Source organism: Papaver somniferum, chromosome 6 (genome assembly GCF_003573695.1).
Source record: "Papaver somniferum cultivar HN1 chromosome 6, ASM357369v1, whole genome shotgun sequence".
Lineage (NCBI taxonomy): Eukaryota > Viridiplantae > Streptophyta > Magnoliopsida > Ranunculales > Papaveraceae > Papaver > Papaver somniferum.
The window spans coordinates 99,276,129-99,348,217 of NC_039363.1; the positions used below are offsets into that span (position 1 = coordinate 99,276,129).

Consider the following 72,089-nt stretch of genomic DNA (forward strand, 5'->3'; position numbering starts at 1 on the left):
GATTGTTAAGCCATCAATCACTAAGGAAAAAGATAAATATCAGTTTCCTTCAACTTTAAAAAGAAAAAGAAGGAATGTGAGGAAGCCAAGAGTTGTTCCTTCAAACTCTCAGAAGTTTTCTGATGTTCTTGAAGAGTTGAAGCTGGCAAGAAAAGAGATTCAGCAAATAAAGGCTTGTGTTTTAACATCATTGGAAATTCAGAAGGCCCTAGTTTGACATTATCAGCCAAGAAGGTTTATTTGTATTGACTCCTTCCCCCATGAACCATATGTTCTAATGGCTGTTGACGACAAGGAGTTCAGGGATGACAAGGAATTTTTCAAAGATCTTAATGTCTAGTAAAACTTCTTAAGAGAATTTTTATTCTTGTTTTTGTTTAAGAAGGACAACTAGGGTTTGGAATAGCCATTATTGTGAGTACACATAGCTATGTCCAACGTTTTCATCTTCTTGTGTTTTAGATTTATTTGTTTAAATTCTAAAGTTGGTTTGGAAGATGATTTTTGCATTATTAATCTTTATGATTTTATATATTACAATATGTTATGGGATATGTGTGTTTGCGTCCATGAACTATTATTGTCCCATACAATGTCAAAAGTTATCTCGTTTATATGTCGATATGCATGTATTGATACAAGATCGATGGACTTTTGACAAACAAAATTTAATCCTATTATGTCAATTCATTGATGGAAGATAGGTTAAAAAAATTTGTTTACGAAGATTATGTCTATTGTATGTCATTATGCAAATTGTGATGGAAAATAGAATGAATCCTTGTATATTCCACAATATTGATCTTTCCCTGATCCATATTTTATGTGTATACTGTGCGGCTCCATAAGTCTTCTTGTGTGAGCATTTCCAACTAAACTAATCATAGATTTATTTGTGGTTATTTTGGTTGTGTATTCCGATTAAATTAATCATGGGTTCTCTTGTGGTTAGTTTAATTGAAAATTTTTGGATAACGAAATCATTTTGTGGTTTTTGGTGTCCAAAGAAATCCATCTTTTATCGTAAAAGTAAGGCCGCTCTTGTTGTTATTTCGGGAATGACATCAAATGGGGGAGAGTTCTTTTGAACTTGCGCTTAATTTACATATCTTTGTGGGGAGTGCGGCTGTGGAATTTTTAGGGGTTATCTTGTATCTTTATAAACTCCTTGATGAATGCAGTTAGCCTCAGCTATATGATTGCATCTAAACAAGTTGATATGTACTTTTCTTTGGTCTTGAAGCATCTCCGTGGAAATTTCATTAGGACCCCACTAGTTTTCAGAGCTTTGCCAATTTTATTGACAAAAAGGGGGAGAATTAATATGTAGTCGCACTACAAATACATATGGTTTTCGGATCATTATGTAAGGGGGAGTGGTTTTCATGTTGAGATGAAAGTATTGACTAAGGGGGAGTGATAAATATCACCATAGTATTGTTGTCGAAGTTGTGGTATAAGAACTTTGATACTGTGTAATAATACAATGACATTGTATAACGATGATCGAGAGCTTTTGTTTTCTCATTGTTGTGGCTATGGATCTTCAACAACTATGATGCTGAGTTGAGCATCTATGGAATCATGGGAGTACTTGGAAAAGACGAAGTTTTCAAGTAATGTTGAAGCACCAAGGAGATCAAGCATGTGAACGAGAAGCTACAAAGTTTTATTTATTTTGTAATCCATATGTATTGTTAGTTTTTCCACTAAAATTGACAAAGGGGGAGATTGTTAGAGCACTGCGCGGTCGAACTCGCATGCGTTGCTGTCTCAAGCATGTTTGTCAAGTTTAGTTGTCAAAACTATATGTCTTGATTTCTAGAATACTTATAGCTAAGTCTCGGTTTAGGACAGATTAGTGTAATTGAGCTCCAGACTCCATGGCGATCATCTTACGAAGACGAAGAACTACTCAAGGAACCAATGGAGCTTCATCCGACTAAAGGGTATGTGGAGACTTGAACTTATCTATCACTCAAAAGTTTATCTCTCTATCTCTTACTCTTGAGACAAAGTTGTATAACTATGATAGTTTTCATACATATACATTTGCTATTTCGAGCCGAGTTTACTCGCCTTATCTTTTTCTCGAAATACGTGTTGGTAAGCTTTCACTTTAACCACTTTTCATCTTTATCCGTGACGAAAGTGATGATGACGTTTCAATCTTGAAAATAACTTTGATGACGATAGTTGTGAATAACGACTGTTATAACATTATAGAAGAATGTTTCAATAATTGAAATGTAGAGTTGAGATTATGTAACCAACTATGGATATAAGCATATATAGTGTGTTCGCACATTAATGTATAAATCCATATGCCGGAAACCAATTGTCTGCACTTGTGCATGCGACATTGGTAAAGGAGACGGGTTGGGTACGCGTACTGGAAGAAGTTTTCTAACCGAAAATTTCTGCTGGAGTTTGTAGTTTACAAACCGGAAAACCAGTCACCTTAGGTACGTGTACTCACGGAAGTTTTCGAACCGAAAATTTTTGCTGAGTTTCCAAACCCAAATCCGGTAGCTAAGGTACACGAACCCATACACGTACCCAAGATGGTCATTTCTCAAATCGGAAGTTCACGAACTTAAAATAATAAATCAATAAGAAATGCAATCTTTGCAAACCATGGATATATTGTTCATGAATTGATTCAAGTGAATCAAACTTATTTTGTTTCAATTGTGTCTATGACCTAAGTAATTGAACAACTCTTCAACTAGTTCTTTTGAAGTCATTTGAACTAGTTGTGAAGAAGATGAATATGGTTGATATGAAAATACTCATATGGCTAACCTCGGTTAACTATTTGTGAACCAACCAAGTGTACACGTTTAGGTACGGTTACTCAAACCTAAATGAAACACATTTCATTTGTGTATGAAAAGCTAACTTTCGATCTAACGGTTGAAAGATATTAGCTTGGAGAAGTCAGGTTTTTCATCTAACGGTGAATATTGAATGCTTTGTTACCAGGGTAACTTAGATTGCAAACCCTGATTTGAAAACTATATAAAGGAGTCATATAGCAACTGGAAAAACTAATCCCCACACCTCCTGTGTGATACTAGTTGGTTTGCTAGAGTCGATTCTCCTTTAACCTTAGGTTTCTTCCCGAGACCCTGCAGGTTAACGACTGAAAGACTTCATTGGGATTGTGAAGCCAGGCAAAACTACTTCTCTTGTAGTTGAGCGATCTGATCTAGGCATTTTCTATCGTACGAGTTCAGTTGAATAATTGGCTTGAGATTTATCTCCGATAGGGGAAGATAAAAAGAAATCACAAACATCTTGGTCACATCGTTTGTGATTCCGCAATATCTTGTTTCGCTACCATACGATTAAGATTGTTGTGAGGTGATTGATAATACTAGGCTGTTCTTCGGGAATATAAGTCCGGATTCTCAATTGGTTCCTTTTCACCTTGATTTATCAAAAGACAAAACAAAAACTCTTAGGTCTATCTGTGGGTGATAGGGTGTAGAATACATCCTATTTATTATCTATTGTTTATGCTTTCTCTGCTATTTTTCTTGTAAATTATGTATTTTACGCATGTTTTTGAGTTATTAGGTATTTTGGAGTCGCACGGAGGAAAAGAAGAAGAAATCACCCAATTTTTGCGAAATGGGCAATATTGTCATTTCATAGGCGACTCATTTAATGAAGAATTTTCTAGACTCATCTAGACTCATGGGTTTGAATAATTGGGATTGGATTTGGAAAGAGAAGATGGAAGATTTGAGAAAGACTTGGATTTGGAAGTTGAGATACAAAGGGAAAGTGGTGTTATTATGGAATGAGGATTCTATTCCTAAGAGGATTGCTAGGAAATTGAAGCCTATAAATAGAGAAGTTCTCTACACAATTTTTAAAAACCTTTTACACACACAACACTTCTCTTTTCTTTATTCTTTGTGTGAACTTCTTAGCATGAGTAGCTAATTTTATTGATTGAGGATGAATTCCTAGTTCTTGATATGTTTTGAGTTTTGTTTTAAATCTACTTTGAAGTTTTCACATGATTATCGTTTGTTTTTACTAATAGGAATGTTTATACATTCATGGTTGATTGATAGGTCGTTTAGGATGCATACTAAATTGATTTGTTAATTCTTCTAAAGCTAGTGAAAGTTATGGGATAAGTAATCGTTTCTTGACTCTTTACATAAGTAGAAAACACGAGACCTTGCGGAGGGATTACGTTGAGCAATTGTGTGGGGAAACAACGTTAGCAAGTAGACCTTGAGCTAAGAGTCTAACTACTAATATAAACCTAATAAATTCATAAATCTTAATGCGTTTAACTAAATTACATCTTGAGTGAGTTACTACTTGGGGGTTTGGTGAATAGAATCCGGTAGTCGAGAACTTCCGTATCTGGTGATACTAGGGGTTTAGCACTGAGCTAGCTGCTTTACCTACGGTTGGTGATAATCTGTGACTAATAAAAAATGGAAAAGAACATAACTTGAATCATTGTTTTGCAACGAAGAAGGATTCCCTGATCTAATCTCTCTTATTGATTTGAACATCTTTTTAATTGCTTTGTTTATTCTTTTACTTTATAAAATCTAAAACCCCTTTTTTGTGACATTATAAGACAACTAAAACCTCTTGCTCCTCGTGTGAACGATCCTTACTATCGCTATATTACTTGTTAATTAGTGAGAAAAATATTAATTAATTTGTTATGGTTATGACACACATCAAATTTTGGCGTCGTTGCCGAGGAGCAGCGGAGCAGCTTTAGTTGTTTTTATTTTCGTTTTATTTTTGTTTAACTTTGTTTTCTATATTTTTTTATTTCAGGTACCAGTTTTCCATGTACGGTGGACAAGAGCAAGCATATTACAACAATCAATATGGTTTTCAACCTCAACATTATGGCAACTTCCAACCATCTTTAGGATACAATCAAAACCAATCTTTTGGCTATGATCAATTTCCTACAAAACCTTATGGATATTCTCATACATATCAACAACCTTGTAGTAGGTATGTAAGTCAAGCACCAAGGTGGGATAAGTCTACTTCTAAATGGCTTCATTCGAGTTGTATGCAGATTATGAAAGAATTGCAAGATATGCGACAAATACTAGACCAACTTGACCGTGATAAAAAGAACGTCGCACAAACCAATTTCTGCAACACTTTTTCTTATCCGAATCTGGATCATAGTTATGATCATTCACCCATTCAAAGGGAAGAGTCATGGGAAAGAGAACCTATTGTAACCGACGGTGGTAATCGTGTGAACGTCAAGAAACTTGCACAGAAATTATACAAGTTGGAAGATGATGGAACCTCGGAAGAGCTTGTCGCAGAAATTAGTAGGACCATTCATATGGAACTTAAACGACGTCTGGATAAAGGTTATGAAACCGATGAAGACTCTTATTATGGTGAGTCTGAAAGTGAAGATGATTGTCTTGAAAAGGACCAACCTTTGGAGACTTTTGATGACGCTAGTGCAGCCTACTCGAGCCTTGATCTTAATAATGATCAATCACCTATTCAAAAGGTAGAGCTTGAGGAAGATGCAATTAGTGCTTTTAAAAAATTCCTTAGGGAAAGAAATGAGTCCGCGGTAGTGTATGAGCATTGCAACAATGAGGAAGTTATTCCAACTCCGGATCATAATAACGATACTTCACTTATTCAAAAAGAGGAGATTGGGTGTGACTTACCTATTGTTATAAACGGTGTAACACCCTCACAAGATCTTACAATTTATACCGATGAAAATCATTTTAGTGAATGGCCCGATTCCGATGATGAGAATGTTGAATAAATGATGCTAGAGGATGAAACCAAATTCATTGATTTTGTGGAAGACCCAATTGAACTTGCCAATGATTTTAATGATGCCGAGACTTTGGTTAAGGTAGAAAACGACGAAGAATGGTTGCAAGGTTTGATAGAGGACCACGATATACAAGAGGTAAGTAATTCACTTGAATTTTTTAAAGATGAAGAGGATTCCGTAATACAAGAAATTGTGCAAGGTTTGTCAAACCCTTTGCATATTGATTCTTCTCCTTTACCTCTTATTGGTTTGAATGTATGTGCTTTGAAAGTATTTTTGGATGATTTTGTTTCTAGATATCCACCATTGGAAACACTTGATGCTAACACTATGCAGGTGTGCCAAGAGGAATACATGGAAGTTCCCAAATTCTATGTTCTTTATACACTTCCGGGTGTGGACAAGAATAAGTGTGGGGGAAGTTTCTATCGAGCGATAATTTCACTATTGTTTTCTTGTGCTAACATTTGTATGGAGTTATTTTTTTGCAAAATAGGTACTGTGGGTGGATCCCCAAATTTTCATATTGTTAGTATATGGGGAGTGAATCTTACAAGAAGCCAAGTCGGGCCGTCGACTTTAAAACAAGCGCTTAATGGGAGGCAACCCATAGATTTTGTATTTCTTATCCTTTTGTTTTTTGTTTTGTTTATTTATTTTTTCTTGTTCCATATCATGTTAGGATTTCCCACCTTTACTTTACTTGGATGATTCAATTACATTGAGGACAATGTAAGGTTTAAGTGTGGGGGAGTGGTTAAGCATTTATTTAAAAAAAAAATTGCATAAAACCTCCAACTTGTAGAGATTTTAGAGTCACTAGCATACTTCTAGGTATGTTTACATAGAGAATTCTGACCGACATAACTGAACTTGGAAGTGTTAGGGAACTACGTTCGGATTTCTTGCTTGTTAGAGTGTTAAATAATGGATTTAATCATGCCGGTGATGCAGATTAGGAGCAGGGAGACATGCATTATTAGAGTTGCTGATCAATCATTAGTGGAGACTACCTTATTTATATCATGCGTGGCACCGACCATATTTTTTTTTTATAAATAACTAAAGAGCTTTCTTTTGAGTGTGTGTCACCGTACGTTAATTCCGGGTAGAATGGTGAGCTACCCAACCTCCCACCAATAGAAGCACTACTCTTTGATCTCTTGAGTGCTAATTTTGTCAATCATGAGAGTGACATTTATAGATTAAAGCCTCCTTCTTGTAGTTCGATTTGCAGTTAGCACCATTCTCTCTCTCGAAAACAACGGATCCATAGAAACACCATCATCATCAACAAGGGAGCGACATCAAAATCTACAAGGAAAGTTGAAAACGTTCAAGGTTTACAAGCAACGGAACAAGAAAAGAGAAAATTTCATATCCAAGTAAAGAAACTAGACAATGAGCGGAATTATATATACATGTTGAAGACTTAGTTACAAGAGAAAAGAAAAGCAAAAGGTGAGAATTATTGAAGTTTATGATTTCGAGACGATATAAGTTGTGAAGAATCAAGCGGTAAAGTACTTTTCCCACGGCCATGGTTTGTTTTTAATTTCACTTTTGTTTTGTATTTTATTTCTCTTGTCTCTAAAAAAAATAATTAAAAAATGAAAAAAAACGAGACAAGAATTTTTTTATTTTTGTTTTATTTAATAAGCCGTGGGGGAAGGAAAATCTATAAAGAAGTTTCAAGCGACAACGATTGTGAGGAAGAAAGTTACAAATTGTCAAGGATCTATGAAATTCAAAAGTTTATCATCAATAGTTGAAGCCGAAGCCGAAGACCAAGAAGATGAAGACGAGGAGCGGAATACGTTTCTATTGGATGCCGTGAGAGTGGTGTTATCATCATTGGCGATCGGATGTGAAGGTGAGTAAGTAATCTCATCCTCGATAATAGTGGTTGATTTCCTTTCTTAGAGATCGTCATAAAAATGGTTTTTCAAAATTTTAAAAGATGTGGGTTTTAAAAATATTTCGGAAGTTGTCCTTCCCTCCATTCAACGTGTTGCAGGATTTTTCTCTTCATTCCTACCTGCACACATGTGAGAACCATAAAAGTACGTCCTTTGAGTGCAATTTCATAAAACCCTTTTTTGGTGAGGCAGAAGTCGAGGCGAAATGCTTATTGATTGCTCTCAAACATGCGTTCTCTCATTATGGTGTGGTTATTTCTCACTCAACATTTAAGAATGAGAATATGTTCTTTAGTATTTCTAACTTCTTATTACTATCATGCAGAACTCTTTGTCCTCATAACTCTTTGGATGCTTGGGACGCTGGAACGCTTTGAAGTTGTAAGTTTTAGTTTGATTTGCTCGAGGACTAGCAAAGTCTAAGTGTGGGGGAATTTGATAGGGTGTAGAATACATCCTATTTATTATTTATTGTTTATGCTTTCTCTGCTATTTTTCTTGTAAATTATGTATTTTATGCATGTTTTTGAGTTATTAGGTATTTTGGAGTCGCACGGAGGAAAAGAAGAAGAAATCACCCAATTTGTGCGAAATGGGAAATATTGTCATTTTATAGGCGACTCATTTAATGAAGAATTTTCTAGACTCATCTAGACTCATGGGTTTGAATAATTGGGCTTGGATTTGGAAAGAGAAGATGGAAGATTTGAGAAAGACTTGGATTTGGAAATTGAGATACAAAGGGAAAGTGGTGTTATTATGGAATGAGGATTCTATTCCTAAGAGGATTGCTAGGAAATTGAAGCCTATAAATAGAGAAGTTCTCTACACAATTTTTAAAAACCTTTTACACACACAACACTTCTCTTTTCTTTATTCTTTGTGTGAACTTCTTAGCATGAGTAGCTAATTTTATTGATTGAGGATGAATTCCTAGTTCTTGATATGTTTTGAGTTTTGTTTTAAATCTACTTTGAAGTTTTCACATGATTATCATTTGTTTTTACTAATAGGAATGTTTATACATTCGTGGTTGATTGATAGGTCGTTTAGGATGCATACTAAATTGATTTGTTAATTGATCTAAAGCTAGTGAAAGTTAGGGGATAAGTAATCGTTTCTTGACTCTTTACATAAGTAGGAAACACGAGACCTTGCGGAGGGATTACGTTGAGCAATTTTGTGTGGAAACAACGTTAGCAAGTAGACCTTGAGCTAATAGTCTAACTACTAATATAAACCTAATAAATTCATAAATCTTAATGCGTTTAACTAAATTACATCTTGAGTGAGCTACTACTAGGTGGTTTGGTGAATAGAATCCGGTAGTCGAGAACTTCCGTATCTGGTGATACTAGGGATTTAGGGGTTTAGCACTGAGCTAGCTGCTTTACCTACGGTTGGTGATAATCTGTGACTAATAAAAAGTGGAAAAGAACATAACTTGAATCATTGTTTTGCAACGAAGAAGGATTCCATGATCTAATCTCTCTTATTGATTTCAACATCTTTTTAATTGCTTTGTTTATTCTTTTACTTTATAAAATCTAAAACCCCTTTTTTTGTGACATTATAAGACAACTAAAACCTCTTTCTCCTCGTGGGAACGAGCCTTACTATCGCTATATTACTTGTTAATTAGTGAAAAAAATATTAATTAATTTGTTGTGGTTACGACACGCATCAGTGGGAGACATATTTACCTATCATAGATTTTTTTGTGTGGTATAAATTTGTTTATTAAAGTCTTCGACTTTAGGTTGTAGCAACTCTTAGTTGTGGGTGAGATCATCTAAGGGAATCAAGTGCGTAGTATCCTGCTGGGATCAGAGATGTAAGGAGCGCAACTGTACCTTGAATCAGTATGATATTGATTAGGGTTCAATTACAGTCCAGACCAAAGTTAGTTTGTAGTAGGATAATATCTGTAGCGGCTTAATATAGTGTGGTGTTCAATATGGACTAGGTCCCGGGGTTTTTCTGCATTTGCGGTTTCCTCGTTAACAAAATTTCTGGTGTCTGTGTTATTTTTATTCCACATTATATTTTGTTATATAATTGAAATATCACAGGTTGTGCCTTAAGATCAATCAATTAGAATATCCAACCTTTGGTTGTTGATTTAAATTGATTGACACTTGGATATTGGTCTTTGGTACCATCCAAGTTATTATCCTTGTATTTGATAAAGCCTCGCATATTTCTATTTGTTTGAGTAAAGATCAAATCAAGTGAGAGAGATATTAACTCCTCGATATACTTTTCTCTAGATTGAATCTGACTATCTAGTTGAATCTCTAGAAAGTATATTGGATTTAGTCCATACAGATCGCTAATCGAAATATTGGGTGAGGTTGTTGTACCCCCGCATTTTCATTTTGTAATCCCTATGTATTGATCGTTTTGTCACTAAAATTGACAAAGGGGGAGATTGTTAGAGCATTGCTAGGTCGAACTCGCATGTGTTGTTATCTCAAGCATGTTTGTAAATGTTAGTGATCAAAACTATATGTCTTGATTTCTAGCCTATTTATAGATATCTCGGACTAGGACATAGATAGTATAGTTGAGCTTAGATCTCTTAGCGTTCATCATTTGAAGACGAAGAACTACTAAGGGTAACTTGTGGAACTTCATCAACAAAAGGTATGTGGAGATTTAAACTTATGTATCACTTGGAAAGTCTATTTCTACTCTATCTCCTATATTGAGACATAAGTCGTGTTACGATATAGTTTTTTATCATACACATTTGAGATTTCGAGCTGAGTTTATCTCGGTTATATATTTATCGAAATATGTGTTGGCAAGCTTTCGCTTTAGCCATGTTCATCTTACATTCGTGAAGAAAGTCCGAATTAAATCATATGAAAATTTCCGAGTTACATATAACATGGTTTAGGTGATAGAATCATTTGGTGTTGCCTTGGAATGTTTCATTATGATAATTTCAATAACTTGAAAATCGCTTTGACGAAAAATAGTTTGTGAATAACAACTATATAACGTCCTCTAAGAAAGTTTCAATGATTGAAATTAAGAGTTGATGATATAACCATCTTTGGATATAAGCATATATAATATGTTCGCACATTAGTATATAAATCCATAAACCGGGAACCAAGTGTATGCATATGTGTGTATACAAAATTGGTGAAGAAGACAGCATAAGTATGCGTACCCGTACGCATACTGGTAGAAGTTTTCGAACCGATAATATCTGATGTGTTTAGGAATACAAACTCCTAAACTAGTCACCTTAAGTATGCGTACCCGTACGCATGCTGGCGGAAGTTTTCCAACCGATAATTTCTGCTGAGTTTGGAAACTTAACAAACTCAAATCTGGTTGCTTAAGTATGCATACCCGTACGCATACTTAAGCTGGTTATTTGGTCAAATCGGTATGTTCATGAACTTAAACATTTAAATCTTAAGGAATGCAATCTTTGCAAAACGTGGCTATAATGTTCATGATTGATTCGAGTTAATCAAACCGATTTGGTTTCAATTGTGTTCTCTATGAAATTGAACAACTCTTTAACTAGTTTCATTTGGGTCATTTGAACTAGTTATGGATAAGATGAATAAGGTTAATATGAGAGTAAACATATGGTTAACCTCGGTTAACTAATTGTTGAGCCAACATGAGTGTACACGTTTGGGTACAGTTACATAAACCTAAATGAGGGTACATTTCATTTGTGTGTAACAAGATAAGTTCGATCTAACGGTTGAAAGATATTAGCTTGGTTAAATCAGGTTTTTCATCTAACAGTGAATACTGAATGATTTGTTACCAAGGTCAATTGGATTGCAAACCCTATTTTGAAAACTATATAAAGGAGAACTCTAACAACTGAGAAACCTAATCCCCACACCTCCTGTATGATACTAGTTGCATTGCTAGAGTCGAATCTCCTTTAACCTTAGGTTTCTTCTCGAGACCTTGTAGGTTAACGACTTGAAGACTTCATTGGGATTGTGAAGCCAGACCGATACTACTTCTCTTATAGTTGTGTGATCTGATCTTGCTGTTTTTATCGTAAGAGTACAATTATAAAATTGGATTGAGATTTATTTCTCTGATAGGCAAGATAGAAAAGTAATCACAAACATCTTTCGTCTCATCGTTCGTGATTCCATAATATCTAGTTTCGTCATCATACAATTTAGATTATTGTGAGGTGATTGATAACACTAGGCTGTTCTTCGGGAATATAAGTCCGGTTTATCAGTTGGTTCCTGTTCACCTTGATTTATCAAAAGACGGAACAAAAAACTCTTGGGTATTTCTGTGGGAGAAAGATTTATTCAATCCTATAGAATTTTCTGCGGGAGATAGATTTGTTTATCAAGTCTTCGACTTTGGGTCGTAGAAACTCTTGGTTGTGGGTGAGATCAGCTAAGGGAATCAAGTGCGTAGTATCCTGCTGGGATCAGAGACGTAATGAGCGTAACTGTACCTTGAATCAGTGTGAGATTTATTAGGGTTCAACTACAGTCCATTCCGAAGTTAATTGGTAGTAGGCTAGTGTCTGTAGCGGCTTAATACAGTGTGGTGTTCAAACTGGACTAGGTCCCGAGATTTTTCTGCATTTGCAGTTTCCTCGTTAACAAAATTCTGGTGTCTGTGTTATTTCTTTTCTGCATTATATTTTGTTATATAATTGAAATATCACAGGTTGTGCGTTAGATCAATCAATTAGAATATCCAACCTTTGGTTGTTGATTTACATTGATTGACACTTGGATATTGGTCTTTGGTACCATCCAAGTTATCTCTCTTGTATTTAATTAGACTCGCAGATTTCTATTTGCTTGGGTAAGAATTAAATCGAGAAATCGAGATATTACACTCTTTGATATACTTTATTCTAGATCGAGTTTGATTGTTTAGTTGATTCTCTAGAAAGTGTATTGGAGTAAGTCCTCTCAGATTGCCAAACGAATTTTTGGGTGGTGTTGTTAGACCCCCGTATTTTCAAACATGATAGTTTTTCTCTTTCTTCTTGTTATGAACTCCTTGGTATGAATAATTATTTTACTTTGGTTAAGGAATAAGTTGGAATCCCAAAGTTTATTTGTGTAATGAATTAGTTGTGTCACATACTTTGTCGTTCATGATCCACTATCAATATTGTTACATGATTTGAATGCTTGTTTGGTCGAGTCCGAAATCGATTGAGTTTGTTATCATCTCTCTTGATTATGATTTATGTGATACATTCCTCGTTTGTAGTAATATATCCTTGTAATCATATATGGGTCATAACTTTTGTTAAATCAGATTAGTGCTTTTATACGTTCAATTACTTTGATTAGCTTGATTCCATAGAACTTAATGCATCTAGGGAATTAAACTTGATTAGTGTGCTTTCCATGTTAGGTTGTTTTCTAGATATAATTCATGCTTATGTCATTTTATGTATGTGTGATTTTTTTAATAGAAATTTAGCGGGATATTCTTGAGATCAAGATATCCTAGGGCTTCTGATTAAGTTGAGATTAAATATCAATTCTAGTTATTCTTTCAAATACATAATTGTGAATAAAGATGAAATCCTTGACCAATATTTTCTCATCCTTGATTTGCGTGCTCAATTTTCTTGTTTTGATTTTAGATTTGTTTAGTTTATATAAAAAAAATCAGAAAATCCCCATTTGGTCAAATAAGAAATCTGAATATATTAACAACCTTAACCTGATGAGGGAACGACCCTTTCTTATTCTTGCTTCATTATATATTTTGAGTAGTGAGATAGTAATATTATTTTTGACGCGTTGCGATACGCATCAAATTTTGGCATTGTTGTCGGGGAGGCAACGTTTTTTGTTTTGTTTTGTTTTTCTTATTTTCTGGTTCTTGACCGAGTTTTGAGAATCTTGTTTTAGGTACCAATTTCTATGGACGGAGCATATCAGAACAATCAATATAGTTCTCAACTTCCTCAACATTATGACAATTGACCACCAACTTCTGGATACAATCAAAACCAATTTATTGACTAGGATGCATATCTTAGAGAACCATACGGTGATTTTCATACATATCAAGAACAACCTAGTAGTGGGTATGTGAGTGAAGCACCAAGGTGAGATAATTCTACTTCCGATTGGATTTATTCAAGTTTTATGCAGGTTATGAATGGATTACAAGGCTTGCCACATATACTAGACCAAATTAACCATGAGAGAGAGAACATTTCACAAATCGATTTCTGCAACACTTTTTCTTACCTGATTCTAGATCGTAGTTATGATCATTCACCCATGCAAAGGGAAAATATATGGGTAAGGAAACCTATTGCAGTCAATGGTGGTAAGCGTATGAACGTCAAAAAACTTGCACATAAATTATACAAGTTGTAAGATGATGGATCCTCGGAAGATCTTGTCGATCAAGTCAGTAGGACCATCGTATGAAACTTAAACGACGTCGTGATAAAGGTTTGGGAAACCGATGAAAATTATGATTTCGATGAGTCTGAAAACGAAGACGAAGGCGAGTGTGTTGAGGATGAAATTAAATTGATCAATATTATGGAAGACCAAATTGAGCTTGCAAAGAATTTTAATGATAATGTTGATGTCGATACTTTGGTTAAGGCGGAAACGGATAAAAAATGGTCGGAAGGTTTGATAGAGGGAAGCGATATATAAGAGGTGAATAATTCACTTGAAATTTTTAATAATGAAGAGGATTTTTTGATACAAGATATTATGCAAGGTTTGTCTATCCCTTTGCATATTGTTTCTTCTACTTTGCCTCTTATTGGTTTGAATATATGTGCTTCAAGTATTATTGAATGACTTTGGTTCTTGATATCCACCATCAAAGATGTTTGATTCTCATATTATACAGGTTTTGGAACAAGAAACCGTGGATGTTCCCGAATTCTATATTTTTTATCCACTTCCAAGTGTGGAATAGCTTTGTTTCTGTTTCATATTAATAGTATTTGTCTGAAACTAGCGTTTGAAAAACAAGTTCTATGGATGGATTCCCAATTTATCAGATTGTTGGTGTATGGGGAATTCGTCATGCTAATCGGGATGACGAATTTAAACCTAGTGTTGCATGGGAGTCAACCCATTGGTTTTGTATCTCTTATCTTTTATTTTTCTTGTCTTGTTTAGTTTTTTCTGATTTTTGATTTTTTTTTTTGCATATCAGTTTAGGAATTTTCCACCTTAGATTTTACTTTGAATGACCAAATTTACATTAAGGACAATGTAAAATTTAAATGTGAGGGAGTATTTATCACATAGAGTTTTTATCTTTTAGTTAGTTTTCTCTTGTATAAGTAAAAAAAAAAAAAACTCTTTTGTTTTTTTAAGGCTCATTGTTATAAGACACTTTTGTTTATTTTTAATAAAGACCCTCAGAGGTGTTTAAATAATAATAAAAAAAGGTTTCATGACAGATTCCAAAGTCTAGAAACTTATGCCTTCAGGATAACACTAACTTATATAAGTGGATGGAAATATCTTGGTTGTAGGAGTTGAGGGACCTAAACTAAAGAGTCTATTCATAAAAGGACAAAGCTCGGGTGTTAGAAATAACATGGTAGTTGTCACCATATCTCTGAGTCATCATGTCACTTTTTGTTTTTATTTTTGCATACTTTTTGTTTCTCTAAGTGATTCGGTAGGTCACTAGTGTCTCCTTGATTTACGCTAGGATGAAGTAGAGTAACTGAGATATTTATAGGAAAAAAATAGATCAATCGAATCAAAATATTATTATTGTTCAATATACAAATCAACCTCTGGGACCCTTGTATATACCAGCTGTGTTGATCTAGAATTAGGATTATCGACCACCGGGACCCTTGTATATACCAGCTGTGTTGGTATTAGAGTTCAGACCAGTATCTCAATTCATTAGGACTCATAGAATTTATCTTAGCGTTGACGATCAAACAAATATTCTGGGAAACACCATTCACCTTAGTCAATATTTGCAAACTATCTATCTCTATACCCATCTTCTTAATCTATTCATGTGATTTGTTTGATTCCGGATATTGACGTTCATAGTGTGACTATCTGAGTAAAGCTCTGTCACTTATAAATGAATTTTAGTACGCTTGAGTACAAATTCGTGTACACCAATTGGATTTACAATTCATGGTACTTTCTCCTGTAGTCAATGAGAGTACGCCAACTAAGAAGAATGTTTAGTGTCGTTCCTAGATTTTTCACAGGTAGCTAGGGTTTAGAGTAAATATTTTGTAGGTATACCTCTTGTAAACCCTCATGAGACTAAAAATCGTCCACCAGGGACACCTAGGGGTTCAAAGGATTCTTATACATGCCAAATATCGTAATCTCAACGAAATGGAGTTGTATACTTTAGAATTAGTTTAGTATGACTTGCTCGGGGGCTAGCAAAGTCTAAGTGTACGGAATTTGATAGGTGTCTACAACACCTTGATTTATAATATATATTGTTTATGCTTTCTTTGTTATTTTTCTTGTAAAATATGTATCTTATTATTATTTAAGCTTATTCGGTGCTTTGGAGTCATTTGGAGCGAAAGAAGTAGAAATCATCCAAGTGAAGCGAAAAGGGAAAGAGCGTGTAAAGAGAGTTATAAAGCTGGGGTGACAGGATTTATCTATTTCACTAGGTTCTAGTAACCATTTTCACTTCCTACAGAAGACCTAACAGTTAGAGAAAAATTATTTACCTAACCATTTGAGTTTATTTATCGTTTCTGCATGTAAACGAGTGATGGCTTCATTCAGAGAGAGAAATCGAGAAGATGAAGAAGATTGATATGCTATTGTGGATCTTTAGATGCTATAATATGGGTACGATTCTATTAGCTTTTTCTTTTGCTTCGGCTTCTATATATATTATATACTAGGATTTTTAACCTGATAGTTTTTGTCTTTCTTCTTGTTATGAACTCCTTTGATATGAGTAGTTAGTTTGCTTTTGGTTAAGGAGTAAGTCGGAATTCCAAATTTTATTTGTACAATGAATTAGTTTTGTCCCATAATTTTTCGTTTATGATTCACTATTAATATTTTTACATGATTTGAATGCTTGTTTGGTCGAGTCTGGAATCGATTGAGTTTGTTTTCATCTCTATTGTTAGATTATGATTTATTATACGCAAAAGTGATACATTCCTGATTACAACTAACATAAATATGGTTATCGCTTGTAGTGGTCTATCCTTGTAATCATATGTGGATCATAATCTTTGTTAAATCGGATTAGTGCTTTTACACGTTCGATTACTTTGATTAGCATGATTCCGTAGAATTTAATGCATCTAGGGAATTGAACTTGATTAGTACGCTTTCCACATTAGGCTGTTTTCTAAATATAATTCATGCTTGCGTCATTTTATGTATGTGTTGATGAAATCAGGAAATTAGCGGGATATTCTTGCGATCAAGATATCCTAGAGCTTTTGATTAAGTTGAGATTAAATATAAATTATAATTATTATACATGTTTGTGAATAAAGATGAAATCTTTGACCAATATTTTCTCATCCTTGATTTCCGTGCTTAATTTCCTTGTTTTGCTTTTAGATTAGTTTAGTTTATATAAAAACCAGAAAATCCCCCTAAGTCATAAGAAATCAGAACATATTAACAATCTTAACCTCTCCGTGGGAACGATCATTTCTTTCCCTTGCTTTATTATATATTAGGTGCTAACCAACACGAGTTGTTTAGTTTCATTGGATGTACCCTTACAGTTCGGAGTGAAGTATTGACAGTTTCTTATATTAAGAGGATGAAATCCTTTGAAACAAGGTTAACATTTCGTATGCCTAAAGACTTCATGTAGGTTTTTAAACAGTTGATTTTTATCTCATTACAAAAGGGGTATTTTGAGAAAGGGAATGCGTTCCCAGGTACAATTGTATACACATATGTATCTTTTAGTACGATCTGTTACAGATACTTTATGAAATCATTATAATATTCCCGATGTAACACTATGTTAGACGTTTGCTAGTTAAGTGATTTGGTTTATATTGCTAGTGACTGTTTCGATTAGAAAAAACTTCAAATTCTTAATGCGGGGTTGTTATGTAACTAGTAACTTATTATTTTATTTATTTTCCTTGTGATCTTTTTGGCTTGAGATTTATTGGCTTAACCTTTTGTATATTTTTCCTCGAATCGGCGGTCGGGTGAACTTGCTTGGAGTTTAACTCTCATTGATTATATTTTTCAGGTGTTGTTAGGAATTGTTAGGGAGTTTGATTGATCCAGTATAGGTGGATATTCGGTAGATATATAACTAAGGGTGGACATCTACACTTCTTCTTTTATTTATCTTCATTGTGTAGTTATGAGGCATTGGGATATTTGTACTTGGATAGCTTATCGCTTTTAGTTATTTTTGGATCATTTGGTGTCATTAAGAACACCGTATTTATTTTGGACATCTTTATTTTATAATAAGAAACCAATTTGCTTCTGCATATTTACAACTATACTAGGGATCTATTCCTATATTTTTTCGGGGTTTTATACCTTTTTGCAATAAATTAACAACATATGTTTTTTGTTTAATCATCATTGGAGTTATATGGAAAATAGGGTCGTTACAGTTGGTACAAAGCTTAAGTTAGAGTAAATATAGTACTTGGGTGGAGTGAGCCTAGGACGTTTCGTTATGTATATCCATGGTTTGGATATGCTTTATAAATATTAGTATATATATCTTATAATACTTCAGTATTCGTATTTTTTCTAAGATTATTTTTGACTTATATAGAATGTCGAGGCATGGTACTAGGAGTTCTAATGGTACTGGAAAAGGTGGTACCATAAATGGTGGTCCTACTTATGGAGATGGACCATAATTAGGATACCAGAATGTGATTGCGAATATGACGTAGTTGACCCAATTAATTGCTCAAGTAGTCGCTATTGCTATGAGTCAACATGTTGGACAAGTTAACAATCAACCGGCGCAACAAAATCAAGGAACTATTGTTGAAACTGAGGAAGATATGTATAGAAAAGTGCGGTTTCAATTCAATAAGTTGAACTCGAAGGAGTTTTCTGAAAAGCATGATGACCCAATGATAGCACATGAATGGAAGGATGAGATGGTCAAGATTTTTAGGGCCATCTAACCTTCTTGCACAAAAGTATTTAAGAAGAGATTAGCTACCTTTTATCTCACTGGAGATGCTCATACTTGGTGGACTTCAGCTTCGCGTGGTTTGGATTACGCCACCATGACATGTAAATACTTTATTCCTATGTTTGATGACAGATATTTCCCTCACAATATTTTCAAAATGCAAAGGAGATAGGGTTTATTTAACTTAAGCAGGGTACTTTGTCTGTTACGGAGTATGAGATTGAATACTCAAGATTGTCGATGTTTGTGCCGCACCTGGTAGATACTGAAGTAAACAATAGACATAGGTTTATGTATGGTTTAGATATGGTTTATCAGAGGAATATTGTTGGCAATCATATGATTGACACATATGTTAGGTCTTTTGAGTATGCTAGAGAGCTTGAACAAGATTACTTGGTGCAAAAGATGGATGATGAATACCTAAAAAAGGAGAGTAAGGTTGACCGTGCATCAAAGTCTTTGTCGATTCAACATGGAAGTGGTAAAAACCAGCATGCCCAGAATGTCACTCAACAAGGTGGTCATCCAGGGAAGAAAAAAAAAGTACTGGAGAAAAAGGGAACCGTGGTTAGAATGATGGATTCGTGGTAATGAAAGGGCAGTAGTGCCAGCTGAGGGCGAGGCTCTTGTTGCCAAACCAATTAACTTATTTGGGTTTTGTTATAACTCTCGTGAAAGGGGACATAAGGAATCAGAATGTACCAAATAGAAAGTTCAGACAACAGACATACGTGAGCACTCAAACACTGTGGTTGGAAACTGTAATGTGCAGCCTCGGGGTAAGGGTCAACTGTTTGCTGTGCAACCTCCGGAGACAGAAAATGATACTTTGGCAGGTACTTTATTTATTTTAGGGGAGCATATTAGTATTTATTTGATATCATAGCTACAAATTCTTTTATTTATGCTAAGTTAGTTCGAATGATAAACCTTTCTGTGAGAGTGTGTAATTTTCTATTATGTGTTGTTACCTCTACTAGTAGTATGGTAGAGTTGAATAACAAGGTTGATGCTTTTCCTATTATGATTGGAGATGTTGAGCATTTGGGGGATCTTTATATGTTAGAGATGGTTCCTTACGATGTAATATTAGGAATGGATTAATTGTCTTCTAATTTTATGCAATAGGATTGTACTGAAAAGACAATCACTTTTGCAAAGCCAGGTCTATCTAAGGTAGTGGTGCAGACTACATTTCGAAGTCTGTTTGTAGAAGATTTACTTAGCCATATTGAGGGTGAAGTAGTGGATAATGAGTCTCTACATATTGCGAGTATACCAGTGGTGTATGATTTTTCGTATTTATTTCGAGAGGTTCTTGGATTACCTCCAAATAGGCAAGTGGAGTTCTGCATCGAACTTCAACCAGGTACGACACCAATTGATCGTGCTCCTTATAAAATTTCTCCAAAGGAAATGCAGGATTTGAAGTCTCAGATTGACCAAATTTTAAGTCAAGGATTTATTCGAATTAGTTCTTCACATGGGGTGCTCCTGTTTTATTCCTGAAAAAGAAAGATGTTTTTTTACGAATGTGTGTTGATTACCGTGAACTAAATAAGGCCACGATAAAAAACAAGTATCATTTGCATATGATTAATGATCTGTTTGACCAGAATGTGTCGAGATGATTTTCGAAGATCGACTTGCGATCAGGCTGTCATCAGCTTCATGTTAGAGAACAAGATATTTCCATGACTACATTCCTGAAAAGGTTTTTATGAGTTTGTTGTGATTCCTTTTAGGCTTACGAATACACCAGCAATGTTTATGGACTTGATGAGTCGAGTATGTAGTACGATCTGTTGCGGATATGTTCTGAACTCAGTATAATGTTACTGCGGATATGTCCGGATGTAACACAATGTTAGACGTTTGATAATTAAGAGATTTGGTTTATATTTCCAATGAATGTTTGGATTAGAAAAAACTTCACATTCTTGATACGGGGTTGTTGTGCTTGTAACCGATAACTTATTATTTTATTTATTTTCCCTGTGATCTGTTTGGCTTGCGATTTATTGGCTTAACCTTTTTTATATTTTTCCACAACTCGGCGATCGGATGAATTTTCTTGGAGTTTAACTCTCGGATTATATTTTTCAGGTGTTGTTAGGAATTGTGAGGGAGTTTGATTGGTTCAGTATCTTTGGATATTCAGTAGATATTTAACTGAGGGTGGACATCTACGCTTTTTCTTTTATTTATTTTCATTGTGTAGTTGTGAGATAGTGAGAATATTTGATCTTAGATAACTTATAGTTTGTAGTTTTTTTTGGGATGGTATCGTCAAGAACACCGTATTTATTTTGGACATCTTTATATTTTATAATAAGAAAACCAATTCCCTTATGCATATTTATAATTGTACTATGGATTTATTCTTATATTTTAAGCCTTTTTGCAAAAAATTAACGACATATTTTATGTCTAATTATTGGTCGGGTTATTGAGAAGTATGGTCGTTAAAACCGATATCACTATATGGTATTTGTATTCGCGAGTACCGATAAGATACCCGATACTGGGAGTCTGGGTCGCATGGACGTGCCTAAAATAATCATATGTCCGCGTCTGACTGCTAGAATCTTTTCGATATGCATTGTTTGATTAGTACACATGCATAATACAAATTTGTTATTTATTAGCGTTACTAGTTTTCACCCGTGCGATGCACGAGTATTTTTCTTGCTTATATATGGAAATACTTGACACTTCTTATAAAAATATTATAAAAATGATTAACAAATCAGTTAGTAATATCTGAGTGGTGTGCAAGAAAATAAAATGAACCAAAAAGATTTAAAACTAATACATGCATGACGGAGCAATGACGGAATGAAGGATCTAAATACATCCCAAAATTCAGTTTTCCTAAGGAAGATTTTTGAGAAAATTCTTTTATCCCTCTTTGAAATTCTATATTTTGCGAATTATAATATATTAGCACACCTAGGTTCTCAATATTGTCTCCGTTGCTGTGAGGGAGACAATGCAATTAAAAATAATTTCTTGTTAGCATTCTTCCTCTCCCTCTTTGCCTTACCGTAAAGCATTCTTCTCTTTCTTGATAAGGAAATATCGTCGTCTTGGATGTAAAGCATTTCATATCCTCTTTATCTTGGTAAAAAGTATAATAATTATTGACCTTCAAGACCATGAATAGTGGCAGAGACATAGGTTGACTAACCTTGGCCATAGCTCCCTAAAATCTTCAAAAGTATACCAATAGCATTCATTTACTCGCTTTTTAGTGCTTAATCCACAAAAAATTAGTATTCAGTCCCCCAAATTTGTATAACTTTTTTTAGCCCTCTTCATAGTTTTTTCTACCTCCTCCATTGATCACGGACCTGCTTGGTCCATATTTAATCATAAAAACAGCACATCAAAAAAATATGTCTTATCAAACAGTATCAAAGCGTGCATGATACCTAACTGATGAAGGTAGTAGTTATTCCGATAACTGATTTTCAATACCTTTTTACAGAGATCCGCCATGCTACATTCCATCTAGTGGTCTGTCCATAAGAACAAAAATCACATCGAAATGTGATCCATCAATCTGAGATGAATTTACCTACATACACCACTAAACTTAATCGTTTGCACCTCACATTATTTATTTTTTAAATACGAAATATGGTTTTGTTGATGACACCTAGGCTTTGCATTATTGTAATAATATATCGGATTTAATGTGTTATCTCAGCCAAGATGGCACCAATTGGAAAAGATAGCACAAAACTAACATCGTTATGGTAGTTTATTCATCTTGTTACCTTATTCGAGTACATTATTACTCGATTCTTTCATGTTAAGAGGATCTTGTTACCTTATTTTAAAATTGAATAAATATAATTAAAATTTATGGCAACAAAGGTCTGCTTTCGTATGGCAATAAAAACGACATGATTTAGTAAGATTTTTTTACTAAATTTTTTCGGTATTGGTTTCGGAGATCTAGTAAAAAAATCTTAATAGATTTTGATAAGTGATACATGTATGCGTTTTTGGAATACATGATGTGTATTTGGAGATGGTGCTGGGATAAATCGAGACCATTTATTGCTATAAGGAACATGAAGGACCGCTGGTACGACTGCTATATTATACTCAAGATTTATTTATATCCCTTGTTCCATTGCATGAGGATCATCCAAATGACTGATAATAAGAAGAGTGATTGTGCACAAGGCCTCCCCACTTGTTTTTTACTTGCTGGGTAATGTAATTTAAGTTAAAGCTTCGAACTATGTAGCTAACATAATTTACCATTCTCAAATGAAACAGATGATTTTTTAAGATTTCTTATGGTGCTTTGAGACTCACATATCTTGTAATTTCAAAATTCTTCTGCATATGTGCCCAACCGAAAACACTGGTAGACCCATCGAAAAATAATCAGTTACAATATTTTGAAACAGAAGAGAGTGAAATGCATTTACGAAGTTCCTAGGTAAAGGTCCTAAAGGATGACGTGAAGGGACAGAAGGGTGATTACACTATGATCAAACCGTTTTCGTCTATAAAGAATCTTTTTCTCTTTGTAGCTTATCGACATCCCAGTGTTTTTGGTTTGTGTTCGTATCACTGAATATCATTTATGTGACTATATACATCATTCAAGAGATATTTGTTGGTCACTTTGATTAAATTAAAACAGTAACAATGATGGATGTTGGAACTAATGAGTCTGTGACTTCTAATATATCTATCAAAAGAATACTAAAAAATCAAACAAATTTATTCCTAAGAAAAAACAACCTAAGGTCTTATTGTCATGAAATTCTATATAGGTTGTTTTTTCAATTTGAAATAGTATGTCCTTCATGTTCATGTAGAAGGCTGATATGATGTGGCGATGTAAAAATTCTCATAAAAATCGTAATTGAGTTGGGTTAGTATGTATTTGTCTAATCATAAAGGCCTCGGGGAAAAAAATAATAAACAAAAACACAGTAACTATGTCATGTTTCAGTCGTTGTAATATCAAGGCTATGATGGAGCTGCCTCGATACATGGTCGAGTAAACATATAATCAAAAAGCAGAGTATAATTGAGGTTAAATGTTGGTCATTTTAGAAAAGTGAATAAAAACCAAGCTATTTGTGCATCAATGGTGGCCCAGCGATTGATCCAAGCTGTAGCCTACTCCATATAGATTGCTGCATATACGACATGCTTTGAAGTTAAATAATTAAAGACAGAAAGATGAATTAATTGAAAACCATACTATGGACCTGCCATCACAGGATATTACAACAACTGATGAACTAATGCTTTGAAGTTGGAATTTAAGTGTCGCATAAATATTGTTGTTGAAACAGGATCTAGGTGCTCTTCGTAGCTTTAATGACTCTAGCTCTAGATCTAGGGAAAGTTCAACTTTCAATCGTAGTTCATAAAAATAAAAAAGACTCAGATTTCATGGAACCGCACATTGGAGGAAGGTGTAAGACAGGCTCGTTGCACCTGCTATTTCAGTTCTCCTAATATCAAACCTTGTTCAAGAACCATTTTTCAAGTGACAAAGTCAGTCACTACAAATATTTTGAATATAATGAGCATAGTTTGAATGAGAAACAAACACATATGCTCTTTAAAATAAAAATGAGTTAACACTCAACATAATCCGCCAAGTCAACCACAAAAGCACCAAAAAAAATTAACAAAAGCATCGGATGTATTTTATTAAGTTGTAAAGTGACGCGTGTTGATGATAAAGAAATACCGAATCAGGAAGCCTTCTTATCTCTTTCTATTAGTTCCCAGTATTCAAATCTTAAAGAAAACATTGGACTAAATACCCAAACCATCCAATTCACACAACATAAGGCCTTGAAATTTTTACTTTTCATCTTCACATCTCTGTAGTAGCAGTATGCTGATGCGTATTCTTCAAAACCCAAGCATGAAAAAGCAATTTACTTTTAAATTTTGAAGCGATTGAATATGAATTTGATTTCCTTACAGACTAGGTGCAGTATAAATAACATAGTTTCTTTGTCATACACTGGATGCATTATAAACAGTTTCTCCAATGACAAATGCTAGAAGATAAAAAACCAATTTGCAGTTGTCTGGAAATGTGAGTTCATGTCGATGAAATGATCAACAACAGTGAAACAACACGATATACTCAAACACAATAATCTGACAGAAACCAAAAATATGAAGGATAACATTACTTCAAAACAAAGGAATCAAACTTAAAGTAGAAAAAATACAATTAAGATAGAACACCACCTCTATGCGCCTTTGAGATCAGATCCAGCTTAACAAATTTTTCATCAGCATGATCTTTTTCAACCAAATTGCAGGCTTCCAGCTAAGTAATTACAGTACCAATTCAACAGATCACACACATTAGCAAAATGCATTAGTCGTCTTCCTCATGTTCTTCCTTATCAAGTTTGTATACCATGTGAAGAAACGCCAGTGCCAAAGATTTCTTACATATGTTACCTTGTTTTTAATACATCAAGTGAAAAACCACCCCGGCCAAAAATATATTTTATCACCGAGATCTTAGTTGACTAATCTTAAAATAACATAAAAAGATAAAATAGAAAAAACAACCAAAAATCTCTTTTGTTACCTAGATCTTAGTCGATCAACCATAATAAAAAACATCAAAACAGAAAATAATAACAGTAATAAAGTGAGACAAACCTTTATTTCCTTATTTAGGAGGCGAAGCAGCGATAAACAATAATAAGCGTTGCAAAACTCTTTTTGATGCACCAATAAGACCTGCAGGAAAAAAACAATCCTGGTTTGTTATATAGAGAATTGCAAGAATCAATGAGTTTATGACTTGAAATTTCTTGACATATTCCCAGTGACAACAGATTCATGATCGAGCAAAAATAAGTTTATATAACATGTGCATGATCGAGGGTACCAATACCAAAAAAACCAAAATAGATCATAAAAAGTAATAAATCGTAAACCAGAAGAGAAAAAAAAACCCGAAGGGAAACAACATGCAAAATAGGGTTTGGCTTTTGCATCAACTGCTTTATATATAGGGACACAATGCCCACAAATTCCATAAATTGAATATTTTGTTTTGGAAATAAAATTGAAAGTTTCTATATATTTGGAAACTTGTTGCAACATTCAAACGGGAAATAATTATAAAAAATATCAAATATATATTACTTTACATTTTTTGTTAGTCATATTAATTTTTTAGTATTTTATTGCTAAAAAAAAGTTACAAAGCACATTGTGCATGTTTAAGATAAGAAAATATTTTTTTTTAGTTTTTTTTGGAATGAATAATATTAGGAAAAATAATATTTTGAAGCTTATTTTGCTATTCTCTTTATGGTTTTCTATATTTTTCGTTTCACTCGTTTTTTTTTCTCAGATTGATGTTTAACATTTTTCTTAATGTCTTCTTTTTCTATGGAATTTATATGTTTTTTCTTAATATTGTTCTCTCTTTTAATAATTTTGTATGTTAATTAATTTCCAGGGTTGACAATTTTTTTGGGGAGGGAGAAATATATTCCAGTCATCAACAGGTATTTTTATTTTAAATTTTAATCATTAATCACGTAAATTGAATAAATCCTTACTTTCATCTCAATTATAATTGTAAAACTGTAATTAAAATTTTGATTATTAAAGACCTGAATTGTAGTTAGGTTTCGTTTAATTTTGAGAGGTGTAATTGGACATTAGACATTTTCTTCTTTAGTTTTATGTTTGATTTAATTCCGCAATGAAAATCACGATGTATAATTTAAAGTTAGTTCAATCGTGATGAATAGTAAAGACGATTTTATTTAATTATTTATTTATATATTTAATTTGGTAATTTGTAAGATATTTTAAGATCTAGTTATTCTATATTAACATAAATTGTGGGGTAAAAAAATAGTTTTTGGATTTTTTCCCTAAATTTTATAAAATTACCAAAATATTAATTACTGGTGGGTCCAAAATCAACCAGAAACTCTGAATAATTACGTCGCTCGAAAAAATTATATTTTTATATATAGAATTGAAAAATTACATTCATAGTATATCCTGAACTACATTTTAATGCGAAATATCACTGATTTCATAATGTATCCGCGTCCTAACTTTTTGAGAATTTATTCATGTTCGCGGACACAACGCGCCAGTGCAACCCAGCCGGGAACCATGGGTTAGGATCAGAAGTTCAAAACATTTGACTAGGAAGTAAGGAACCGGTGTGAACTTTTGCACCTCGATATCTTTCCGTATAGGAGGGGATCCAGACTCCATAGAGCCCTAGTTCCGCAGTTGCGAATTCCTCTTCACATCTTTTTGGAAAACGAAAAAACCATCAAAAACTTTCAGACTGAATGATCCAACAATCGACAGCGGAGAAAACAGAGAAGTAAAGATTCCAATGTCTGGACGAGAAGGTCGTGAATCAGATACCAAGCGGAGTTCCCATCTCGAAAGAGAATCAAGGTTTCTTCTTTTCTCTAATTCCCTTCTACATATGGTCGAATGATTTATACCACATTCAATCATTTTAATTGCTTGGGATGTTTTCATATCTTAGATATTTTGGGTAAAATGTGTGTTTTGGGAGTTCAGAAGAAATTTAGGGTTTGAAAACATAAATTGCTGTTAGTTCACAGTTATAACTTGAGAATGATATGATTTGTGTAGATACCCTAATGTCTACAATCATGCTCAGCTGATACCTGCTTGTTTTAATTAGTATATGCGGTAGTCGGGTTACATGTTGCCAGGTTAAACTCGACAAGACTAACATTTCATACATACTTTTACCTTAAACCTTAGTTGCTGAAATCTATCTGCCGGGGTAAACTAGATAGCAGCAAGTTGAGTGTCAGTGTGGATTGATTTGTGATGCTCTTATTTATGTTAGTTATTCCTTTATCTCCCTTCTCCCACTTTACGTATTGCATAATTTGCATTTACCAGGTTTGACTGAATGTTGTCCTTCATCCTCCGTTTGTGTCTGTTACTCAATGCCAATAATTTATAAAGTTCTCCACATATTGATGTGTTCATGCTCTACAAATTACACCAACCAACTGTAATGAGGTGCTATTTTCATTTGACCTATTATGCAAGTTGTACAGCTAACTGAAAATTGTATGGATGCTTAAATGGGACGCCAATAAACATACCTAGCTTAATACTGCCGATTCTTTTCCTTATTATTATTGTGGAGTTATTATTGTGTTCTTCTCGATGGGAAAAAACAGAAGAAACTATACGTTCTTATTGTTGCTTCTCTAATCCCTAAAGTTCAGTTTTTTTTTTTACCATCCTTGGCGCTTTACTTACACAGATGGTTTTTATATCCTCTGAACCAGCCTTCAAGTTGTTGATACTTCTTCCAGTTCTAGATTTCCTTAGTCATTTACATGAATATTGTTTCATCTCAGATTCGCTATAAATTCTTAATTGTTGTATTGCTAGCTCCAAGAGATCAAGGAGAGATGGCAAGCCAGCAACAGAGAGAACGTCTTCTCATAACTTGGATGGTGAGGAACGTTTAGATCAGGATAAAAAGAGTCGCCGTGGGTTAAAGGATGCTTTACCTCTTGAGACTACACTTGTGCCTGATTCGAAGATTGAACCTGATAATGTGAACAAAGAGTTGAGCAAGAGTGCTGATGGAAAGGATGGTGCCAAACATTCTTCTGGGGCTACTGAGATCCCTCGATCTGGGTCATTTTTTGAGGTATTTTTTCTTTGGTTAAATGTGTTAGGGGACTCGATATGCCCAAGCTGGGAGACCGCCGACATTGTCCTAGGTCGTTAAGATATATCTCACTTGAAAGAGACTGGATAATGACCTCCTCTCTATGATGCAACAAAATCTCGTAGCATTCATAACCAACAATGATACATGTTAAGTCAGCAGTTTCAGCTTCTGCTTTTGCACTAAGGTTTCAACCTCATGATATTTACTTATACATTTTAGAGTCTAAGTGCATAAGTAAGTAGTTTAGAAGTAATTTAACTTAAGTAAGTAGTTTAGAAGTAATTTAACTGAAGTTTTGTCAAAAAATAGGTTAGATATTATTTGTGATATGCTAAGAATTACAAACTCAGGTAAGATAATTGGAAGCTCAGATGAGCAGTGTATCAGTGATCACACTATGAACTTATATATCTGTGCGGGTGATATTGTTTTAAAGTAACAGTAGATAAATCTGATACCATGCTTACACAGTTACATCTAGTTTTTCAGTACGAGGGAAAAAGATCAATGCTTTTCCTTGCCAATCAGCTCATCCGACATTTCTTGCTAAAATTTCTTAGCGATGCCTTTCCGTTGATTCTTGCAGTGGGTTTGGTTTTTATTAGTGCATCTGTTATTTTTCTTATCTAGTGTATTGGGTTTTCAGTTGTTGAAAAATATGCCTCCAAGTGCTAGTCCACATATAGTAATCTTTGCCTGTACATATGTGACATAAATACAGCACGATGAACGTGGTAGTGCGGCACAAGGTGGCCGAAGCTTTGGTCGCAGAGATAGTACTGGTAAATCTCCTCATCCTCTTAAGCCCATCAATTATTATCTCGTCAATCGCGTCTTAATCTTTTATTTTCTGCACCTGCTTATCACTCTTCAAAGATCATCCAAGTTATGTTGTAGTTCTTATATTGTCCGTAAATTTTGAAAAACAACAAAAAGTTAAGTTTGAACTAGTAGAGTGATTTCTAGGCCATGTGATTCAAAATGTGATGGATATACCATTTAGTCATAAAGCTTCTAAAAAATTTCTGCCCAGGGATAGGTGCTTATAGAAAAAGGATGACGACTGATTTGATGGCCAGGATTTTGTTTCCGATCATCATTTGTTTTACAAGGAATGTTCTGACCTTTTCTTTGCATTTATCTCAATAGATTATGGACATGTGAGCAACCAGAAGGATAGGTCAAGTGATAGGAATGGAAGAGACAGGAGGACTGTACACAATTCGACACAAAGAGGTGACAGGGCCCAAGGTCGGGGAGATGATAAAGTTTGGCGTCACGACGGATACCTAGAATTGGAGTCAGATAAACCAACCCCCGCAAGGAAAAGGCCAGCATTCCGGGAGAAGAAAATGGAACCAGAACCCAGCAATGCTGTTGGTAGAACAGCAACTACAGAGTCTGCTAGGGCTGATCGACGACCTCCATCTGGAAATTCAAGAAGGGATGAAAGAGGAGACCGCTCTTACCGTGAATTGGACAGATCTGAGAGACCATTCACTTTAGACCGAGCTGTACCACATAATAGGACTGGGTTTCCTTCTAGAGAGCGAGAAAGGTATGGTGGCAGCAGAGGTGGATATAGGGGAAGAGATGGATTTAATGAAAGGCACGAGGAAAGGAATGAGTATCGTAGTCGGCCGACCAGTTTTAGATCAGAGAAGTGGAAGCATGATCTGTATGACGAGGCTAACAAAAGTCCAGCTCAGAAGAATGAGGAGGATCAGATTGCAAAGGTTGAAGCTCTCTTGGCTTCGTAACAAATTATAATTTCATTCTCTTCGATGTTATCTGTAAGTTTTTTCTTTTAGGTTTTCGATAATCTAGTGGGTGATGTGAATAACAAGTTGATATCTTCCGCTCCAAACATAAAGTTCGTTTCAGTGAAGTGTTTGCAATATCCGATCAATCTATCCTTTAAAGTTTAGGTTTTTTATTTCGTTTTTAGAAGAAAAAAAGAAATTATGTCGGTCAGAAAATTACTGCAAGAATTTCGGTGTTCTTTGTTTTTGTTGAATTCTGGGTCATATATTTGCTTGATTTTCTTTCAAGAGTTTCAAAACATAAAGCACTGTTGTTAAAACTATTTTCCATCAAATCTTTAGAGAATAGTTTATGCTTGAGTTCCTTTCGGTAAATTTTCTGACTTTGGGTATGAGATATATTTGTAATTTGTTAGTCTATTTTTCACAAAAAGGAACGAAACTCTAACTTCATTTCAGAACTTCATGTTTTAGATATCTTGAAGACAAAGGTGAAAGCACACAAAGAAAATTCAAAAATCCGCATGGAGTTTGGTGAAGTGAAAGAACAACCACAATCCACAAAAGACAATATTAGAGATAACACCAATTAAGCCAAGCCGTAAAGACATGCATTATATCATGGTATATCGAGCTCTAAAGGGTCCTCGTATCCTTAAAGTATTATGTAATTGTTGAAGTTGTAATGTCTAAGAAGAAACTTCGAAAGCGAGCAAACAATATCGGCATTTACAACCTTGAGGACAAGGTTGCTTATATGGGCGATGGAATGTTATGTGCCTATTATGTGTGTGCTTGGATAAGCATTTGTAGTTATCTTGTAGTTATGGAATTTGGTAATTATCTAAGCAGTTTCTTCTAGGATGCTATATATGTGTGTGATGATGATGTAATAATAAAGTTATGAATTGAATTATGAAAGTTTGAGAGTTCTTCTCGGATTGGGAGTTTTAATTACACTCGAAATAATCGTTGGGAGGTCTGGTGCCCCTCGAATGATGCCGGAGGTATTGGTGTCCCTCTAATGAGACCACAACAATCGGTTCTTTGTTTATAATCATCTTCACGTTTGCAGGATAAATCAAGATAAATTATGCGAGTCCATAACAGTTGGGTACCATTTTCGAAGAGCTAAGTAGAACGTTGATGGCCTGGAAGAGGTTGTATCATCACAAGAACCAAAGGCATAGCAGAGATCATGCGTTAAAGACTCGCTTCTGGCCCCACTGGGGTATATTTCAGCCAATAAAATCGTCCTGTTATTTAACACCACCAATATTTCATCCAAGGACACCCCGAATATCGGACCTAGAAAAAAACGAGACTTGCGTCTCGGACTTTTTATTTTACTTCTGCTATTACAACTAATCACGAGTCTCTGTCTGCTACAAACTAAACCCTAGTCACCAATGGTTTACCAAATTGGTGGTAGGAGGCGCTGCGAATGTCAATCCTACACCATCCGTATCAAGAGATCAAGCACGTTACAATCGATACTATTAGTATTTGTGCTGTTATTTCTTATCGTCCGGAATAAGGAACCCAATCTCAAATCCGCAACAGGTACTATTTGTTTCTTTTTTTTCTTCTTCTTTGTCTGCTCAGGGATTTAGGGTTACAGTTTTGCAATATTTCTCAACTTTTCTCCTCTCTTATTTTTTTAATTTTTTTTTTGTACTCGCCGTTTTTCTTTGTTTTACCTGCATGATTTTTGTGATCCCTTTTACAGGTAATAACAACTAATCCGAGACTGGGTTCTCTCGCGTTTGATTCATCAAACATAGTTACGATTTTCAAAACCGGATGGTTATAATTTATATTCAACGATTAGAAATAGAAACGAAAAAAGATTAATTCTTTTAAACGAGAACTTCCTCTTTGCTGTTTGATGGAAATAATTTTTTACTTTGCATAATTGATTATTCTTCGATCATTTTCAGGTGTCATGAAGGAAAATCTCGATTCGTGTCCGAAAGTGAGGGTCCATTCTAGCTGCGGATCAGGTTTTGGTTTCGTAATGTTACAATTAGTCAGGCGTAGTCAATGCATTGGTTGATATTTTCGTACATCAGCTCAATGTGGTGTTTTCCATCGCTCATTAGAGAAACATGATTATTCAGGTACGCATTTGGGGTACTACAGTACGTTTTGATTCATAAATTTAGAATCATATTTGTTTTATAAGTACACAAGTTTCCTTTTGCAAAGAAGCTTGAGAGCTTATCTCTTGATGTTGAGTTATACCTCCAGAAAGAGAAAGAATCTCTTGACAGGATAAATCAAGTTATGATGAATAATATTCATGTTGAGGTTGATATTGATTTACTAATCAGTGAGAGCAATGCTCCTCCTCTGCGTAATCCAACTAGTTGTGATAAACTAAACGAATTACAAGAGGAGTTTAAATCTCAGTCATCTGAGTGTATCACCTCAAAGCATGAATTGTTTCGTTGCTCAATTCCTGATACTTCCTATCAAGATAGTAGTATTGTATTCTTTTATGAAGAATATAGGACGTCTCTTTTTATCAAAAGATTTTCCCTTCGCAGTGCTAAAAAATATCTGCAAAAACTGTTTTTTATAAGTTGGAAAACAAGAAATTAGAAAACAAATCTTTTTAGGATCTCTTGAAGTTCTTTGATAGACTTATAAAAACAGTTCCTTGGGTGTTTCTCAACACTACAAGATTTAAGAGTTGTTGGAATGAAACTTTTTCTTGGTGTCATGGTGAGCAAGACATTGTTCACCTCAACACAACTTGTTTGTGTTGAAAGTGCATTCTCACCAAGAAATGCCATGCTATGTATACGGTGAGGGAAGCACAACAACTGAGGCGCACAGATTATATTCGGTAAGGCTGTAGAATTCAATTGGACTTTTCTAAAAAGGTATGTCTATAAACTTGAGCAAGTTTTATGTTTTTATTACTTGTTTGAGTACTTATAATGATCCATGTACCTTGATTATCGTTCATTTCTACCTAACTTGATCTGTGTTTAAGGTTCTTAAATGTTTAGGTTTGAAAACATTAGTTCGGGGTGTTTGGACTTCATGGTACACATACCAAGTATGTATAACATAATTTAAAACCAAAATCCAAGGGTTTAAGTTCGCAAACCCAGTCTGCAAACTGCTCCAGGATACGAAAATTCGTTTGCAAACCCGTATGCGTACTTGACGTCGATATTCGGTAAACTTGTTTTGGCTGTAACTTCATCGTCCGAACTTGGATTGACCTCATTCCTTTTGCACTCTCTTCCTCTTTGAATTATCTTAAAAATGGATATGATAAACCTTGAACTTGGATGAGTTAAGATTGGTACTTGTCCTGTCTCTTGTTTTTGAGTATTTTGCTCCATTTCGTTGCACTTGTTTCACTTCTCTTGAACTTGGGAACTTGGATTCTTGGAGTAATACTCTTATAAGCTAATTTGTAGATTTTACAAGAATGTTGTTGGTGAATCACAAAGAAGGAAGTTCAAGAATGGGCAGTAGTACGCATTGCTATGGGATTCTTGAATATTCACAAACATCCTTTGTGAACTATGGTGCATGGTCGTTAATGACTTTGTATGTTCTTCTTTGTTAAGAAAATATTTTTATACGCATTTGGTAGCTATTATTGGTTTAAATACATGCGAAAAAGATTGATTCTACCCTGTAAGGACAAATCATCTTGTATGTGCAGTACGAGTTTGTCTTATGTCTAGGAAACTTCTTATGAGAATTTATTCTTGTGTTTTAAGAAGTATAACTAGTGCTTTGAATAGCAATGATTGTGACTACACATAGCTATTATTTTTCATCTTCTTATTTTTTTTATAGGTTTATTGGTTTAAATTCTAAAAACTATTTGGAGGATGATGTTTTGAAGTATTAAACTTTATAATTTGTTATATTGCAATTTGTTATGGGATTTTGGTGTTTACGTCCGTGAACTATGTTTGTCCCATACTTTGTCAAAATTAAAGTCGTTCGTGATCGGTACTCACGTATTGATAAAAGAATGAATGGACTTTTGACAAATACAAAAGTTAAGCCTATATTGTCAATATTTTATGGAAGATAGGTTAAAACATTTTGTTTTCAAGGATTATGTCTATTAAATATCGTTATGCAAATAGTGATGGAAAATAGAATGAATCCTTGTGTATTCCGCAGTATTGATCATCCCTAATCCATATTTTATGTATTACTGTGAGGCTCCGTAATGTATCTTATGTTGAGCACTATACAACCAAGTTGATTATTTTATGATTAGCTTAGTTGTTGTTCCGTGAGATATTTTACGTCGAGCATATTGAACTAAATTAATCATCTTGTTTGGTTATTTAGTTATTGCTCCGTAAGTTTCCTTATGTCGAGCAAAACAAATGACAATCAAATTGATTACTTTTGTGATTAGTTTGATTGTGTATTCCAATTAGATTATTTATGGGTTCTCTTGTAATTAATCTAGTTGAGTATTTTCATGTCTTCACAAGTTCTCTTATGTTGAGCATAATCAATTGAATTGATCACCTTTTGTGGTTAATTTGATTGTATATTCCGATTAAATTAATCATGGGTTTACTTGTGATTAATTTGATTGAGTTTTTGGATATAGGAAATCATTCTTATGGTTTTTGGTGTCCAATAAAAAATCCTTCTTTTCTTTCGAAATTAAGGTCGCTCTTGTTGTTCTTTCGGGAATGACATCAAATGGAGGAGATTTCTTTTGAACTTGTGCTTAATGGTCATATCTTGAGGGGTGTGTGATGAGTGCCAAATATTGTATATATTTATCCCTTTTTGTTGGCATTTAACTCATCTTTTGCGCAGTAATTCTACATTTTATCCCATATTCTGTATTTTCATTGTTTTCAAGAATAAATATTTTTCTTACTTAATTTTGCATTTTTAGGTTGTAAATAAAGTTTGGATGAATTGCGGAACGAAAAGAGCAGAAAAGTAGTGAAAAGCGGGGAGGAATTACACAAGGAAGCCGCGAAGAATGGTGCGCATAAGCCCAAAAGACTAGAAATGGGCTCAAGAAGGAAGAATTGCTCTTAAAGAAGATATGGGCTTGGCATACCCAAGGCCCAAAACCCTTACCCAAACCCATTTTCTATAACCAAAACCGCCTCCATTCTCATCCGTCAGATTGGATCCAACTCATCATCCTACGGTCGCTCATTCATAGAGCATCAAAATCTGAAGTCTCTGCCAAACGCCACAGCGCATAAATTCCAAGCCTTCAGATTAGATTGTAGTTGAATCCAACGATCGCTTCTATGCCTGTGCATCAAAATTAGATACTCCCGATTTACACTACAGTACCTAACATCATCTAACACCGTTGATTTCGTTGTATTTCACAATCCGACGGTCGAAGTGATTCATCTCTTATATTACCGTTAGATCTACCAACGATATTTGCATCCAACGCTCAACGTTTCTGATCATCATCTCCGATGTACATGCTCCACAGTGAAAATTCCTATACCCTAAAAACCATCGAGAGTTTTTTCTCTCATTCCCTTCTTCTCTTCCGTACTTCTCCCCCATTCCTCTGCAGAAACACCCATTCCGCCACCATCACGTCCACCTGCTACTTCCATACCTGCCACAGCCACCAAACGTCGCCATATCTACCACCATCACCTACCCTCCCTTTTTCCCCCTCTCTCTAGCCCCTTATTTCACTGATTTCTCACCATTCCTTTCTCTGAAACCCTAGGTGAGAAATCAGTAAAATAAGTGAGTCTATAGACGAATTCGAAGCGTGCAGGAAGGCTAGAAGGAGATGTAGCAACGTGGGTCGAAGTCAGAAACAACTTTCATCATGATTGGTGAGATGAATTTAAAACCCTAGTTTTACTGTTTTTGGGGGAAATTTAGGGATTTGGTTTGTAAACCCTAATTGGGTGTCCTGGGTATAAATAGGGGATATGTATCATGGTGTAGAAGGTGTTCTTGGCTAGCCGAGATTCCCCCAAAATTGGGTTAGTTTAGGTTTAATTTCAGTTCTTAAATTTCAATTAGATTTCAATTTAGGGTTTCAATTTTAATTTCAAGTTCTGTTAAATTCTGTCACTATTTATTGCAATTTGTGTTTTAATTTTAAGTTCCTGTTAATGTGCTTGTTTTAATTTCATGTGTTTAATTTCCTGTTTTCATATCCTGTTTGTCTCCTGTTAAATGTGCTCCTGTTAAAATTGTTGCTCCTGTTTAATCTTGTGTTCTGTTAATGTGTGTTGTTACTGTTAGATGTTGTTTACATGTGTCCTGTTTAATGTTAATGCATGTTTAGTTCCATGTAATGTTAATATACCTGTTTTGTGATACATGTGAAGTGATAGAATGCTAGGCTAGAAACCTTTGAAGCACTGAATTGATTGAGTAATGGAAGAAATCAGTGCTCATAGCAAGCTGATTATCTTGCCATTCCATTTTTGTATGCTTAGGTTGCACTGATTTGATTGAGCATTGGGAGAAATTAGTGCTCATAGCAAGCTAATTCTCTTCCCTTTCTTTATGAATGCCTTAGCTTTGCTTTGTTACTTCTTCTACACATCCCTGCCCTTGGCCTTAGGCCTTGGTTCATTTATCTTGTTCACACTGTTTTCTTCATTGTCATCTTTCTTTGCTGTCTAGTATTTCCATTGTTGTTGTTTACTGCATTGCCTTTGCTTTATTGCCTTGTTTTCCCACTGTTTTCTTCCTTGCTTGTGCTACTGCTGCTGTTGCTTCCCTTGCTGTTGCTGCAGCTGCCTTTTCTTTCCCCTGCTACTCAGTGCTTGTGCAGCTGCTTTCTTTGCACTGCTGCTGCTGTTGCTGCTGTTTTCTCCAGCTTTGCTGCTGCAGTACTGCTGCTTTCCTTCTTCTTTGCCTTGTGCAGCTGTTGTGCTGCTGCTGCTGCTTTCTTTGCACTGCTGCTCCAAAGCTCAGTTCTAAGCCCACTGTCCATTGTTTGTACAAACTAAAGCCCATTTCATTAAGGCCCAGCCACAGTTTAGGTTAAGGCTCAAAGCCCAATTCAGTCAACTGTGGGCTTAATCAAAAGCCTAATTCAGAGACCAAAAGCCTGAACTCAATCAAAGGCCCAAAGCCTAGTGCACTTCAAGACCAACTGAGCCCAAGCTCAGTTCATTTCATTGTTAAAAACAAACCCATTAGACCCAATTTACTCAAAGGAGAATCAAAGCCCAACAATAGCAATTTAGGAACCCAATTAGCTAGAAACAACAAATCACTCCCAATCTCTGTGGATCGACCCGTACTTGCACGAGCTACAACTGACGACCGTGCACTTGCGGTATTACTGTAGGCCCGCTTTTTTATTACGCTTAATTTTTATACACGTTCCCGGGCCTACCAGTGTGCGGTTGTGGAATTTTAGAGGGGTTATCTTGTATATTTAAACTCCTTGATGAATGCATTTAGCTTCGGCTTTATGATTGCATCTAAATTAGTTGGTATGTATTTTTTCCTTTTGTCATGAAATTGTCTTTCTCGGAAATTTCATTATGATCCCGTTCTTGTACCTTTGCCAATTTTATTGACAAAAAGGGGGAGAATTAATATGTAGTTCACACTACGAATACATATGGTTTTAGAATCATTGTGTAAGGGGGAGTGGTTTCCATGTGAGATGGAGTATTGACTAAGGGGGAGTGATACATATCACCATAGTATTAATGTTGAAGTTGTGATACAATTGAACTTTGACGTTGTGTAATAAAACTATGACACTGTATAACAATGATCGAGAACTATGTTTTGTCATTCTTATAACTATGGATCTTCAACAACGGTGATGCTAAACTTACAACCTTTGGGATCATTGGAGTACTTAGAAGTGACGAAGATTTCGAGGAATGTTGAAGATTAGACATGTGGAATAGGAGCTACTAAAGTCTTTATCATTTTTGTATTCCATATGTATTGATAGTTTTGTCACTAAAATTGACAAAGGGGGAGATTGTTAGAGCATTGCTCGGTCGAACTCGCATGCGTTGCTATCTCAAGCATGTTTGTCAATGTTAGTGATCAAAACTATAAGTCTTGATTTCTAGTCTATTATAGCTAAGTCTCGGACTAGGATAGAAAGTATAGTTGAGATCAAGGACTTCATGACGATTCATCATACAAGAAGAAGAACTACTCCAGGAACCGGTGGAACTTCTCGAAAAAAAGGTATGTGAAGACTTGATCTTATCTGTCACTCAAAAGTCTATCTACTCTATCTCCTACTCTTTGAGAAAAGAAGTCGTATGCTATATATATAGACTTGGATTATACACATTTGGTATTTCGAGCCGAGTATACCTCGCCTATCTATATCTCGAAATATGTGTTGGTAAGATTTTCGCTTCGATCAAGTTTATCTTTACCTAGTGACGAAAGTCATGATATGTTTCAATCACTTTGAAAATTGCTTTGACGAGAAATGGTTTGTGAATAACAACTATATAACGTCCTCTAAGAAGGTTTCAATGATTAAAATAAAAGTTCAGATTACATAACCAATGGTGGACATAAACATTGTTGTGGAAACACATTTATCTATAAGTCCTATTCCTTGAACCAAAGTTTGCGAACTTTGTTGATCAAGAGAAACCGGAAGAATGACTTTTCCAAGTCCGCGAACTCAGTCCGAGAACTACCGAACTTCTCATCCCGAGAAATTCTGCTGGAGTTGACAAACAAGACTAGTCCGCGAACCAAGTCCGCGAACCGGCGGAAGGTCTTTGCCGAGATTTTCTGCTGGAGTTTGTAAACTCTACCGGTTGCTTAAGTCCGCGAACCTAGTATGCGAACTTGAGAAAGGTTATATATCTGAACTTGAGAATGCAGTATGCAAACCGTGGCTATAAAAGTTCATGAACCGATTCAAGTGAATCAAATCATCTTTGCTTCAATTGTGTCTTGTGTAGTACATGAGATTTCCTTGCAATTGAACAACTCTCTAACTAGTTTATTTGAAGTCATTTGAACTAGTTATGCTGAAGAAGAACATGGTTGATATGAAATGCTCATATGGATAACCTTTTGATTGACTATTATTGAACCAACAAGTGCATACGTTTGGGTATGGTTAATAAACCTAGAAGCGTGCATTGTCAATTGTGTATAACAAGCTAAGTTTTCGATCTAACGGTTGAGAAATATTAGCTTGAATCTAAATCAAGTTTTCATCTAACGTGGATATTGATTTCTTTGTTACCATGGTAACTTAAATGCAAACCCTGATTTGAAAGACTATATAAGGGGAACTCTAGTATCTGTGCAAAACTAATCTCCACACCTTACGTGTGATACTAGTTTGCATACTAGAGTCGGCTCTCCTTTAACCATTGGTTTTCTTATTCTAAAACCAGGTTAACGACTTAAAGACTTCATTGGGATTGTGAAGCCATACCGATACTACTTTTATCGTAGTTGTGTGATCTGATCTTGCATCTTCTATCGTACGAGTACAATCAGATTGATTGGATTGAGATTAATATCTCCGATAGGCAAGATATAAAAAGTAATCACAAACATCTTCGTCTCATTGTTTGTGATTCCGCAACATCTTGTTTCGCTACCACACGATTAAGATTATTGTGAGGTGATTGATAACTCTAGGCTGTTCTTCGGGAATATAAGATCGGATTATCAATTGGTTCCTTCTCACCTTGATTATTTTCAAAATACGGAACAAAACCTTTTAGGGTTTATCTGTGGAAGACAGATTGATCCTTTGATAGACTTGTCTGTGTGAGACAGATTTGTTTATTGTCAAGTCTTCGACTTTGGGTCGTAGCAACTCTTAGTTGTGGGTGAGATCAACTAAGGAAATCAAGTGCGCAGTATCCTGTTGGGATTAGAGGCGTAGGGAGTACAATTGTACCTTGGATCAGTAGGAGACTGACTGGGGTTCAACTACAGTCCAGTCCGAAGTTAGCTTGGAGTAGGCTAGTGTCTGTAGCGGCTTAATACAGTGTGTGTTCAATATGGACTAGGTCCCGGGGTTTTTTCTGCATTTGTGGTTTCCCTGTTAACAAAAATTCTGGTGTTTGTGTTATTTATATTTCCGCATTACATTTGTTTATATAATTGAAATAATACAGGTTGTGCGTTTGAATCAATCAATTGGAAATCCGACCTTTGGTTGTTGATTGATATTGATTGATCCTTGGATATTGGTCTTGGTACCATCCAAGTTATTCCTTGTATTTGATTAGAACTCGCAGTTCTTGCTTGAGTAAATCAAATCAAGAAGAGAGATATAAACTCGTTGATATACTTTTAATTGATCGAGTCTTGTTGATTCTCTTAAAAGTATTTTCAAGTTCTTCCATACAGATTGCTAAGCGAAATATTGGGTGGTGTTGTTAGACCCCCGCTTATCTAGTTTTAGGCGGTTTAATCCTTAAGAAAAGTAAATCCAGTGTTTACTTGAATGTTTCGGAAATGGTGGTCCATCCCTTAAACACGTGTTCACACAACACTCCCCCTTGGAACATCATTCCTAAACGTCATTGTCTCGTTTCATTAAAACCTTTAGTGTGATGAAGGTTTTCGCGAATTGTCTCCTTTTGTTAAAACTGCGCCAGGAAAACCATTTAGGACAAAACCTGAACGCTGGAAGCTCTCAACAATATTGTCGATGTACCTTGTTTGGCTTCGCGTAGAACTTATCAGGAAAAATTGTGTGCGGTAAAAACCTGACTTGAGAGTAGAGTGTGATAATCCGGTCAGTGATTCCGCCAGAAATTCTATAGATACCCATTCCATCTCTTCACATGATGCTCACCGTTCTAAGTTGTTATCTCATTAAAAACCTCGTTAGGAAAATCTAGATGGACAAAACCTGAACGTAGGAAAACATGAGAACCCAGAACAGCGGTGGATCCGTATATGCTGCCTCGTTAAAACCTTGTCTGGAAAACCCCAGAGGAACAAAAACCAAGACGAAGGAAAAAGAGTACAACATGTCGAACTGCGGATATTATTGGACTCGCACGCCTCGTTAAAACCTTGACAAGGAAAACCCAGTGGGACAAAACCTTGACTAAGGAAAAAGAGTACACGACATAATGTCCAATGTGCCTATATCCATAATCTTCCATGGCTTTACTCCCCCTGATGAGTAGCCTGCCTGGATGATCATTCTGTCTGATAATACTTCATAAATATCACTAACCATTCTTTATTGTCTTCAGCGGCTTCCTTTGCTTGAGAAACTTGGTCTGATTTTACTCTGTGCAATTTCTTAATGATCATCTGGTTGTGAAAAAGCGGGGGTCTAAGAACCACACCCAATATTTCATTTGGAAATATGAATAGACAAACTCCAATATACTTTCAAGAGAATCAACTAGACAGTTAGACTCAATCTATAAAAAGTATATCAAAGAGTTTTATATCTCTATCTCTTGATTCAATCCGCAATCAACAAATAGGGATTTGCGAGCCCTATTGAATATAAGAGGATTAACTTGAACGGTACATGTGCCTACTCATTTTCCCGTAGTCTACGTAATATATACAGCTCTGAGGATCTGATACTAAGCAGTATTGATACCTCTGTTGAACTGATAATTCTAAGTAATAAATGATATCTAAGATCGCAATAATAACGAAGAACACAAATACAATGTAAAAGCTTCTAAGTTATCATGAGACACAAGAGATTACGTGGTTCGATATTTGTATACGTCCACGGGGTAATGAGCGATTTTTTTATATTAACTTTGAGGTGGTTACAAAGATCTTAAATGCTTCCCAAAGTAATAAATATAACTCAAGTGGAAATAAATACTTAAGACTAGATCTTCTCTCCTAGATATTGAATGCCTCTAATTTGTTGGTGAAGCTTGGTATTTATAACCCCTCTTGCTCCAGGTATATCTTTGCTGTCTCTGGGTCCATCATCTGCTGATATACCTTCCGTACCAATGGTACATTCATCCATCGCGTACCTTCTCCAGTTGTATTTCGCCACCTCAGCTAGCCCATGTTCCTTCGGGAACTACCCAACCTTGGTACAGGTTGTACCTTCGTTCACCGCCAGCTTCCGCCAATTGGGTTCTGCCACGCTTTCTCTTTCCACGTGCCTTGATCCATGCGTGTAGATAAGAGATTTGAGCATTTAATGCTGATTGGATGCGTCATCTACCTCTGTCCCCTCGCCAGCTTCCTCTATGTAGACTAGGATTTTACCCTTCTTATCTTGACCATTTAGGCTTTCTTTCTTGGGATAAGATAAAGTAGATCTGCGGAGGCATACCTTGCTACTTAGGATTCTCTGTTTAGCGAAGGCTATACAGTTAGATATGTATGCGACCACTAAGATCGTGACACGTGCTCCACAGAATATTGGTATTCACAGTTTGCCCCTTTTCTTTCATATTCTATCGTTTGGTATTAGTGGAAGAAAACTTCTGTTACGCCGTCAATTTTGCACGTACCGATTGGGTGGTCCCTACATGTCCTTTCATGCAATAACTTCCCCTTGAATTTCGGGACAACCAAATTTTTGGATTCTCCAGCCGCCTAAAAGAGGGGGACAATTCCCTTTCTTCTTCTTCTTCGAATTGTCGCTCTCTATCTCTTTCATTGAGGTTCTTCTCCTGCTGCTAACTGCTCCTTCTTCCTTTTTATTCTTCGAGTGATTTGGCTCCACAGTTGATCGTACAAGTAAGTGATACTCGTCTTTTAGTTTTGATTTTCTTCATGCTTGGCCCTGTGTCTCTTTCTTTGACTAGGGGATTACTGATGTTGATGTTATACTTGCATGTGAGAACTTTTGTTCTTTTTTACCTGCTCGTACTGTACGGAAACTTGGGTTTTGTTCCATTTTAACTGTTGATGGTGATTTCTCCATAATTGTTCATCGTATGCAACTTTGACCATGTGACTAAAGGTCCTTGATTTTGCCCCATGATGTGTCTAAATTTTCCACTTTGCTTGGTTAAGTAAAACCCATGCCCAAAGTACATCAGTTTTTTTCCCCTAATTCGCTTTTGAATGGACTGCAATTTTCTTCTGCCATTGTTGATGGAGATGTTCTTCCTGTTGGTGTTAGGCATTTATGAGGCTTCCGAAGAAACCTACGCACAAGGGCCCGAAGATATTTTCGTCGACTGATCCTCCTCCGTGAATGGATCATCCTGATGCTACGCCATCTCCTCCTCCTGAGGATTCTGAGGTGCCTACGGTCGCTGAGGAGGCTGCGAACCCTGATGCTAAAGAGTTTGTTATTGAGGACCTTCCACCTCCTCCTCCTGACTATGAGGTTCAGAGGCTCCAACTTCGTGACAAGGACAACTTTAATCATCTGTCTATTGTTGAGATTACCAAGTCTTTTCGCCTTCATAAGTTTGAGATTTCCTTTGTTAATGGGCCTGACGTTCTCACCGAGTCTCTCATTCGAGATTTTCCTTACGATGAGAATAATCTTTTGATTAGCATTGTCCAACTGGCCGCTGGTATGCTTCTTCCTTTGTATAGTAGAAAGGATCCTTTCTATTATGACGTCTTGTCCGCCAGGGATGACCCGACAAATAAGACTCAGGTCCGGGGAGTTTACCATTATATTGGTAATTACTGGCATGCCCTTCGTGAAAGCTGGTATCGTAGCAAGGGCAAAACAAACTTGGTATCTTATGATCCCTTTGCTGAGGGGAGATCTAAGCGGGAGGATTATACCCCTGCCAACTTCAATTCTATGTATGCTGATTCAATTCAGTAGAGTAATCTTCTTCCTTGGAGTGTTGGTCCTCGTCGTATCCATGTTACTGCCAGGAATATTAGGGAAGGTAATAGACTTCTCTTGCTGGAGGAGATTGATAAGACTGGTTTGACTACCATCCCCTATTCTGCTAGGCTTCCTTTGCCAAAGTCTGATCGCATTTGTCTTGATCACGATGATCGTTGGGATCGTACTCCTCTTCGTGTGGTTGGTCCTTGGGCTTATGGTTTCACCACTGCGGATCCTTCAGTCCCTCATTCGGATTGTTCTTTGCCTGAGAAGTATGATGGCTATCGGCCTTGGATTTTTAATCCTGCTGCTTCTCACGAGGTACCTTTACTGTTAATATCTTCGTTTTGCTTAGATACCTTTATCTATTTTGATATCTTCGTTAACTTTGATACCTTCTTCTTCTTTACTATCTTCGTTCTGATGATTTTCTTTTGCAGTCTGCCCCTGTTTCTTCTTCTGGGACTGCTCCAGGCTCTGCTGGCAATTCTTTGGCCACAAGGACTAGGAAGAGGAAGGATTTGGTTGAAACGCCTGCGGAGGTAAGGATCATTACCATACCTTTGTGCTTGTATATTCCTTGGTACCTTACCCCTGATTCTTGGATGACGCATGTGTTTCTTTGCAGTCTTCCCAGAGAAAGGGTAAGTTGAAGACCGTGATTGATCTTGATGCTTTGTATGATGATCCTAAGGCTGCTGGTGAGGGACCAGGTGACGAAGACATGGAGGATATCGAGGATACTGTCCTTAGTCCTCATTTGGATGATAATGAAGAGGATTTTGCCAAGGATAACCCTAACCCAGGCCGAGGTGCTTCTGTTGAGGGTGAGAACCTTCTTGTTGGTGCTGGTGCTCAGCTGATCGAGCATGTTAGTGTTCAAGCTCCTGCACCTATGCTATCTTTGAAGATGCCTTCGTTTTCTGCTCCTATCAAGGCTTTACCCGCTATTTCTGTTACTACTGGAGCTGCTGTTGTGGATTCTAAGAGTCTGCCTTCGTCTCCTGCTAACTCTCTTCAATCTAGCGGTTCGTTTGCTAAGGTTGTTGCCCCTACGGCGAGGGCCGGTAGCTCAGATTCTCAGCAGAAGAAGAAGGTTGTGAATTCACTAGATAGCTTCTCCTTCAATGCTGCTCCTGCTTCACTAGGGAGCGCTCAGTCTGTCTCTACTTCCCCTGTTAGCAAAGTTGTTGGACCTACGCCTTCGTCACCAGATTAGACCGTACTGGGTAATCTTCCTTCTGCCGGTGACATGGATTTGGGCGTCTCTCAAGCTCCTCTTTCTGTTCCTAGCTCTTCCACCATGCCATCCCTTCGTCGTGGTGAGGGTTCAGCAGTCGTTCCCCTTGCTCGTGTGCAAACAAACGAGGGTGATTCTTCTAAATCTATCCAGGGTAGGTTGCCGGAGAGCTTGATCTTAGGTAGTTCTGATGACGCTATTATTGAGGCCATCCTGCGGGATTCCAAGGGTCCCTTTTCTGTAGGAGTTGATCATCATCATCTTGGTAGTTCTTTTGAGATAGCTTCGCAGCTGGACTTGTTATCTGCCCAGTATCGTGCTGCCAAAGACTCGTTATTTGACCCTGATTATCTCCGCTCCAGTCAGAGCTTTGGTGAGATCCGTAGGGGTAGCATTCAAGAGATGGAGGATTTCATGGATACCTACGCCAATTTACTCCCTCGTCTTTCAACGTTCTCAATAAGTGATTCTTACCTTGTTTTTTTTCTTCTTAATTTGATCCTTCGTCCGCCCTTATATTGCTTAGCTTTGCAAGCAGATCGATGTTGGTTATACCTTATTAAAGGTTTACCGGGCTAAGTGCACTCATTTGAGTTCCCTATTGGAACGTGCTCGCCAAGAGTATGCTCTTACTGTCACTCAGCAGCCTTCGTCAAGTGATGCTACTTCTGCTCCTAAGATATCTTCGTTAGAGGATGACCTGAGGAAAACTCAGAGGTCTCTGGAAGCTTGTTTGTTGGCTCTTGAGAGAGATAATAACGCCGCTAAGGTTGCCGAGGAGGGTCGCAAAGCTGCTGATACTGCCTTAGCTGCTGAATCTTATAAAGACATAGGTTTGTTTCTTCTTCTCCTTAGCTTGTTTCTCTATCTTCTGGTTGCGTAGTCCTAAGACAACCTTCGTCTTTCAGTCGTTAGTTCTAGTGAACTTAGATATCTCCAAGATCAACTGTCCAAGCTAACCTCCGACGTTTGGTATTATCAAAAGAAGTCTGATAGGCTGATGAAAGTAACTGTTCATAATGAGGCCCAACTTTCAGTTGAGTCCGCCCATAATGCAGACATAGTGAAGCATATGGCTTCGCTTTGTAAGGAGTGTGACGAAGCCCTTAGATGGAAGGAGAGTCTCATTTTAAAGCAAAAGGAGGATATTTCCTTGGTCGAGAGGCGTCTCTCAGACCAAGAAGTTATTCATAAGAAATATCACATCGATTTTGAAGATGCTTGTTCCTCCTTAGCTAAGGTTACTGCGGAGCGCAATGTATTAACTTTTGAGGTCTGTTCTCTTAAGAACAAACTTGTTGATGCCAGATCCGTGCCTTCTTCCATGTCTCATGCATCTTTAGTAAAAAGGTTTGAAGAGTTAAAGAATGTGTACCAAGCTTTATCCTCTGAGAATGCTTCGCTCAGGATAGATGTTGATGATCTCCAGAAGGAAAGGGATACCCTTGTGGAAATCTCGATGCGGCTGAGGTGGATCTTGCTGAGGCTCAACATAGTTTAGAAGAATCCCTTAGCCATGCCGGAGGTAGCTTAGGATAATTATTTTTCCGTAGCATCCTTTGTGTTTTCAACTGCTTTTTCTTGTTGCTGACACCCTTCGTATCCACAGGTTTCCAGTAGCAGTTGAGGGGTGCAAATGCCAAGATTAGCAACCTTGAGGGTCAGATATCCCAGTTGGAAATATCTCGCCAGTTTGATGCCGCTGCTAAGTTTAAAGCTGAGTCATTTCAGCAAGCTAATTATCATCTTAGTGCTCAGATCCGAGAGTTCCACCAGAAATCGGCTTCGGACTTGGAGGAGCGAGTTTCTCAAATGAAGGTGCAGCTCGAGCGTTCTGCCATTGATTACATCAATGATGCATTTGTGGAGGCTGAGATCCAAGCTAAGGGTGTTGTCTTTCCTCGTCTTCCTTACCCTTGATTATGTTGTGCTGACTTTGTTTTAAACTGAACTCCTTTGTTGTATTATACCCCCAGCTGAGGGGCCTTTGCTGTCTCAATTCCTTGAAACAATGTTTCGTTACTTTCTAAACCTTCGTCATCTGCAACTTTTGAGATGTGTTAGTTTTATTTTGGTAACTCTATTATGGTACCTTTGTTATTATATGTAGACGTGTTGTGTCTAATCATTTGCATATTCGAGCCATCACAAGGTGCTAAGGTATTTTTAACCTTTGGTGGAATATTCATCATCCTACCCAAGTATCCTTTGGCCTGAAGGTACCGTGGTGGCGAGGGTTCCTACTGGGTAATAATTTTCCTGTAACCCTATGCGTTCAGCCCAATGACTTCTTTACTTAGACAAGGTATCTCTCTTTGTGCGATATATTGCTTATTATTTGCATTTTAGTGGGATTCATTTTCCCTTAGGATCCGAGATTGACATATGCGCAGTTATGTCGTGCCTTGCCTCATCGTCAATTCTGACGGAGGGTGTCTATTCTAACCCAATTTGTATTTAATCAACATGTACTTTTTCTTAGCAAAAAGTTTCTTTCATTGATTAGTTAGGTTTATAATACCTTTGATCAAGGATAGAACATGGTGGGCCATTGCCCCTTCCCTTCTTCTCCTGAGTGATAACCATTCTCTTACGGGTAATACTTCTTTAGATACATTGCATTCCAAGGGTGTTGCAATACTTCTCCTTTGAGATTCCTTAGGTAGTATGAACCTTTTCCGGCAATATCGTGTATGATGTAGGGTCCGTCCCATGTCGGAGCTAGCTTCCCCCGTTCTTTCTTCCTTTGATATGGTGGTATTTGACGTAGTACGTATTCTTCAACCACAAAGTTTCTAGGAATTACCCGTTTGTTGTATTCACGAGCTAGCCTTCGTTGGTAGTTTACCATTCTTTGTAAAGCTACTTCCCGCCTTTCTTCAAGGTCATCGATCTTTTCCAACATAAGATCTGTTGTTAGGTTCTTTTCCCACGCCTCTGTCTTTGTTGTTGGCAGTATTATCTCCGTTGGGATGACTTCTTCGGCTCCGTAAGTTAGCAAGAACGAAGTTTCTCCCGTGGCTGCCCTTCTTATAGTGCGGTAAGCCCATAGGACATTGTGCATCTGCTCGCACCATCTTTTCTTGTATGCCCCTAGATTCTTTTTTAAGTTCATTTCTATCGTCTTATTAGTGGCTTCCGCTTGTCCAATTGCTTTTAGGATATACTGGAGTAGGTTTGTTCTTCTGAATGTTGAAGGCGTTAAAGAGCATGTCTATGTTCTTTCCTTCCAACTGTTTGCCATTGTTAGAGACTATGGCGGCTGGTATCCCGAACCTGCAGATGATTTGCTCGAACAAAAACTTAAACACACCCGTGTCCCTAATTCTTTCCAAAGCCTTTGCTTCCACCCATTTGTGAAATAATCCGTAGATACGATAAGGTATCTTCTTTTTGATGTCCCCTTTATCAAGGGTCCAACGATGTCAACTCCGCATTTGGCGAATGACCAAGGGTTGATGACCGAGTTAAGATCCGTTGCTGGTGCTTTGATCTTCCTGGCATAGCGTTGGCATCTTTCGCAACGCCTCGCTACGTTCTTTGCGTCTTCGTCCATGCTTAGCCAATAGTAGATTGCCAAAGACCTTCTTCCGCTATTATTGCCTGCTTCTCCGCTATGTATATCATGCAGTATTCTTCTACCTTCGGTTTGTGAGAGGCACCACATCAAAGGTCCAAGAAATGACCTTCTATACAACATTCCGTCTCGTAGGTTGTACATTGCTGCTTTTGACTCGAGTTTTCGAGCTTCTTTGACATTTGCGGGTAAGGTACCTTTGTCAAGGTACTGCTGAATTGGAATTCTCCAATCGTCCTCAGCTTCGTCTTCGTTGATTTCGTCTGACATGGGTTGGTCTTTGTCAGACTCGTCGGCTTCGTTGTCTGGTTCTTCCATTCCTTTGGAGTGCTGTCAGCTGGATCTTCAGAGTTTTCCACTCCCTCATCTATGATTGGTGCGTCTGGATATATCTGAATTGGGGTTAAGTTTCTAAACCCTCGTCCCTTAGGAGCTAAGGTTTTGGGTAACCCTGCGTTGGCCGCAGGTGGCTTTGTAGTGGTAGCATGCTCCGGTAACGGCATGCCGTAGATTGGTTGAGCTCCCGATGTATTCCCCATCCCTTCAGCAGGAATAGGTGATTTGTTAGCAATTGTTCTTCTTGCTATTTCTCTTTGTATGTCTTCTGCTTCATTCCTTTGGTTTGCTTGAGACGGCTTTTGGGATCTCCCTGTTGTGATAGCTGGTCGTGAGCTTGTTGGTACATCAATTGGTTTCTGCATGCCTTCGGTTTTTGTTATCCTGCGGTCACAGAAAAGGCAAAAAGGTTTGTTACTTGGGTATCTTTGTTAAAAGTAGCAATTAATGCTCTGACACAGAAGACGGCTAAGCATCTTTTTCAGAAAAAAGGACTAGAATAATGTCTTTGAAAGACAGGTATTAAATGTTTATGACACCCTTGGAAAAGACAACCTTAAACGTTGAAAACCAATAAAAAAGGGTGTCAGATCTCGTGAAAAACAAGGTTAATAAATGCTTTTAGAAGATCTTTCTTCCTTAAAATCTCACTGAGATTCCTCTGTCAGTTAAAGGTTCTCAGATCTGAAATATGCTTTGTTAAAAAAGTGTTGTTTTAGTATAAAACAAAGATTTTGGCTTTTTGTGAGTACGCTTTTGAAAATTTTTGTATAGATTTGTAACATGGTACGTTTTTCGAGGCTATGAACTCAAAAAACATACACAAACAATGGATGAACAGATCACTATAGAGTGATATTCATCGCTTTGGAACACAGATCCCTTCGTTTCATAATATGCATAAGTTAAAGGTAAAACAATGTCTAAACTCAGGTTCGTGAGCAAAACACGGTGGGCGCCAAACTGTGACTACTCGTTTTCCCGTAGTCTACGTAATATATACAACTCTGAGGATCTGATACTAAGTAATATTGATACCTCTGTTGAACTGATAATGCTAAGTAATAAATGATATCTAATATAGCAATAATAACGAAGAACACAAATATAATGTAAAAGCTTCTAAGTTATCATGAGACACAAAAGATTACGTGGTTCGACATTTGTCTACGTCCACGGGATAATGAGTTCTAAATGATTCCCGAAGTAATAGAGGGAACTCAAGTGGAAATAAATACTTAAGTTCTAAAAATTAAAGAGGTATAAGCTTAAGACTAGATCTTCTCTCCTAGATATTGAATGCCTCTAATTTGTTGGTGAGGCTTGGTATTTATAGCCCTCTTGCTCCAGGTATATCTTTGATGTCTCTGGGTCCTTCGTCTGCTGATATAACTTCCATACCAATGGTACTTTTGTCCACCATGTACCTTCTCCAGTTGTATTTCGCCACCTCAGCTAGCCCACGTTCCTACGAGAACTGCCCAACCTTTGTACAGGTTGTACCTTCGTTCACCGCCAGCTTCCGCCAATCGGGTTCTGCCACACTTTCTCTTTCCACGTGCCTTGATCCATGCGTGTAGATAAGAGATTTGAGCATTTAATGCTGATTTGATGCGTCATCTACCTCTGTCCCCTCGCCAGCTGCCTCTATGTAGACTAGGATTTTACCCTTCTTATCTTGACAGTTTAGGCTTTCTTTCTTGGGATAAGATAAAGTAGATCTGCGGAGGCATCCCTTGCTACTTAGGATTCTATGTTTAGCGAAGTCTACATATTTAGATATGTATGCGGACACTAAGATCGTGACACGTGCTCCACAGAATATTGGTATTCACAGTACCAAAGACCAATGTTCAAGTTCAATCAATTCACTCAACAACCCAAAGGCCAGATACAAGAACTGATTGATCTTAACGCACAACCTGTGATATTTCTATTATATAAATAAAATATAATGCGGAAAAGAAATAACACAGACACCGGAATTTTGTTAACGAGAAAACTGCAAATGCAGAAAAACCCAGGGACCTAGTCCAGAATAAACACACACTGATTATAAGTTGTTACACCAATTTCCTACTACCTATTCAGACTAGATGTAATACCTTCTTCAGCACTTGTAGAACTCCTAGCAGAATACCGATTCTCTTTAGAAATTCTTCACACAAATCTTCTAGCGGAACCCAAGGTTCTCTTTAAAAGATACACCAACATGATTGATACGATTTGATATTTTGTTTGCACAAAACACAGGTTTGATTTCCCTTTAGATGTGAATCAAGATTTTGGAAATCTTGTGTTTGTTTTGATAAAAACAATTACTAGGTAAAAATAATATCAAAAACAAACTTGTAGGTTAGGGATTATTATACTCTTCATCAAAGGAAGAGAAACCTAATAACTCTACAACAAGAACAACTAGAATAAATCTAGAGATATCTTGTTTAAAACTTCTCAAGGATTTTTACGAGATTCCTTAATAGAAGTTTTTATTTCTAGTCTCTGATTTCGGATAACAAGTGTTAGTATACTATCGGAAACTGAAATCTATCAAAACCTAGGGTTTATGATCAACAACTCTTGAATGGTTTTATATCAGAAGAGAAAACCTTAGAATAGACAAGAGGTGAAAAACCTAGATTACAAGTTGTATAATCAATCACGAAGATTTAATTCAACTTGGCTTTGTGATCCCCAATACAAAAACTTTATCTCACTCTTGTTCACGAAGAACAAAAGACATGGAAACAACCTGCAAAGCTTACGCCTATTTTCCAAAAGGGATGAAAAACGTGTAAATTCACGAACCCTTTATTTATAATAAACAATATCTTGGAAGCTAAGCAAAGCTATTTTCCTTTTTCAAGACTCTCCTAAATATGAGAGTATTTCCTAAGTTACAAATATTATGCATAAAAAATTAATTAGCAAATATTTATTTATGTGAATAAATCACATTCTAACTTAGGCACGAATTAAAAGTTATCACAGATACTTTAATATGGTAATCAAATATGTTTGGAATAATATCCATATTGCTTAGACAAGGAAACATCACCAACTTGACCAAAAATAGCTTTTATTCACGAATTGGGCCCAAGTCCATGAACTACTACAAACAGCCCATGGATTGTTTCCTACTGACGAACTTTAATAAATCACTCATAACTTCATCGTTATAACTCGGAATTGAGTGATTCTTGGCTCGTTGGATTCGTAAGCTCATTTACTCTAACATGAGATTATTTATAAGGATAAAGGTTATTTTCTCCAAGTTCATGAATCAAATAACCTCAAGTATATATACATAAATGTACATTTACCGTCATCGGAATTGTTCCATAGAGTGAGCATATATCTTGATAGATTAGAAAGGTAGAATTGAACAAGACTCCAAATGAAATTAGTCACATACCTTGGTTGATGAAGTACTTGTTGATGTCTTCTTGTAGTCTTCAATCTTCAATCTTCATCCTTTAAGGATAGCTTCGATTCAACTTCTTAGACCTAATCTAGTCTGAAACTATCTTTAGTATGCTAAATCAAGAATGTATTTTGGAAACTAAAATTGACAACTAAATTGACATACCAACGCTAGTGGGTTCAACCGAGCAGTGCTCTAACAAGCTCCCCTTTGCCAATTTTAGTGACAAAACCATTTTACATATGGCTTGTACTTGTTAAAAGAAAAATCGACAAGCTTGATTTCCTTGGTTCTTCAACTCTTCATGTGTTCATCCTGTACTTGTTGAAGATTCATCATAGTATTATTACACATCAAGTTTCATTATATCACAACTTTGACAATAATACTACGGTGATATGTATCACTCCCCCTTAGTCAATACTCCATCTCAACATGAAAACCACTCCCCCTTACATAATGATCTGTAAACCAGATGTATTTGTAGTGTGAACTACACATTAATTCTCCCCCTTTTGTCAATACAAATTGGAAAAGGCACGAAGACTAGTGGGATCCTCATGAAATTTTCACGGAGACACTTCATGACCAAAAGAAAGAAACATATTAACTTTATTTAGACGATATCACAGAGTCAAAACTTAGTGACTTCATCAAGGAGTTTATTAATATACAAGTTAACTCCTACATGTTCCAAACCCGCTTCTCCCTACAAAGATATGATAATTAAGCACAAGTTCATTTAAGAATACTCTCCCCCATTAGATGTCATTCCTGAAAGAACAAAAAGAGTGACCTTACTCCAGAGATAAGGATTTATATATTGGATTTTAGAAAACCCACAAAGAGATATGAACTAAGAACCAATTATTGAAAGTCTCTCATGAGATCAAGTTACTGAACAATAAAATATCTCATGGTAATAATACACAATATGTAATCATGAATATCAAATATTATGATCATCTTTTCTAAGATACAAACTTGTATGAACAAGAATTGATATGCTTAGAAGGAAGAATAATCTTTTCCATAAGGATTTACACCAAGAATGGTTACTATAAGAGTATGAAAAAGATTCTTTGACAATAAAAACCAACATCCATGGATTTGATAATTGCTTCTAACCTGTTATATTTAAGAATTTCGATCACAAATCAAGTTAGGTAATTAAGACTCATACACGTGGTATCTAACCATATTCATCTTAACCATAACTAGTTCAAATGACTCAAATGAACTAGTTAGAGAGTTGTTCAATTGCAAGGAAATCTTATGTAACTGCTCAAGATACAATTGAAGCAAAGACGATTTGATTCACTTGAATCGGTTCATGAACTTTGTAGCCATGGTTTGCAAAATGAATTCCTTAGTTTATATAATATAAGTTCACAAACAATCGTCTTTAGATATAACCTAATTCAAGTTCGCTGACTAGGTTCACGGACTTAAGAAACCCGGCAGAGTTTACAAACTCCAGCAGAAAATCTCGGCAAAAGACCTTCCGTGGGTTCGCGGACTGGTACTCACGCAACTAGTTTGTCAACTCCAGCAGAATTTCTCGGGATGAGAAGTTCGGTAGTTCGCGGACTTGGAAACAAGCCATTCTTCTGGTTTCTCTTGATCAACAAAGTTCGCAAACTTTGGTTCAAGGAATAGGACTTATACATAAATGTGTTTCCACAACAATGCTTATGTCCATCATTGGTTATATAATCTAAACTCTCATTTCAATCATTGAAACATTCTTAGAGGACTTTATACAGTTGTTACACCATTTCTCGTCAAAGCAATTTTCAAAGTGATTGAAACATATCATGAATTTCGTCACTAGGTAAAGATAAACTTGATCGAAGCGAAAATCTTACCAACACATATTTTGAGAAATATGTAAGCGAGTTAGACTCAGCTCGAAACAATAAATTGTTCCACATATCCAGAAATTATCCAACACAATATGTGCGCCCCAATTCTTTTGCAATCCTCACCGCATTTAATAGGGCTTCATGGTGAGGATGCACTTTCAACACAATCAGGTTGTGTTGAGTGAGCAAAATCTTGCTCACGACAGGTATTCGAAACAAAATCAAACATGGAATCTAGGAATTTAACAACTTCCTTGGAACTTTCAATAACTGTTCCATACCTTTTTGAGATGTTATCCCTTATCGAACTCTTGTCTGGGAGATCCTTCTTAACAGTACTTGTTGCTTTATTGATCTTCTTTGGTACCCATTTCTGAGTAGCTTTTGGAGAAACGCATTTCCTTTTCTCCCCAATATCATTATGAAACTTCTTGGGGGGAATACTGAAAGAACTGATATTATGAGACTCAGTTTTTCTCCAGTTTGGAACATCAGATCTTGTCATCCTTACAGAATCAGATCTGGTATTATCTCGTTTAAGAAATCTGCAATTCCTTTGCAAGTCACCTGGTTTTCCACAATAAAAACAATGTTTAGTAGAATGGAAAAAGTTATGTTTAGTACTACCTGAATGTGTATGTGCTTGCTTTGGAGCTTGCCTGGATTTCCTCTTTTTTCCACCCGTAGTTGGTAGAGATACTTTACTTTTGTCAACCGTGGAAGGTTTTGGTTGAGAAGAATATTTAGCTTTGACAAATTTTACCTCTTTGCAAATACTAGGAGTGTTTATTCCTTCATAGGCCAATCCTCGTGTATCACGATGAATTCTACATGCTCCCAATATCGAGGTTAATTTATCTGAGCTGCTATTTCTTGACAAACTCTCTTTTAACCTCGAGTTTTCTTCTTCCAAACTTTTGACCTTCTCAAGCGCAATAACTAGATCATTCTTGGATGATTCACATTGAACTTTGAGATCTTCTCGTTCTGAATCAAATAACAAGTTCATCTCAATGTTTTCCAAGTTATCTAGCTTTGCTTGAAAAATAATTTTCCGATCACGACCTTCGACAATGTCTTCTTTAAGCTCTCGTATTTCTTTGAGATAATCTCTTGCACCACTAGAATCAAGTTGGTCTTGCAAGTCTTTATTTCTCTTACGAAGTATGTAATATTTAACTTTCTCACTGAAAATGGTGTTTTCAGCTTCCGAGAGTTGTTTATGACTTTCTTTAAGAAGGTCATTAGCAACTGGATCCACATGGAACACTTCTTCGTCAGAATAAGAATCAGTATCCGCAAGAATTTTTCCAGAAGCTAATGCAACCTCGTCATCCAACTCTTGGGGATTATAAAATTCAGGTCCATCATCAAGAGTAGACAAATCTGCTGCATATGCCGATTGTCTACGGCTCCATCTAGGACATACTGAAGACAAGTGCCCGAAATCACGACAGTTATAGCATTGTACATCATCATTAGAAGATGTTGCACCTTTAGAAAAACTCTTTTTCCTGTCTCTCAAGAATTTTCTAAATTGTCGTGGAGTGACATCCTTAGTATTTGGCGAACCAGATTTATCCATAGAGGATTCAGAATTGTTTGCAGCTTTAAGAGAAATCACATCTTTTCTTGCGTGTTCATTATCAAAGATCTTTAACTTTCCAGCAAGAGTATTTCTGGAGAGTGTAGAAAGATTGTTTCCTTCTTCAATGGCATGTTTCTTAGACTCGTATCTTGATGATAGAGACCTGGGAATTTTGCACACAATATCTTTCTCCAGAATAGTTCTTCCTAACGCAAATGAGGAGTTAACTATTTGAGAAAGTCTTTGGTTAAACCCATCAAAGGTTTCATCATCATACATGCGAAGGTTTTCCCAGTCAGAAGCTAGATTTTGAATCCTTGCTTCTTTCTTTGTGGCATTCCCTTCGAATACGGTTTCTAAGATACCCCAAGCATCTTTAGACTTATTACACGTAGTAACGTGGTGCTGAAGATCTGGGGTAATGGCGTGGATGATCGCGTTTAATCCTTCAGAATTTTACTTTGCAACAAGAATCCCAAGATCATTATAATCACCAATGTTCTTTTCAACAGTTACACCATCTACTGTAACTAATGGAGGATCATAGCTATTAACAATACGAACCCATGATTGAAAATCTCGCGCTTGAATGAAAGACCGCATAGCAATTTTCCACCATAAATAGTTCGTGCCATCGAAGACTAGAGGTACGTTTATAGAGATAACACCTCTTTCCATATAATCAGATTGCTACAAACAAAGACTTATGATGTCTTAGCGTGTTTGCCTGCTCTGATACCAATTGAAAAACAAGGGGTCTAACAACCACACCCATTATTTCGTTTGGCAATATGAATAGACAAACTCCAATATACTTTCAAGAGAATCAACTAGACAATTAGACTCAATCTATAAAAAGTATATCAAAGAGTTTTATATCTCTATCTCTTGATTCAATCCGCAATCAACAAATAGGGATTTGCGAGCCCGATTGAATATAAGAGGATTAACTTGAACGGTACCAAAGACCAACATTCAAGTGTCAATCAATTCACTCAACAACCCAAAGACCAGATACAAGAACTGATTGATCTTAACGCACAACCTGTGATATTTCTATTATATAAATAAAATATAATGCGGAAAAGAAATAACACACACCAGAATTTTGTTAACGAGAAAACCGCAAATGCAGGAAAACCTCGGGACCTAGTCCAGAATAAACGCACACTGATTATAAGTTGTTACATTAAATTCCTACTACCTATTCGGACTAGATGTAATACCTTCTTCAGCACTTGTAGAACTCCTAGCAGAATACCGATTCTCTTTAGAAATTCTTCACACAAATGTTCTAGCAGAACCCAAGGTTCTCTTTAAAAGATACACCAACACGATTGATACGATTTGATACTTTGTTTGCACAAAACACAAGTTTGATTTCTCTTTAGATGTGAATAAAGGTTTTGGAAATCTTGTGTTTGTTTTGATAAAAACAATTACTAGGTAAAAGTAATATCAAAAACAAACTTGTAGATTAGGGATTATTATACTCTTCAATAAAGTAAGAGAAACCTAATAACTCTACAACAAGAACAACTAGAATAAATCTAGAGATATCTTGTTTAAAACTTCTCAAGGATTTTTACGAGATGCCTCAATAGAAGTTTTTCTTTCTAGTCTCCGATTTCGGCTAACAAGTGTTGGTATACGATCGGAAACTGAAATCTATCAAAACCTAGAGTTTATGATCAACAACTCTTGAATGATTTTATATCAGAAGAGAAAACCTTAGAATAGACAAGAGGTGAAAAACCTAGATTACAAGTTGTATAATCAATCACGAAGATTTAATTCAACTTGGCTTTGTGATCCCCAATACAAAAACTTTATCTCTCTCTTGTTCACGAAGAACAAAATACATGGAAACAACCTGCAAAGCTTACGCCTATTTTCCAAAAGGGATGACAAACGTGTAAACTCACGAACCCTTTATTTATAATAAACAATAGCTTGAAAGCTAAGCAAAGCTATTTTCCTTTTTCAAGACTATCCTAAATATGTGAGTCTTTCCTAAGTTACAAATGTTATGCATAAATAATTAATTAGCAAATATTTATTTATGTGAATAAATCACATTCTAACTTATGCAGGAATTAAAAGTTATCACAAACACTTTAGTATGGTAATCAAATATGTTTGGAATAATATCCATCTTTCCTAGACAAGGAAACATCACAAACTTGACCAAAAATAACTTTTAGTCACGAATTGGTCCCAAGTCCATGAACTACTACAAACAACCCATGGATTGTTTCCTACTAACGAACTTTAATAAATCACTCATAGGTTCATCGTTATAACTCGGAATTGAGTGATTCTTGGATCGTTGTTCGTAAGCTCATTCACTATAACATGAGATTCTTTATAAGGATAAAGGTTATTGTCTCCAAGTTTATGAATCAAATAACCTCAAGTATATATACATAAATGTACATTTACCGTCATCGGAATTGTTCCATACAGTGAGCATATATCTTGATAGATTAGAAAGATAGAATTGAACAAGACTCCAAGTGAAATCAATCACATACCTTTGTTGATGAACTACTTGTTGATGTCTTCATTGTAGTCTTCAATCTTCAATCTTCATCCTTTAAGGATAGCTTCGATTCAACTTCTTAGACCTAATCTAGTACGAAACTATCTTTAGTATGCTAAATCAAGAATGCATTTTGGAAACTAAAATTGACAACGAACTTGACATACCAACGCTAGTGGGTTCAACCGAGCAGTGCTCTAACAGGTTGTATCAGCTTTTTATTCTCCACTAGCTTTGTCTGAACAATCATAATCGATCGGAGGATGAACAAGTATCCTCTACTACCATTCTATTTGATAGGAAAATGTTTAAATTCTTTATCAAACCTGCCAAAAATCAAAACTTTAAACAGCCTGATTAGCTTTTCTCTATGGGAGACATCTAGCGATCTTTTATGCGAAAGATCAAGCTTAATGGTACCACGAAGATGAAAATTCGTGCTTAGCACATTCTACGGCACTGTCAATTCAGTACAGATATATGGGAATGGCTAGGTAATATTTTCAGCTTTAAAATTCCTTCCTCCTTTGATGATATTTTTATAGCTGCTAAGCATAAAAGTTCCATCATACAAGAAGTCTGGGCTACAGCTGCATATTCTACTATTAGAGAACTTTGGTTTCAGAAAAATAAGGCCATGTTTGAAAACTTTCAACCAAATATGTCTCATTTCAAAAGTAGAATTATGAACCTAGTTTTTGAAGGTAGTTATAGAATGAAGGGAACAAAATGGAACCAAGTATACGATACAAATATTCTTAACTTCTTCAACATCAGAATAGATATACAAAGTACAGTTCAATTGTGGAATGCCAATGGTTTGCACCAGCAGAAGGTTACATAATGTTTTGTTGTAATGGAGCAACATTTGGAAATCCAGGCAATGTAGGTTTTGGAATTATTGCAGGGGACATACTTGTTGTGTGTTGGGGACAATTTCAAGAGGTATTGGAATAGCTACCAACTACATTGCAGAAGTTATGGCTGTTGTATGGGCAATTGAATGGGAAGTAAAATTGGTTTGTCAGAAAATCATCATATGTTCAGACTACAAGGCTGTTGTTGAAGATTTTAAGAAAGGTAATATACCTTGGTTTATTCATACCATATGGGCGAATGCTTGCAGAATGTTGCAGGAAATCGATATTCTCATTTCTACAGAGAAATTAATTTTTCTGCAGATGGATTGGCCAAGAAAGGTGCAAGACTCAACTTGGGAGAAGTAATGCATCACACAGGGAAACCTCCTTCTTTGATCCAAATAAAATACCAAATAGGAAGTATTATAGATTTAGTTAGCTTGTTATAGCTTCTGATTTACTTATGTAAAATTTTTGCTTTAATTTTCTTTTTCATTCTTGTAAGAACTTTTGACCATTCTCAATAATAAAAAGTGTGACTTAGCAAAAAAAAAGGTATCACGAAGATGAAGGGTTTTCTTCGGACAAATGTCTCGATATTGTTGCTGGATAGAACCATACTTACATGTTTACTACAAACCCAATATCAGGTACCTATAACATATCTTAGTTAATGTACCATTAATTTACACATCTTTTGTGTAATACAAACCACAGAGTGATACATCTCCTTGGTTGAGATGTAAGTCGATCAATCTTAAAAATAAGAGATCGAATGATTAGCTTATCTATTTAAACATGTATAAACCTTTATGGTTGACGAAATTAAAGGACTTCTAGCTAGAATGCTCAATCAAATTGAGCCCTTATTTTACCGAGATTTTACATCTCGAACTCCTGCTTTAATAATTTTTGTGCTTTGGAGAATTCTTCAGGAGTTCTAATCAAATAGATGTTGTATATTTCAAATCTAGTAAATGCACGGTTTATGAGCATATAAAATGGTTCACATATCCCTGGGTAATATAAGCATTCACTTAGACGATTGACCACTTTCGTCCTTATTAAGCAAAAGCATATGACATGGTAATTCTACTGATAGGTGAAAAACCTTCAGGAATTTCTATGCAGTTATCTGTACTTCATACATATTCGCAATAACCACATACTTAAGATACATGTCGAGTCCTTAAAGGACTGCCAGACAAATACCAAAGAGGTAATTGCATCCACAATAGGGAATATGTTTCTTTGTAATCCATCTCACGTTTCTGTGAAAAACTTTGTACCATTAGTTGACTTTTATTTTCTCACTGTGCACACACACACACCTGTAGCCACTAGGGGTTTACATTATCAGATTCCAGAACTACAAACACTCACCTGTGGCCAAGAGTGACACACATTATCGAGTGTTTGCAATGCAGTTCCAAGGATATGCATTTTTGCGAGAAATCATTATTCCGCTTGGATCTCTCCTTTCTAGTTAGACCAATCATTCAGTTGACGACATTCGCCTATAGAGAGTGACTTAAAATCAACATCATCTATGCGGTATCAAGGGATACCTTGAGTATGTCACCAGCAATCATTGTATTACGATCGCAAATTTCTCTATTGCATGCATGCCTTATGGAAATCCTCTCATTTTGAGGTTTCACATCCTTTGCAGAGACATTCTCTTATAGGAGAACTATACATAGAGAAATTAGATCTTCCACTGATAGTATATTTGAGAGCACTATCTTTCAATGATTGTGACTGGTTTTTCCTTTAGGAGGTGCATAATATTTTAAATCAACTAGTTTTCCATGCTCAAGGTGTGTCTTAATTGACACACTAGCTACTACATTCAAACTTCTGAAGGAAGCAACTTGATTTGCAATTTCTGAAGATGTTAAATCTTCGGAATGTCTTTCAGTGATGAAAACATCAAGATGAGGTACATTCTGGTTTATCATTGTGCAAACCGAGATACTTCACGCTGTTTTTCAGGTGATAGCCTTTCCTCCCCCAAACGGTGGGAAGACTTTCTCATCAAATTTTTCAAATCTAATTGTAGTAGCACATACAGTAGAACATAGCACGTCTCAAACAGAAAACATGACCGAATAAACAAAAACCATTCAACATATGCGTATATGAACAATAAAATACTCACCGTCAATGCCCATAGCATTACTAAGATGATACAACATCAACAATTGACAAAAAAAAGTTTTTTTAAAAATCTATACAAGTATAGATACACATTTACCACCCCAGGTGATATGTCGAGTCATGCATGACTACCAGACAGTTCTTCCATGAACCTGGTTAGTGTCTGTAGAAACTCGTTGTCAAGGAGTGGCGCTTTACAACAAGCGACCTTAATTTTCTCATCACGCCTTTTGATAAGCATCGAATTTGCAATCAATAGGGGTGCACAGGAACCGAACCGGACCGACGGACCGAACCGGAACCGATGGAACCGTACCTGATTTTGGACCGAACCGAGGTACAAGGTACAAGTACCGGTCCCAAAAATAGGAACCGAGATCTGGGGGTACAGGTACACGGTCCAACACATGAACCGTCCCGTACCGGACCGAAGTCCCGAATAATTCTGACCGTTAGATTTAGGGGATAAGGGATCTGTCTCAGCCATTGGATTAATAGGGGGTATATAAGCTCACTGTGAGAAGGAGAAGAAATTCTTAGGGTTTCAGTTCCCTTAATTTTTTCTCGCCTCTTCTCAGTACTTCTCTCTGAGAAGGAGAAAAAATTCTCCCCTTCTTCTGATCTTCATCTTCTCTGTTAACCTTCAATCAAACGATTAAAAGTTCAAACCGTATTACTTCGTCTGTCTCTTCGTTTTTAATTCCGGTGTGAAGAAAATTAGAAGAACAATTCCGGTGGTAAGTAATTTTTAATTTTTTGATTTTAATTTTTGTATGCATGTCTGTGAATCTGTGATTGAGATTAACAGATTTTTGTTTTCTCTAGCGAGTAGCGGCTTAAAGGATTTTCTTCATCTCCGACCAAACCTTCATAGCGAGTAGCGGCTTAAAGGATTCACTGCAATCACCGTAAGATATTTTTCTTCTTCATATGGATGTTGTTTCTTTTACACTTCTGAAACTAAATCTATGCTTTTAGTGTTCTGTCATATTTTTGGATGATTTTTTCTGCTTTTAGATCTTTGATTCATGAGCAGTAGTTTAGCCGTGAAGATGGAAATGCTATTCTAAAGCTAGGGTTACCTAAAAATTTCTGTAATAGACTAATAGTTGTTTTTTAGTTTTGTGAATGCTGATAAAATGTTAACATGGGTGTTGAATTTGACTCTGAGTATTTAGTTTACCATTCTTTTGATTAAGTTAGTTTAAAGGCTATTGATGAATGTTTTTGAACAGTTATTATGAATCATACTTGAAATAGAAAGCTAAATTGTTCACTTCCAGAGGTATTTGTATGGATTTTCACAAGTAATTAGATAACCAGTTCACAGAACCTTGTGTAGCCCACTCTTACCTCTGTAAGTATTCTTGCCTTTTGTTTCCGTGTCTCTATTTTGGGTTTGTTGAATTCCTGGCTAATTGTGTTTCATTAGCTTTTAATTTTAATTCTGGCAAATCGAAGTAGAACAGGCATTTTATCATACAATTTCAATGCATCTTTTTATAATTTTGAGCTTAACCACCAAATTTAGTGTTCCTATACGAGTTTTTAATTGACTGTATAAGATTGGGTCAGTCATTGTTAAGAGTGGCAATTTATAAGCAATGAGTTGCCAGATTTTGCTGATCATAAGCTACATTACCCCACTCTACAGGCCAAAGATTGAGATCAATTGAGAGCAATTGCCTGACAAGTAAAATCAAGGTACATTATCAAAGGCAGGAGCCGCAGGACTGCATTAATTACACAAGGTAGAAAAAACCTGAACTTTACAATTTCATAACAGTAGAACATTTTTATCTTCTTCTATAGAATGGGAATCATTGTCTAAAGAATTTTATGGAACGCATTGTACATAGCCTCTTTCTGATTACTGAACTTTATGTTCTTTCTTAACTGCATGTCACACAAGTACTAGAAGCACATGTTAAACAGATTTCAAAAATTACTAAACTTTAAATGTTCACATGTACTAGTTCACAGTAAATGATTGAAGCACTATAAATGATTGTCCACTGTTTACTAGATTACATGTTTTCTTCTTCTTATTCATGTACTAGTCCACTTTAAGGATTGGAGATAGTTAAATTTCATGTACTAGTTCACTGTTCACATGTATTATGTCTTATTCACTGAGCTCAAATACAGGAAGTGCCAACTTTGTCAGTGATGGAAATATGGCGTCATTTCACTCGGAGAAATGTTGAAGAACCCTCTTGCAATTACTGTGGAAGGACTTATAGGGCCAACATGTCCAGAAATGGAACTTCTTCCTTGTGGAATGCTTAGAAGTTGCAATAATGCTTAGAAGTTGTAACTTATGCAGTTATGCTTATGCTTAATGAAATTATGCTTAGAAGTTAGAACTTATGCAGTTATGCACTTATGCTTATGCAGTTATGCTTAGAACAATGTTTTTAATATTTATGAACTTTTATATGTATGAAGTATGATACAATGTCTTTATTTCCTTTGAGGTCTTCATTTTATGCAGTCATGCTTTATGCATTTATGCTTCAGTTGAGTTCTTATTTCATTTCTTGTTTCATTTCATTTCATTTCTTGTAATTACTGTGGAAGGACTTATAGGGCTAACATGTCCAGAAATGGAACTTCTGCCTTGTGGAATGCTTAGAAGTTGTAACTTATGCAGTTATGCAGTTATAGTTATGCTTATGCTTAATGAAATTATGCTTATAACTTATGCAGTTATGCACTTATGCTTATGCACTTATGCTTAGAACAATGTTTTTAATATTCATGAACTTTTATATGTATGATACAATGTCTTTATTTCCTTTAAGGTCTTCATTTTGTGCAGTTATGCTTTATGCATTTATGCTTCAGTTGAGTTCTTATTTCATTTCTTGTTTGATTTCTTGTTTCATTTCAGTCATAAGCTGGCATGGATGCATCAAGTCAAGCTCATGAAACAGCTACTCCTACACCTACAACTGCTACACCTACCACTGCCACAGATACAGTTGTTGGATCCTCAATGCAACCAACAAATGAAGCAGCACATCCAAAGACAGCAGCAGTAGATGTAGAAGCTACTTCTACTCAAAAGGGTGGTAGTAAGATAACTTCAAACGTTTGGAATTATTTCAAGAGGTTAAATGTTCAAGATGCTGCATGCAATTACTGCAAGAAGGTGATAAAGGCTCATACTGGAAAGAATGGTACAAGTGGAATGTGGAAGCACTTCAACAGATGCAAGCAGAATCCTAACAAGCCAAAGCCAAAAGGACAACAAACTCTGACATTAAATCCTGCAGCACTGGGTGAGGATGAAGGTCAGTTAGTCTGTACTAATTTCAGTCAGGATAAATGTAAAATGGCAGTTGTTGAATTTATTATAATTGATGAGATGTCATTTAGAGCAGTTGAGGGTGAAGGTTTTAGGAGAATGATGCATGTCTTAGAGCCTAGATTTGTTGTGCCAAGTAGAATGACTATTTATAGATGTTTATTAGACATGTATGTATTAGAGAAAGAAAAGTTGAAAAATTACTTCAAGTCAACCAAGCAGAGGGTTAGTTTGACAACAGACACATGGACTTCACCAAACAATTTCAACTACATCTGTGTAACAGTTCACTTTATTGATCAGCAGTGGAAGTATCAAAAGAGAATTATTATGTTTTGTGAGGTTAGTGGTCACAAAGGAATTGACATTGGTGAGATGTTAGAGAAGTGTTTGTCAGACTGGGAGCTTAAAGATGTGTTTACTGTCACTTTGGATAATATGAGTGCCAACAAGGTAGCAATGGATTATTTGAAGACTAGTATTTTTTCAAAGACAGGGGCAGAAGAGAGAGCTAAGTACTTGCATGTAAGTATATGTATATGAATATGAGTCATATGACTTATTTATTTATTTTACTTTCTACTTATTTATTAAAGTATCTAATACTTGTTTGAATTCACCTTTTCAGGTAAGGTGTGCAGCTCATGTACTTGCACTTGTGGTAAAAGATGCTGTGAGGGTCTACAACAAATCAATTGCAAGAATCAGGTCAGTTGTCAAGTATATAAAAGGTTCTCCATCTAGGTTGGCTAAGCTTAAGCGTTGTGCAAAATTAGTTGGAATAGAGTCTAACGTAACATTGATATTAGATGTTAAGACTAGGTGGAACAGCACATTCTTGATGCTACAGGCTGCAGAAGTGTTTGAAAAAGCATTTATTAGGTTAGAAAGGTATGACAAGGAATATCGGCAGTTGTTTTATTACCCAAAACAGAGTGAGAAAGATCTACCTGATGCTAATGATTTTGATATTGATGTTAATGTTGGTGAAGAAGAAGAAGAATTTAGTGAAGAAGAACAAGAAGAAGTTGAGGTGACAGGGAAGAAGAAGGCACAAAAGAAGAAGAAGAAGGTAGTAGTGAGGAAACCTGCTCCATGTGAAGAGGACTGGATCTTTGCCAGAGGCCTTGTCAAATGTTTGAAAGTATTCTTTGATGCCACTGTTGCATTTTCAGCCTTGACTAAGGTAACAACAAACACTTTCTTATGGCAATTAGTTATCATATATGATCAACTAGTTGAGTTTAGAGATAATGTAGATGAAGATCCTTTTATTGCTACTATGGCTGGAAAAATGTTTAATAAGTATAACAAATATTGGGGTGATTATGCAAAGATGAACCCTACAATCTTTTTTGCCATGTTGTTAGATCCTAGAGAGAAAGAAAAAGGACTACAATTTGCTCTTGATCTCTTGTATGGGAAGAGTTCTTCTAAGGTTGAATCTGTTATGAAGCTTGTTAAGTTGGATTTTAAGATTCTATTTGAAGAATATAAGGATGTTTATTCAGTTCATGAGGAGTCAAGTAGTTCTATCCAGGGACAAGCCAAAGCAGTGGTAAGTAAACCAGTGACAGGGCCAAGTCGTATGAAAGAGTTGATGTCAAGGAGTAAGAGGTTCAAGAAAGGCCCAAATGATGATGAGGGAAAAACAGAGTTGGATAAATATTACATTGACGAGTATGAACAAGGTGAAGGAGAAGATGATGAGGAGGAGTTTGACTTATTGGGTTGGTGGAAGACCAACAATACAAAGTATAAGATACTTGGACATATGGCTAAGGACATATTAGCCATTCCCGTGTCTTCTGTTGCCTCTGAGTCTGCTTTTAGCACAGGAAAGCGAGTCTTAAGTCCTTGTAGAAGCTCTTTATCTACAAGGACAGTTGAGGCATTTCTTTGCACACAAAGCTGGCTAAGGAAGCCAATACAACTTGATCTTCTATCTGATTACATACCAGATGATGATGTTGAAATTGAAGAAGGTAACATATTACATTATTACTTGTGTTTGGCAGTAATAGATATAGTCTAATGGTTACTAACTGCTATTATTATTTTTTTGCAGCGTTACTTGGTCCTATCAACAATGATGACACCACAAGTGTTGCTGACATGGATTAGAAGATCAATATTCAAGGCTACTGCAGCACTGCTAGACTGCTAGTTGTTCTTTTATCATATTTTCTCATTTTTAAGACTTAGTGTGTGTCTGTGACTACTGCTACTTCTTTTTTAAGATTTTAAAGACATTGTTTGTTTGGTTTGCTATTAATATTGCTACTTATTAGTTGTTGCTTTGAGATATTGAAAAATAGGTAAAAAAACAGGTAAAAAAGTAAAAAACAGGGCAGTAGGTTTCTGTTTTTTTTCCCCCTGAAATGGAACCGGTACCGGTACCGACCGGTCCAAAATGGAACCGGCCGGTCCAAAATGGAACCGGAACCGAAGTACTCGGTACCGGGACCGGTCCATTTTTTTGGTACCGAAGGGTGTAAGGTACAGGTACTCGGTCTCGGCAAGAACCGAGTCGAACCGTACCGTGTGCACCCTTAGCAATCAATGCTAGGACTGAGGTCCTAAAGCGTATTTAAGTGAGAGAACAGTTCAATATGGACTAAGATCCATATTTTCTAATCATATGACTTTGTCGATAATTCCTTTGCAAAGGGGATATCTATCCACAACGATTTCAGTAGCTACTCTAAACATTATGTACAGTAAGTTAACAATAAGTAAATAAACGATCTTACATCATTCTCTAGAGTATGAGGATATTCTAATCCATTTAGTACCAGATTGCGGATATTCTTCACCACGAGATATCAACGCAGCTTTTATGGATGTGCTCCTCGTCAGGAGATATATCAACTCATCACTCAAAGAGAATATGGACGTTATATGATTAGACTGGCATACCTCAAACTAGAGGTTTTCGTCTATTCATCAGAACACTTTCAGACGAAACAATCGCTGCGATTTCATGGCATGACTTGCAAGGAATTTTAATTTACGCCGAATCAAGCGAGCGTACTCTTTCTAAACCTAGCAACAGAGTAATCTCCAACACCTCAGGCATTTCTCGGTGTGAGAATTTAGATGAGACACAATTGGAGTTAGCCAATATCGTTGACGATTCTCCCCCTGATCCTCAGGCGGGATGTCTCATCAACAGAACATCCAGTTCCATATTACTCTACCTATCAAGGGAACAACTAGGTGCACAAAGAAACATAACACGCAGCCTAGGAGAGATAACTGATCAGGTTTCCTCTCTCGTTTACTGTCCAGCTGGAAGAATTTACATTGTCATGTAAAATTAACAGTAAATTGTAAACGAATTTTGTGACCATAAACACTATCTCAATATCAGTCTCAGTCCTTCCAAGACGACCGACAGAGATTAGCAACAATGTACAACATTTCAAATGCACGTACTGAGTCTTTTATGTCACAGCGATAGCAGAGCTCTTCCAGGCTCAAAGATGGCTTATTCAAACCAATCACTATGCTACCGTCCCGTATTATTCCACCTTCTAGTGGTACAGTGTTCATCAGGTTCTTAAACCTGAGAACTATTGTGGTTCCCATATTCAAATATTCCTACCACAATTTTATTTTCCTTCTTTGCCAAAGATAGACTTATTTGCATAGGTACTGCTGCAAATTTAATTCACCAAATTTAGGATTTTAAGTAATAGCTCAGGTGACGAGAAGACATGATATTAACTCTAAATATCATTTAAAGAAATGCGGCACTCATTATCGCTCGACTTGTGCATATATACGAGACGCAACTAAAATATGCATCTCTCATTGTTGTTGTAACAAGATATACAAAGTGAAAACTAAGCACTATCTCTATAAATCTCGTCGAAGCATATAATAAGCGCATATAGTGCATGTCGTAAAACTAGCGGGAACAAATAAGGGCGCAAAATATGCAACTCTCCTTATTGCTCACCACAAAATTTCATATGGTGCATATATCTTCTTCAGATATTATGCCGAACTATTTACCATAAAAATCAATGGTGAAACAAGGAAGAAAACATTCCAAATGTAATATATACGGTTCTAACACAATACCGACAAATCTCCAACTTCGTCTATTGGGGTCGACGAAATATTAATTTATCAAAATTGAAATATGGACACATTCTTTATATCTCAAAAGAAACTGTCTCGATATCAAAACTAGGTCATTTCAAGGACCCTTGATAGAGACTGGCTAACCACGTTAACCCAGTGTCCATTTTCATCGCATTCCAGTCTTAGGTGGAACGACTTTGGATTTCGGAGACTACCATAGCAAAGGAATAATTAAATTTTGAAATCTCTCAGAATGCAATAATTCCTCGCTCTGCCGATATTAAAACCGTTAACAGCACAAAACTCATTGGTGTACCAACAAAGGAAATTTTATTCTCTACGCTATCCAAAAGGACGCGGAAAAACCTTCCGTTGGTTGGCTAAAGAGGAAAATAGCAAAACGATGCAAAACTCAAATATTTGGCTAAATTCGAAAATCGAATAACATCACAAATATGAGTCGTTGCTAATACGTACCTATTTTGAATATCTCTTCATATAACGATAATTATCCGTGCTCCAAATAGCACATACTAGACACGGTAAAATATCTAACTTTCTCTTTAACTAGTCCTAATCAAAATAGGAAACCAAGTTAGACACTATAAAACTGATACATAAAACTATTTAGTAATAGTTAAATTAAATATGCAAGAATCGAAAAGAATTATCCTTTTCCGTATCGGCAGCTCACACTCAATTATCGCGTAGCAATTCGTTCCGATAACGTTTTATATAATGATAAGATGTTGCTCAACTGATTAACTAACTTAGCTTAAAGTACTATATACATAGTACTGCGTAGACGGATCACTAACTTTACAAATGAGAAAAGACAAATGAAGTGAAAGGAGTTTATTACTTCTTCTAAAGTTCTGTTACATTTCAAAGTGGGAGACCCTCGGCTATTTATAGCCAGAACTATTAAGTCGGTCATTTAAACAAGTATACACGTGTTTACAATTTGAGATTTCTTAACTGTTAAGCTGATAATGCTTATCTAGTTTTAGGCGGTTTAATCCTTAAGAGAAGTAAATCCCGTGTTTACTTAAATGTTCCGGAAATGGTGGGCTATCCCTTAAAGACGTGTTCACACAACAATAACTATTTTGTTTTCATTTCTACAGTTACAAAACAAATTTTATTTTAAAAGCCCAGCATCCCTTCTAAATACCAAGACTAAAATTACAAGGCGTAGCTATTTTTATACTAAATGGGCCACATTTTCAAAACCAAAATCCGGACTGAAAACAAACGACAGGTGGCACATTACGAGTGGTTTTCATAGGAGTCAGTTTTGGAGTTGACTTATCAAGACCGAATCTTGCCACAAGATCCTTTGTATATTTTTCTTGAGATATGTAAATTCCATCCTTATATTGTTGAATCTGTAATCCTAAAAAGAATTTTAACTCACCAACATTGCTCATTTCAAACTCCTTACCAAGAGAGACTTGAAAATATTTTGCAAGTTTCTCAGATGTTGATCCATATATGACATCATCTACATAAACTTGAGAAATGATAACATCTTTCCCACCCCATTTGGTAAACAACGTTTTATCAGCTCCACCGCTCGAAAAACCTTTCCTAAGAAGAGAAGTAGTTAGTTTTTCGAACCAGGCACGAGGTGCTTGTTTTAACCCATATAATGACTTGTTCAGCTTAAGGACGTGATCTGGGAATTCGGGATTTTCAAATACCTTAGGTTGAGCGACATAGACTCCTTTAAATTTTCGTTTAAGAATGCGGATTTTATGTCCATGGCAATTATCATACAAGACGAAGGACTACTCAAGGAACTGGTGGATCTTCATCGAATAAAAGTTATGTGGAGACCTGAACTTATCTATCACTCAAAAGTTTATTTATCTCCTATCTTGAGACAAAAGCCGTTTTGCTATATAGACTTAGATCATACACATTTGGTATTTCGAGCCGAGTTTACCTCGCCTATCTATTTATCGAAATATGTGTTGGTAAGCTTTCGCTTTAGCCAAGTTCATATTTACCTAGTGATGAAAGTCATGTTATGTTTCAATCACTTTGAAAATTGCTCTGAAGAAAAATGGTTTGTGAATAACAACTATATAACGTCCTCTGAGAATGTTTCAATGATTGAAATGAGAGTTTAGATTATATAACCATTGGAGGATATAAGTATTGTTGTGGAAACACATATATGTATAAGTCCTTATTGCTTGAACCGAAGTTTGCGAACTTTTTTGATCAAGTGAAACCGGAGAAGTGCGTGAGCTAAGTCCGCGAACCCATTCCGCGAACTGGCGAAGTTCTCAAACCCGAGAATTTCTGCTGGAGTTTGTGAACTCCTTCCGGGAACTTAAGTCCGCGAACTTGAGTAGGTTATGTCTAAAAACGATATTTGTGAACTTATTCTTATATAAACTAAGGAATGCAATTTCAAACCATAGCTATATAGTTCATGAACCGATTCGAGTGAATCAAATCGTTTTTGCTTCAATTGTGTCTTGTGTAGTACATGAGATTTCCTTACAATTGAACAACTCTCTAACTAGTTCATTTGAGTCATTTGAACTAGTTATGGTGAAGAAGAATATGGTTGATATGAAAGCGATCATATGACTAACCATTTGTTTAACTATTTTTGAACCAACTAATGTACAATTACACAAGCCTAGAAATGTGCATTTCATTTGTGTATAACAAGCTATGTTTTCTATCTAACGGTTGATAGATATTAGCTTGAATCTAATCAGGTTTTCATCTAACGGTGAATATTGAATGCTTTGTTAATAAGCTAACATTGATTGCAAACCCTGATTTGAAAGACTATATAAGGGAGAACTCTAGCAACTGGGAAACCTAATCCCCACACATTCTGTGTGATACTAGTTGTGCTAAGCTAGAGTCGATTGACACTTGGATATTGGTCTTTGGTACCATCCAAGTTTATCTCTCTTGTATTTAATCGAGACTCGCAGTTTTCTTGAGTAAGATTTAAATCGAGAGATAGAG

The 72,089-nt window shown here is 36.1% G+C and overlaps 1 protein-coding gene across 5 annotated transcripts; it reads left to right on the forward strand.

The window, feature by feature from the left end:
* The first annotated feature begins 27,064 nt into the window (after nucleotides 1-27,064).
* On the forward strand, nucleotides 27,065-31,303 carry LOC113288563 (protein CASC3-like). 5 transcript variants are annotated; one of them, XM_026537641.1, is made up of 5 exons: nucleotides 27,065-27,327; nucleotides 28,315-28,579; nucleotides 29,325-29,385; nucleotides 29,753-30,339; nucleotides 30,826-31,303. In XM_026537641.1, the coding sequence occupies exons 1-5, from the start codon at nucleotides 27,263-27,265 to the stop codon at nucleotides 30,838-30,840; spliced, it is 993 nt and encodes a 330-aa protein (XP_026393426.1). In that variant the 5' UTR covers nucleotides 27,065-27,262; the 3' UTR covers nucleotides 30,841-31,303. The 5 variants fall into 5 exon arrangements, with proteins under 5 accessions (XP_026393426.1, XP_026393425.1, XP_026393424.1 ...); XM_026537640.1 differs by having other exon boundaries at nucleotides 27,066-27,327; nucleotides 29,753-30,396; XM_026537639.1 differs by having other exon boundaries at nucleotides 27,066-27,327; nucleotides 29,753-30,396; nucleotides 30,841-31,303.
* Nucleotides 31,304-72,089: the final 40,786 nt, after the last annotated feature.

Bases quoted from the DNA above. Each gene is read 5' to 3' on its own strand.
- LOC113288563 (XM_026537640.1), top strand. From the start codon at position 27,263: ATGTCTGGACGAGAAGGTCGTGAATCAGATACCAAGCGGAGTTCCCAT. The intron at 28,580-29,324 runs GTATTTTTTCTT...ACATAAATACAG, and splicing joins GATCTGGGTCATTTTTTGAG to CACGATGAACGTGGTAGTGC. The intron at 29,386-29,752 runs GTAAATCTCCTC...TTATCTCAATAG, and splicing joins TGGTCGCAGAGATAGTACTG to ATTATGGACATGTGAGCAAC.